The 60,948-nt window shown below is 42.2% G+C and overlaps 1 protein-coding gene across 3 annotated transcripts; it reads right to left on the bottom strand.

The window, feature by feature from the left end:
- Nucleotides 1-342: 342 nt before the first annotated feature.
- On the bottom strand, nucleotides 343-56,781 carry lmcd1 (LIM and cysteine-rich domains 1). 3 transcript variants are annotated; one of them, XM_068051475.1, is made up of 7 exons: nucleotides 56,563-56,781; nucleotides 38,237-38,295; nucleotides 36,577-36,662; nucleotides 27,147-27,402; nucleotides 15,073-15,447; nucleotides 5,178-5,393; nucleotides 343-3,272 (listed from the first exon to the last, which is right to left on the bottom strand). In XM_068051475.1, exons 3-7 carry the CDS (start codon nucleotides 36,660-36,662, stop codon nucleotides 3,111-3,113), a joined length of 1,095 nt encoding a protein of 364 aa, XP_067907576.1. In that variant the 5' UTR covers nucleotides 38,237-38,295; nucleotides 56,563-56,781; the 3' UTR covers nucleotides 343-3,110. The 3 variants fall into 3 exon arrangements, with proteins under 3 accessions (XP_067907576.1, XP_067907575.1, XP_067907577.1); XM_068051474.1 differs by lacking the exon at nucleotides 38,237-38,295; XM_068051476.1 differs by lacking the exons at nucleotides 38,237-38,295; nucleotides 56,563-56,781 and adding an exon at nucleotides 55,786-56,036.
- Between the last annotated feature and the right edge of the window lie 4,167 nt (nucleotides 56,782-60,948).

Here is a 60,948-nt window from a genome sequence, read left to right as displayed (position 1 = left end):
TGTAATTTTGGGAGGGTGTAAAACTGGCATTCCACTTGATCCATGGGTTTCTCACTCAACAAATTAGTTAAATTCATCCCCCCACCACCCTGCTATGAGTCACTTGCCAGCCTAGGCATAATGTTGGATGATGTTAACAGATGAGCATTCAATGTAGTAATGCTTCGTCCATTATTTAAAATGGAGGCATTAATTCATGTACTGTAAAGGGTTTGTGCTCTTGTTAAGATAGACATCCATCCTAGGTCTACAGGAATACACACGCAGGTTGTGAACATCAAGCATCTGTTGCAAGTTGAACAGTTTACAGTCAACAGAATAATGCAATGAAATATTTCAAACTGAGGTCATCCCAATATCTCACTGGGAAACTTTACTCCAGTAAACAACACACACATGCAAGGAGTCACCGTACACAATCATATTGCCGACGTGAAGCTTAAACTAGCAAGGAGTGCCTATGGGGGAGAATTTTTGCTACACGTCAATGGGCTGCACAGGATTCTAATGGACAGAGAACCCTTCATGTTGACTGACCCACAGGCTCCAATTCCTAGCATGTGAAGCTTTGTGCTGGCAGCGTGAATTTGTAAGGTTTCCCTTATACACCCAGTCACTCCATACCGACTCAGCTACAACTAACAATTAATGCATTTTTAATTTTGAGAACTTGAAGTAATTCCTATGCCAAGCAACAAGATACTCTTCCATAAGTAATTGCATAAAAGACAGTAAGCACAGCTTGCTACTGTCTCTGGGGTTGACTACTTGGGATCCAGATGTTGCTGAGTGAATAAACATATTTTCCAGAGTTAGATTTTAGACATTTCTCTTGCCCTGTTCCCCTCCAAAACATCCAAGGAAAGAATCACAAGAGAATTCAAACTGCTAAGTTGCAACTGTACCATAGTAATGGTCAGATTGTAACACTGTCGCTTATCTGCTGCAAGAGAAACGTGGCTGGGAGGATGTTGTATAAGCAACTGTGCAGTAATAGCTTAAACAGGGGTAATTTCAGCACAAGGGTGCCAAGATTAATCCTGCACCCCCTCCCCCAAAAACTCAGCAACAGTGAAATTATCGAAAAGCTATTTCAACACTCATCTTTGAAAAATATGTACCGTTCTAACTTTCTGCAATTCATTCAAACCAAAGCTAAACTTAGCCTAGGACACCTTTGAGGCTATAAGCTTAAACCAGTGCTGAAAAGTGACAGATCTGATGGCTGTACATTTTCTCTCCATTTCTCTGCAGGAGGTAATGATTCCCTTCTTTGTTCTGTGGCATGTCCCATTGGTGCTGGGGCCCAATCCTGTGCTTCGGTCACAGCACTGTTCAGCTACAGAGAGTGGCAAAAGGCTATTCAACTGTGGTGGACATCATAGTTGAGCATGATTTTATCTTCACCCTAACATGCCTGCACAGAAACTGTTCAACAGGGGTCACTGGATAGTGATGTGGGATGTGAATCTTGGTCGACTTTCTCGTCTGCTGCATTAATGCTGAGACTGGCTCTGCCCAGATCAGGCAAACAACCCTGGGAACTGATTAGTTCTATATGGTTGGCCTATTAACTGCAATAACCAACTGAGGCAGGAGGGGATCTCCTTGGAAATTCTCAGGTTCTCTTTTGATGTAAGAAAGCTTGGTTAATTTTTTTTTAAATTTGTTTGTGGGAATGTGGGCATTGCTAGCAAGGCCAGCATTTGTTGCCAATCCCTAATTGCCTTTGAGAACTGAGTGGCTTACTAGGCCATTTCAGAGAGCATTTAAGAGTCAACTACATTGCTGTGGGTCTGGAGTCACATGTCGGCCAGACCAGGTATGGATGGCAGATTTCCTTCCCTTAAGGACTTTAGTGATCCAGATGGGGTTTTACAACACTCAACAACGGTTTCATGGTCACCATTAGGGTAGCATTTAATTCCAGATTTATTTATTGAATTCAGATTTCACCGTCTGCCATGGTGGGATTCGAACCCATGTCCCCAGAGCATTAGCCGCAAAATACAAAGGTATGAATGTGTTCAATTCTGAGTACAGATACTTAGTTATTAATAATCTAACAGGATTTCATCTTTACAGAAATACACAGCTCTAACAATTCAATCCCAAAAGCAGTTTAATTTTAGCTCAACCACCTCCCCCTCCCCCCAGGAATGCCAATATAGTAGATTCCAGATTAACTTTTTCACCAGCCCATTTCATGCCATGCCCTCAGGTTGCTATATTATTCTATATGTAATATATAAACATTGAAAGGAATATGGTAGACCCTCTCTACAATGTGGGGATTGTGAAGTTGCACAAAGCATTTTATTTTGAGATGTTTTTCTCCTTCTCCCACCAATGACTATCTTGGTCTTAGATTGACGGATCCGAAAGGGTGGAGTTATATTTTAGCCCCTGATATCCTGGAGTTAGTTAATTTTAAAAGATAGCCAAGAGTATAAACTGATGCCAAACATTTTACACTTACGTCCATCTTTTTCACTGTAAGCGGTAAAGAAAGGACTTTAACCGCCTGCCCAGAAAGCAATTATTTTAACTGGTTTCTATGCATCAACACACACAGCATGTCTAACCCACACAAACACTTACAATGTTTTCCGTAATCCATCCAGCAATGGTCTACAGCTGGATATCGTCATCTCTACACGTGTAAACCTACATCTATAACTATTTACATGGGCCAAATGGCTTGTTTCTGTTCTGTATATCCTACGTAATTCTATATAGAAGTATTTCTTCCAGAGCATTTGGCGGAGGTGGGAGGAGCAGGGGAGCAGTAGTGTTTTAGGGGGAAGGTGATTGCTGGGACTGAGCACTTTCCAAAAAAAGGGGTTGGTTCCATGGATTAAAGAGCATTTCATTCAGAGGGGCTTTGCAAAATAATGAACTAATAACACAAACATCATCCCGGCCTTACAGATGAATCTTGGAGAGATTTAAAACAATACCCACTCTGTGGGACTACTTCACTCAGAAATTAGTCCCAGTATCATAGTTAGATCTGCATTCTATGCTCTAGCTGATTAAACTTCCTTAGCTTGATTTATGTGTATGGCATATGAAAAACATAACACAATGCTTGTTCCAGTGAAAGACCTTCACATTTTCTTGATGCTTTTGTAACAGGTCGTACACTGCAGCTTGGCCTGCTCCAGCTCATAGGGCTTTCCAAGCAGTGGCTGCTCACACTCCAGGCAGCAGAAATGCTTCTTGTGCCATGTCAGTCCCTCGCTTTCTATGTAGTCTTCTGAGAAAATTAACTGTAATGAAAATAAATCACGATCAATACAAGATTTTATTTCCTCACAGTAGTTCTCATTCATTTCCCATCAGTCCCACTCCAGAGACTTGAGTACAAAATCGAAGTTGGCACTTCAGTGCAGTACATCCAACAATAAAACACTCCATCAGGACTGTGCTGAAGTACTGGATTATGCACCCAGATCCTGGAGTAGGACTTGAACTCATGATCTTCCGACTCAGAGTCATACATAATACCGACTCAGTGAAACAAATCCTTCCATAAACCCTTAAAAGTGAAGAAAATAATATCAAAAACCGTACATATAAGCTTGGCTACTACCTCCTCCATCATCCTATTCCACACAGATGCACTCCATTGGGTTTCAGAACAATCTTTAACCCTGGATACACCCTCTCCTCACTGTTCATAGTCCCCACATAACCCACTGACCCCCCCACCTTAAGAGGCCTCGACCCTGACAATGCTCCAGATCCTTGAAGAAAATCACAATTCTCCAGAAGATCACCATGTACCCGGGGCTCCAAAAAGGGCAAACAAATAAATAAAAAGACCAATGCAGCCACTGGTCCAGACCTTCCCCACCAGCAATTCCCATTTCTCATTGTGCCCATTATCTTTTTGTATGTGTTTTTTATTCTAAATGTACCATTAAGATTTCTGGGATATATTGCTATTATAGATATGAGCATAAGTTCACATTTGAAGGGCAATTTTATAATTACCTGCAAAATGGACCTTTATAAAGACATCTACTGGGGTAACAGCAGTTTAGCTACAGCAAACAGCCCGAGTGCTGATTACTTATCACAAGTCTGCCATGTGAGGTATAGATACAATCTTCGTGTCATCTCTGGACACTATTGTTAGACTTTGACAGAACCAGTGTTCCTGATTTCTATCACATTATGTTGACAAGGTGACTGCCTTTGATAATGACATTTGTGTGGGAAGAATACTACAGTGTTTGGGCCAAGTTTTTTTTTAAGATTTAAGGGATCATATGGTAGTAATGTGAGAACTGCCGGAACCGAGGTTTAGTTACAAAAAAAACAAGCAGTTTCCGACAGTTTTTTTTAAACTGCTCTCCATTTCTTGAAACTACAGTGTACAGATGCACACTGGCATTTAATAATAGCTGGGTTTGAAGATCAGAAAAGGTCCTTTACAAAGAAGAGCTTTGATGCCAGGCTTTCAATAAGAGCTGCAAGTCACCACACTCTCACAACCATTTGGACCAATAAAATGCTGTTTCACATTAGACCCTATGTTATTGGATGTGGACTCGATTCAGGATTAAGATCTACTGCAGGAGCTGTACACCTAGCAACAATATGACATGCATAACGCACACTCAGAGCCAATACACAAGATGTCGTGCTGAAACACACTATACCCTACAATTTTATTTAAATGAGACATCCTGCCCATTCTGCAGTCAGGAGATTGATGGAACAAGTGGGCCAGTAAAAGCCAGTTTCATTCATTGGGTTCTTCTCCTTGCTGATTAGTTTGTATATCTTTGAGCAGCTGATTGTTTCTGTACTTTTGGTGGACTTGGAGAAACTGTCTGGAGCTGTATCGCTGTAATTTTGTTAATGACTGCGATAGCTCCAATTGTATAGTCAGAGTTAACCAGCCTCAGGTGTGGGCATTCCTATGGACAAAATTCAGAGGAAAGGTATGAAGATGACAGGAGATCACACCTGCTCCATTTGGACCCATTCACAATGGTGTCACTACAGCAGTGGCAGCGGCCCAATCTATACTGCTTTATGAACCCAGATACCCAGATGAAAGAACATGTTATATGACCCAGTCTTTTCTTGCAATGGACATTGATGTGAATGCATTTTGCTACATGCTGGCAATATACCAAAAGTTGCCACTCCCAAAAACCCACCTCATCACATGCAATGCAGCGAGGCTTTTCACTCTCACAGTAATGGCGTCCGCACAGGAGCTTCCCGCTCTTCCAGAAGTAGATGAGATCTACCAGGGGCTCTCTGCACCTGGTGCACAAAAAGCATGCTGGGTGCCAAAGCCGGTCATACCCAGCCCTCTCCCCATACACCACGGGGCTCTCAGTGCTGACTGTCTGCTTGCAAAGCTCACAATGCTGAAAAAATAGGAGAGAAACTCAGATCATAAATCAGGCCAGCACAAAATACCTCAAATAAACATTTCTATCAGCAAAATAGAGTTTCACAACCAGGTGTCTAGTGTAAGGCATTTGGATATCTCTTGTATTTTTGTTTGTTATGCTGTGAGGCATTTGTTAATATTTCCTGCATTTTTGTTCATAAGTAAAATGTAACCAGTTGCGTTGTGAACCAGTGTGTGGAGCTCACCAGGTGGTAAAAACGTGGAGGTGAAGGACTTCGGGATGAAGGGAGGAGAATTCTGATGGACAACATCATCGCTGGGGTTCATATTGGACTAATTAAGAATAAAAGACAGCGTAACTGAACAAGAACGCCCACATACACACACACACACAGACAGACAAATCAAGAGATGCCACTGATGTAGTAGCCTGGGCTGTTAGAATATCAGCCATTCTACAACCAGACTCAGGGACAATGGCCTTTTGAAATATGTGTGAATGGTTTCCTTCTTGCCTTATCAAGATGCAGATATCACATCCATGGGTCGTATGCACTTAAGAACTCCCACTGCTGAGAGCAGGATATGACCACATGCAGGTGGTCTTGCATAGCCAGGGTGGGATTGATAAGGCACTGAAACCCAATTGGATGACCCAATTCAAAACATTACCTTATATGTCGAGGGACCAGGGTCAGAAAGGGGTATAAATTCATAGCTCACAAGGACATTTTTGCTGCAGCCGGGAAGTGTGACTTGGTCAGTCACAGGAAGTCATGCGGAAAAAATCGTTCAGTGTGCCTGACCACCCAGGAATGAGTTTCTGTAGGTGGGTCTACTAAGCAACTGGTGTTGTAAGTATATATTATTGCTTGGTGAGTTAATAAAGGTGTTCCACGTAAAGTGGAAATTGTATCCAAAGTTTGTTACGTGCAATTGATACTCAGTACAGAGTCAGGACTTTACAGGGAAGTGAAACACCCTGTTAAGAGTCTTACAGTAGTCCCCTTGCATCACCCTCCCACACACATTGAAAACAACGATCTTTATTTTTCAGATTTGACCAAGTTATTGCCCATTTATAGCACTGCCTGTTACATGTGCTGTATTCAGTTGAATATTTAAGCAACAACCTCTGTTAAATGGGGGAAGCCTGGTGGTATGGGCTCTAGAACGCTTAACTCTGAACCAGATCACCAGTGAACTGAGTTCCAAAGGCTGTGCTACAGCTGATGTCTGCAGTTCACTTGTAATAAACACATATCAGTTTTCATCCAAAGCGCCATTCAGCCTAAGGAGCATGGACCTGCTATGATCATAGAGGATCCTAGCCCTCCAAACCAAGCACAGCAACAGTCCAGAAGTCATGGGATGGTTATCATTGAATTAAAAACTACCTTCTGAAGCATTGGCTGGAATTTTATGGCTCGCTAACAAGCGGGCTTGTGGCAGGGGTGGGGGGGGGTGTAAAATTGAGTGGGAGGCTGTTCCTGACCCCCTTCCGCTCCCGCTGCAATTTTACGCAGGGCAGCAGTGGCGAGAAATGGACTGCCCGCCCCAAGCCAATCAAGGCCCTTAAGTGGCCAATTAACAGTCACTTAAGGGCGTCCTCCTGCCGCCGAGGGTATTTTGCCAGGGCACTAATGGCATGGCCGTTTCGCGACAGTAATTCTGGTACACGGCAAACTCTGGAAACGGCGGCTTCAACACGTGTATTTTTCATCTGGAATACCAAAGGGAAGGTGGAAAGGATGTCAACGCATAGTTCGTAATTACATTTTTTTTTAAAGTAACAAAAACCAGGCGGCCTTCTTGCGGGCTGGTGGGTGGGGCCCTCCTGATTGGGCACCCTGTGCCCCATGGAGGGCTGTCCCCGAAGCCCCAACCACCCCCAACCCCAATGATCCCCCTTGCCTCACCAGGGCCCGGCCAATAAATGTTTATCTGCACATTTAAATCGTGTAAATATTCTTTTATTAAGCTAATCATGAGGTTTTGCACCTTTTTTACATTTTCACTTATTTATTCGTGTATTGGCCTTCTCTTTCTTTTAATGTTTTACAAATATGCTGTAAAAGTTATCGGGGGGTGGGGGGGGCAGAGTGAGAAGAGCCTTTAAACACTAATGATAACTTCATTGTGTGTTAGAGAGTTTTAGTTAGTTGCTACCAAATAGTGTAATATTGAAATAAAAACAAGAAATGCTGGAACCACTCAGCAGGTCTGGCAGCATCTGTGGAAAGAGAAGCAGAGTTAACGTTTCGGGTCAGTGACCCTTCTTAATATTGATGCCTGGACTGAGGTCATTTTATCTGCTCTTTGAGAAGATTCTTGTTTTTGGCACATGTTGGACAGTCTTCCTGAATCAGTTCATGGCTGTAGGTACTACAGTTATTCAATATTAGAGTGAAGAATCTTCAATCATAAAGCAAGTTTTAATAATTGCAACGGTTCACAAAGGCGGCTCACCACCACCTTCTCAAAGGCAATTAGGGATGGGCAATAAATGTTGGCCCAGCCAGAGACGCCCACATCCCATGAACGAATAAAAAAAAGGCTCACAAACCTGAATAATAGGGGCCCTCTCTTAAACCATCGATGGTCATTTTGTGTTAAATAGGGCTGCTTCAAGGGGAAGTGGCACTGTTTGTCCAAGCTGATGATGCTGTGGAATCCACCTCATTTACATTGCAGAATGAATTCCACAGCACCAGCAGAAGCAGATGAACAACTGCAGCCTTCCAAATTAGACCCACCCTGTTGGCTGTGGAAGGTCCATACATGTCATCAATGTCAATATGACAACACTGCATCATGTTCGCAAACTCAGCCCAGCCACAACCCCAGTAAATGGCAGCCGTGTGCGTGGCTGCAGCATTTCATGGTAAATACATCGTAGAAGTGTACCATCTTCAAGAATAAATGAGATAAATCTTCATTCCATTTATTTACAATAGAGGAATGAAACTTGGACCAATTACAGGTTACATCCCCCAAGGTGAAAATGGGATATTGTTCTGAAAAATCCAGACAGCTAAAATAAAGTCTGCAAACACTTTTTTCAAATCCCATGCTCCTTTTATATATTTTAACTTTTACCCAATGTGGTACCTTTTAACCACATAACCAGATAATTAAGAGCTGAAAGTCCAGGCTTTCCGACTGTCACTTCTGGTGTAATCAGCATCTGAAATTGGAAACATTTCTGTGCCTAATAATTATTTAGACCTTTAGGTGGCTTCCAGCTGCCTATTTGTAGGCTTCCTTATGGCTTGGTGTCTGGATTCAACCTACAGTCAAAAGGGCTACCAATCTGTGAAATAAGAGGGAGCAAGACAAAGAGGAGGGGGAAAGAAAAGAGATAGTGAGAAATTGAGAGGGGAATGGGGAGAGAAAGAGAGAGAGGGTGAGAAAAAGGGGAGCTGAATAGTGATGAAATGAATAATCAGGTTTTTTTTAGCATTGGTTGAGAGAGAAATATTGGCCTCGACACAGTGAAAATTCCCCGCTCTTCTACTAATAGTGCCACGAGACTGTCAACATTCACTGCAGGGACAGATAGGTTTAATGTCTCATTGGAAGGAAGGGAAGTAATAAACAAGATGGCAGTTAAAGTAGAAGCAACTGGGCCATGCAGTTAGTTACATCTGCACTTTGTGCTGTATTCTTGGCAAGTATAATCCAGAAACACAAAATCTTTTAACTGAAGCATTGTGATGGGGATGGGGTGGGGGCGGTGGGGGAGGGGGGCAACGGGTGAAGAAAAATCACAGATCCGCTTCAATATCTTGCTTAATAGCCTTCAGTCCCAACATTATGTAAATAACTGGCAGCAAATAAAACTTGGTTGTGAGAGAATTGTTCCTATCCCTATGTATAAATTACTTCCAAGATGATGTACCTCATCTACATTCCATATCATTCATCTACATTTCCTTTACTACCTGTCAGATGCTATCAGTGATGGTAGTGTTCAACGCCTTTGTACCTAATGTATGCTTGGAGCTGTGTAATAAAGCTGTCAGGAAATGCCAAGAGTCTTTGACTCATGTCTTGTAAATGCATTTCCCCCATTGCACCACCCCCCACCCCCTGCTCACTTCCCTTGCCTGCAAAGAAGCTTTTTGGCATTATCAAACTCATGAATCAAATCAAGATAGCTCATTTCAATTTTCCATCTGCTCTCTCCTGCATAGGATCTACTGTTTTAAAAAAAAAACATTTATTTCAGAAATTGGCAACAATTGGCATCGATTGAACTTGATCAAAGAGACAGAAATATCAAATGCTCTTAGCATGTATGTCGTGATAATATTTACCTCTCAATGAAAGTACTGGCACAACATCTGAAACCAGAAGAGTTTTACAGAGGCAATCTTCAGACGAAAATGCCAGCATTTCCTTCACCAGCAGGTACACAATACCTCAGTCACTTGGCAGGACATGATCACCACAAAGGAGCCAACCTTACTTGCCTCAAATGTGTCCAGGGTCTGACATATGTGGGTCCTGAGAACTGTCTTTGAGGCAGTAGAAAACACATATCCGCCTTCTAGGACACTTAATAGTGGCGCTCTACATGATTAAAGGATAGGATTCCCATTGCACTACTGGTGTAGTTATGGTGACAGCATGAGAAGAGCTTTGAGGAAATGCCCAGCCATGATACTTCCAGCATCATTAGCCATCATAGTGCTCTTAGGCAGCAATTGTGTAGGTAGCATCGTGACAAGGACATGTGCTTCGTCCTTTTATAACCCTCAAGCAAATCATGAGCAAACATAAAGCAGGAAAGAGAAGTAAAGTAATGAGGATCAAATATAGAACCACAGAGGTTTACAGAAAGGGGCCTTAGAGCCGATGCCAGCTCTTAGCAATCCAAAACTAATCTCACTCCTCTACTCTCTCCCCATTGCCCTGTATCTTCCTCTGCTTCTAATGTTTATCCATGATAAGTAAAATCAGACATTGTGAGGACACATAAAGACTTTATGGTTTGCAATTTATTAAAATGCTGACAACAAGGCCTTGAATATCATTGCTGACCATGGGCCTTACCTTTTCCAGGGTCACATTTGTGTTTGTTTTTAAGTCACGCCCTGTCATGTATTGGAAAATGTTGGTGTATAAATGTCTGCATGCATGTACATATTCATACATGTGAGCATGACATCAGTCTTCTCATTTCACCTTCCATGGAAACCTAGTTTGCAAGTAAGAACCAATCCTCAATAAATTCTTCACTATTTCTAGTGCAACTGGACACTTAACATAAATTAATTTTTTATTCAGCTATAGGATATTAGGATGGCATATGGGGAACATGTGAAGTTTCAGTACTCAAGCCAATTGAACTCAGAAAAGTACCCAGCAGCACAATTAGATGATAGATTTTGTCCTTGTATAGTTGGGTTGTGTCTGGAAAGAATACTTAGAGGTGAATGACACAAAGTATAAGTAGGCCTGTCACATTAGTAAAAGCAATTTGAGGTGATGAATTTAAAGCACCACCCAATAATCATATGGGTTTAAATGTTATTTTGGTGGAGGAAGGAAAGACAGAGGTAAGGAGTTCTATGCAGGGGACGGCAATGTGTCTGTACACGGACACCAGTGTTCGTGGTAGAAAATGTTGAGGTCCGTGACTGATAATTTCAGGGATGAAAAGTTTCCCATTGACTTCTTCCTTCCAAACAGAATGGCTTTTAAAAAATGCAGCTGCCAGTTTCACAGCTGAATTGGAATTTCTAAGGTCAGATCTTTATCTAATGCTCAGTAACATTCCTTTCCATATTCACAGCTGACAGGTGCCTGGGAGTAGGAACAGTGGTTTCCGAACTTCGGACAGATTCGGTGTTTTCTGGTGGGACGTTGCATCAATATGATAAAGACGACAACGAGCACAATACAAAATCCTTAAAAAGGAAAAAAAGGAAATGATTTCACATTGGACATTAATAGTCAGCTTTTTATGTCAGATGCGGTCAGCTAGCCAGAGGCTAGGGATTGTGCATTCAAGCACAGCTGGTGAGCAATTTGCACTCTGTTTATTCTCTTCCTCCTCTTGAAAAATATCCTGGTTTCTGCTTGTTACCATTATATAAATCAGGCTTCCAATCACAATGGGTACCTGCCTTCCATTGCTTTCGGTACTGCTGTGACACATGTCACAAAGAGTCATCAACTTCTGCTTTACACTGTGCACCAGACATAAAGAGGCTGAGATCTGAGATACATCATCCAGCTCATAATTGGAACCAGTCCACGTAACCAGTTTTAATCAAGATTGCAGCATCCGTGAACTCTGCTTATTATGGCCCACGTTTTCACACATGTTCACAATTTTCAACACAATAAGTCCTCTAATCAGATTAGAATCAAAAAGGAAACTGCCTGCAGAGCAGGAAAACCTCCAAACATTAGAGTAAGTCTGAGGTATTACTTGCAGATAGTACATTTAAGTTTTAAATAGAGGTTTCAAAATATTAGCTTCTAACGTCTGTAACCAGTGTGTCTTTCTTAGGAGACTGGTGGGTAATATGCACCATCTTCTGCATGTTAAGATGGTACAATGGATCGCCTGCCCAATTGGCAAAATTTGGCAACAGAAAGATGCGCACGCTTACTTCACCAGCATGTGAATGTAAAGGTGATAAATGGCTCTTTTCCATTAACAAGAACATTAAATTCTCTAAACACTTTTTGGTGAAAGCCGTGAAACTTTATAGTTGAATTCGCGAGCTGAAGTTGGTAATCCAAAAAAAGTCTTTATTTGCACAGAGTTACATATTTGCTATTTGAAGTTGATTGAAATTATTGCACATTTTAAAGTTCAGTTCACTTGCACTCCTGCCACTTAATCTTATCATTAGGTAACTCCATAGATATCTGGCTTCAATTAAAGTTAGTAATCCTATTTTTGTAACGAGTGGAATGGGGAGGCTGGGGTCAGAGTTCACATTCTGTGGTTTCATCAGACAGCACTTGAGATTAGTCAGACTCTGTGTTATAGCTGGACATTCTCAGATTTTAACATATTCCATTCATCATTACAAGCGCTTTCAAGTAGTTGTTTCAAGTTGCTATTATATTCCCGCTGACTACAAAGTCCAAGTACCCATTGAACAAAGGTGTCTAATAATGCAGATTTGACACTTTATCCGTGTTTGTAGCCATGGTTGCTGTCTCAGGAGGGAAAACTGCATTGTAGTGAATGAACTTAACAATCCTAAAATGGTTACAAAAATACATATCTGTATGCTTGTTGGTGCTCTTGGGTATTCCCTTATTCCTGAATTGTAACACTATTGCTGAGAGAAATTATGAGACCAGACTATGGAAATTGCGCTCCTCAGTGACACATGAGTAACAGCCGGCAGCTCTTCCATTTTATGAGGTCACTGGAGGGAAAATTCGGTGAAAGATCCCCGATCCCAAGATGCCTCTTACCAGATAATACACTGGAAGGCACGTGCGAAACAAATGGCAACCTCCCTCTCAACTCTATAGTTATGTGTCAAACACCACTTTTTGTTCTCCATCATCCGATTCCATGGTAAGTGCTCCATAGCACCAGTGATGAAGGTTCACCAGAAGCTTGTCCTTTCTCTGAAATAAGAAACTCATCGCTCCTTGACGTGTGCATTCTCCTTGGAGACCCGCGAGCAGGCTGTCCTTCTACACTAGGTCATTCTAGGATCTAGGATCAAACTAAGACACGACTGCACGCCTCCAGGCTGTTGGTTGCTTGGTTGAGGTTTAGGAGCTGGTAGTCCCTCAAGCAGGAAACCTTAATAGCTAGGTTAGGTAAGGGTTTTGTTGGGTAAAGGTATCAAGAGCTCTGGAACTGAGGCAGGTGAATGGAGTTGAGATACAGGTCAGCCATAGTGGAATTGATTCGTGCAACAGACCTGACCGAATGAATGGCCTACTCCTGTTCCTATGTTCAATGGGCCAGAGGGATAATTAAATAGAATGCTACTGAAAGCCAAAGCATTTGATTTTTTTTCTAAACAGGAGATATTTCATCTCATGTTACATAATTTTAAAAAATGCACAATGTTCCATCTTTCACAAGTCTTAGAATTGAGCTACACCAACTGAGCTATCCAAGTCAGGCATCCTGTGCAAGCTGCATCTTGTTAAAAAGCAACACACTGGTGCAGTTGTAGATTTATAGCACTGGAATATTGGAAAGAGCCTTTTTATTAAGTCTTCTAGAAAGGCCCATGGCTCCTTTTTACAACTTGCACAGAAAATACACAATCGGAAAGTTCTTCATAAAATGTGAAAATAAAATCCTAGTTCTCTGTGCAAAAGTTTCTTCAGAAAAGAACAGAGGTGGCCCAAAAGACTAAAAATTTCTTTTGGACTCAAGCCAGACTGAGGTGTAAAATCCTTCAAGGTCGCCCAATGGTACCAAAAGTGAAAGAGTGACAAGTACCAAAGATCGATGAAAGTTGTTTTGTAGAGATCTGAAAGATCACACAGATTATGACCCATTTTCCTTCACAGTAAATTACTACTGCATGAATCTCTAATTCTTAACATCATGATTACTGCAGGCAGTGAGAAGAGAGAGATAGAGAAAGCAGAGAGAGAGAGAGAAAGATAGACAGAGAATGAGATATAGAAAGGAAAAGAAAGACATTTTGCAGACTTTCATCAGAGTGCACAAAACATTAAGGGCTGGATTTTACAGCACCCCCCTCCACTTCACCCCCCCACCCCGATGTCGAGGGTTGTGGCGGTGGGGGGCTGGAAAATGCCTCTGGCAGAGGCCTGCCAAGGGCCTCGACGCCGAAAAGGCCTGGCCTGATATTGCCAGTGGCGTCGAGGCCTCCTGGCAGCCCCCTCCCACTGCTTGGTGACGGGACTAAAATTTAAATATGTAAATTTAATTAAATTCATGAATTAAATACTTACACTCTCCCACCGTCCATTCCGGTTCCATATTGGTGGAGGCGGCCTGTAATCCCGTGCCTTCGGATCTCTGTTTGGAGATCTGATGCGGAACACTGGTGGGGAGGGGGGAGCAGGTAAGTATTTCAGTGCCGGGGGGGGGTGAGTCAAACTATCTGATTGGTGGAGGGGATGGTGGGAAGGGGTTGAAGGTAAAAGTTTATAAATTTTGGGGGGGTATGGTCAGGTATACAAGGTAAGTATTTGGGGGGGGGAAGGGCAAGGAATGAGCTGAATGGATATTGTGGGGGGGGGGGGGGGAAAGGTTCTAGAAACATTTCCTTAATTTTTTTTATTAAATGTAAAATGCCTAATTCTTTAATTATTTAAACAAAATGGAAGGGCTGGAGGCCCATAAAAAATGGCGTCGGCACCTGAGCAATGGAACCGGAAGCCATTGCCATGGACAGACCGCCTGCCCCCTCAAGGTCATCTTGAGGGGGATGGTCCACTCCAGCCGATCTCGGCAGCGAGCTTATAAAATCCAGCCATAAGAATCAAGTAGTTGTATTGAATTGTGCAATCATTCTAAAAGGGCAACAGGAATATTTTTTCTGATGTTTACCTTGGAATAATTGGTTTCACATTGCGCCGAAAGAAGATAATTTTTTTTTGAATAAAAAGAAGCTTAAAAATAGACATGAAAGCCAAATGGATCCACAATTATCTTATTTCTTTCAGATTTTGTTGAGTGACCTTACTTTTAAAACCAAACTATACTAATTACTTACATATTCGTCTTTTTGTTGGGACTCTGCCAGTGACCCGTTGGGTGACACAGGGACATGCTGAGGTTTCTCCTTTGCCATCTTGCCATTTGTAAATTGTCCCATGGCTTCGGCCTTCTGCTGCTGGTTAGCTTCTTCTTTGGCACTACCCACTTGGCCAGGCAGTGCCACTTCTCCAACTCCCAGTGAGTCGCTCTTGTACTTCCTGATAAACTCCTCCATGCCCTTCACTTCGCTCTCTGACAAAGCATGGCACTGAAAAGGATCCTGGTCGTAGACTGGCAGCTGCCTCATTAGTTGCCTACGGCGATAATAGGCCCCTTCTGTGCCAGCAATTGGCTGCATTTCCTTCGGAATGAATTCCATATAATGAATAGCCTGACGAGGAGAGAGAGAGAGAGAGAGAGAGAGGGGAAAAAAAAGGGTTATATGATGTATAATAACAAACATGTGGATTTAATTCCTGTTAAATTAAAGCCAGAATTTAATTATAACGTGTGTAAGGATAAAACAGTCATTTCATTCACTTCCAACTGCAAACACAAAGCTCTTCACGTTTTACAATTTAAAAACAATATTGTAAAGCTTTACTATAAATGGTAATAAATTATTGCCAATGGTGGTGACTGTCTATTACTCATTCTGAAGCCTTAATGGAATTCTACAAATATTGTGTTGTTCGGAACATTTCTCTGCTGATTACATTGTCCACTCCTATTACATGAAAAATTAGTTTCTATTAAAGCATTGCTATTTATTTACCAAGCCAGATTTACTCTCTAAAAAATCATGCTGACTATATTTATACGAGCATCCCATTGAAGAAAGTTATGAAATACTTTACAAGCAATTAAAAGATCAATTAAAAAAACATTAAAAGATATTCTTCCTATCATAATTTTAACCAGACATTTTTTTGGCACTACGAACAACACCAGACTTATTACACATGGGCTGCATAAGATTTCAAAGAATTGGAGTAGAGTAACTGGACAGGAATTTACCGGTATAACATCAGGAAATATCTTTCTTGGCTGCTGTCCAGGAATGTCAAATGAATAAATAAATAACTGGAACAGAATTCCCAATCCCACATTGACACTTGGGCTTCCCTGGGAAAGGGGTGGAGATTAAGGTGGCAGTTTTTTATTCTCCTTGCAGTCTCTACTCTGCATCCAGTCTTCTTCAGGTAACAGGAGACTCTTCCCACATTGCTGGAGTGGATTTCATGGTTAGTGGTAGCCCAGTGCTTGACTACGTTGGTGGTGTAACACACTTAATGATGGGTTGCAGACTGAGTGTTGTATCCACAGTGATCCTCACTGCAGATTCCACATTTCAGTTGGGTTTCTTTATGGCTAGGGAACAGGTAGAACCGCACCCCCTCCCTCAACCCCCACCCCCGCACAAAACCCACTCTTTTCATAAGCACTCACTAATGACTGGCTGAAGGAAAGTAACGAAACAGTTTGGGAAGTCTGCAAATTGTATTGGGGAATCACGAAGAAATTATGGGGACTACCTCAGTTAGTCTGATGACTCAGTAAGTGGCACTGAACCATACAGATAAGGAAACTCCCAGATTTAGAATATGGTGATCAATGAAGACAGGGATTGTACCTGAACTCCAACTTGTTCCAATCAAACATTTTCCAGCAGGATCCATTAGGTAGCAACCATAAGCTGAACACCCATATGCATTTTCTCCTCCCTACCTCAGGAGCAATGGGGACAGTTGAGCATTCCCGAAAACATCATCTCAGCTGAAATATAGGCTGTTGAATGAAGCTAGATCATTCCAGGTCTGGAATCATCTAATCTTAGTTGACTACATCTATAAGCCACACCATAAATAAGGACACCTCTTTGGATCATGCTTGCAAAAATCAAGAGAACCAGAAACCTTGTAAACAAGAGTGTCATTTATTACTGACCAGTTTACAGTCCAGTCATACAGCTACTAGTACAGGTGACAAAAGATTTCATTCTCATTGTTGTTAAGGTAAAGATTTCATAATAATTAGGAATATCCCAAAGCATGTCAAATTTCTGACCTGGAATTTTTTGATATCTTGCACTGAAGCAACAGCATAAATATGGCATAATGCCAATTATCCACATAAAAGAGCAAGGAAATTTGGGCATGAAAGACTTGCATTCATTTTTACTCTCACACAAATTTAATTGACCTTTTACACTCATTAAATGAGCTCTGCACACCCCCAGCCCAACCATGCAAAATGCAGCTCTGCACAAATTTCCTGAATTTACGCTAGTTTTGAACAGGTTGCCAATTTACACATAGAATTTCAGGTGCAAAGGGTCCATAGTCATATTTCTGATATTTTGTGGCAATTTTACAGAATCATAGGCTGGAATTTTCCTCTCAGTGGCGGGAGCCATCCACTGACCGAAATTCTGGTGGTGATCCCTCCTCCACATGGCCTGGGGATCTAAACCGCATTTTGTGGTGCCCACGCCCTTAATTGATCTGAGGCGGGACTTCCTCCTCATTGAGACAGGAAATCCCGCCTATTGGAGCTGCCAACCAATCAGCGGGCCTGCAGCTCTCTGTCCCAGCAGCACCACCGAGAGCGGTGGCCACTGCTGGGATTGCAACCCAGCTGAAAACGGAAGAAGTCGCGGAGCCCCAGAGAACAGGTAAGTTTTTGGGGCCTCGCCAGGGGCAATCGGTCAGGCCCCAGCGAGGCAAGGGTGGTCGATTGGGGGGATGGGGGCATGTTGGGCATTGGGGGTGGTTGGGTCATCGGGGGCAGCCTTCCGTCTGGCACAGAGTACCTGATCAGGAGGGCCCCCCCCCCACCTTTCCAAGCTATCAGAAAGCCACCTTTAACAGGTGGCTTTTCTTGGGCCAGGACTGCCCGCCAGCCAAGGGTAAAATCCTTGTAGCGGTGGGCGGAGGCCCTTAAGTGGCCATTAATTAGCATAAAATGGCAGTGGAGGTGGGAGCAGGTCTGGAAAGTCCCCCCGAGCTTCCCGCTCCATTTTACGCCACTCCCCCCACCCCCCGCCACCATCCTGCTCTTTGGGGGGGCGGGCATAAAATTCCGCCATAGAATAGTAATAAGCTTTTCCTCAAGTTGCCTTTACTTTTTTTGGGGTGTCCAAGAGCACACTCCATATTTGCGACACAGAATCCCTCATTATGTGGATTTCTCAATAGTTTGGCTTGGAGAGCTCATAATATGGTGATGTGGCATGATGCAGACACCTGGCTAGACAAAAAGAAAAGTGTGTTGTGTTGATTTCATTCAATTTGCTATGGTTGTCAACCAATGTCAAGAGTGTACTGGATACTATCAAGTGCTAGACACACACATTGTAAATCAATGTCAACAAACTTTAACCTCGTGGGTAAGCTTTTGCAGCATCCTACACAGTCCAACGCCCACACGTATACAGCTGTCAGTTTTTTAGGCTGAGGAAATTTATTATTAATCTGCATTAAACACAAGGAACCACTGAGGCTGAAATGAAAAAGAAAAAAAATGCATAATGTTGGGAATACACACCAGGTCAGCCAACATCTGCTGAAGGATCTCACTTGAACATTAAATTTTCTCGTTCATTCCAGGGATTCAAAAATAATTAGCTGGCAGTACAAAAGGAAGATCAATGCTCTACATCTGCCCTTTCTTCCTGCATGCACACACATAGCCAGGGACGTGATAGTCACAGCAGACGGGATGTAGATCTTACTAGAATTCTTGTAGAATATCGACTATAGGGCCGGGAAGAGATGATTTACAGCTCTTAGTGGCTTGAAATAATAACTTAAACATGTGCAAGTAATCTCCATAGGCTAAGAGCAGGAATGAAAATCTCTTCACATTATCCCCATACAGTATTTGGTTTAATTAGTTTGGCTGAAGAAAAGTCAAATCTCTTGTTTGTTTTTTTTTTAAAGTGCCAATGTTCTGCAACTCTCCTCTTGAAGATATGGATCCAGGAATACCAGATGCTTGCAACACAGCCATTCTTTATGCATGAGCTTCAACAGTGAGTATCAGCAGGTTATTCAAATGTGTTGTTCATCATAACATAGCTGATTCTCTCTCTGCTCAAGCTCCACACTCATGCACCTCCATTCAAATAGCGATCAGCAGTAAACACCCCCCCCTCCGCCAGTTTGAACCCTAATGGACAGTGAGAAATTGCAGCAGCTCTACTGTTACCCCTGCTGAAATCAGTTAACTCAGCACAAGCAACACCATTTATTTTTAATGTACACCAACGACTCTCCTATCACATGATAAGCTAGATGATGCACTGTATCCCAGCAACAGGAGAGTTAGAGTGTGTTATGCACAATGTTATTCTCTGCTGCTAAGGTGGAGCAGTTTTTAAACTGGCCGCCAAGTCCCTTTAAGGCCAGTAAGTTTAATCGCTATAAATCCTGAGGTTAATTGTGGTTTGCAGACAGAGACATTTGTTAATATCCAGCCGCAGAAATGAATGCCTTTTTTTCTCTTTTCATAATTTTGACGCTTAGAAGTGTGACAGCCACAGGTGTAATACATTTAGACATGAAGAGGTCGAATAAGTTTTCCTACTGGAACCAGAGTATGTTCAAGGTAATGAAACTGAATGAATAGGCAACTCAAGACAGAATTTACTGAGCAAAACAGTGATCAATTTATCGAATAAACTGCCAATGCATGCAGGGAGGGGATAAGTGGACAGAAAACTTGAGATGAATTTTGAAAAGGAAATAGACAAGTTCTTGCCATCTGAGAGGAATTATGTTATTAAATGTTATCAGTCTTATAGAAAAGGACAAGGCTAAGTGGATTGGAAAGCTAGGTAGTCTTGCCATGCCTGAAATACATCACTATCATTTTGACATAACTGGATAATGCATAGAATAGAAAACATGTTCTGTGATCATGGTCTAGCCACTTAAGAGGGCTGTTCACTTAAGAGTCATTAAATACAACTTGCATTCATATATGGCCTTTTAGCAAAGTAAACATCCCAAGATGGCTCACAGAGGAGAAATAAGCAGTGGAACAAGCAGGTAACTATGCATGTTTGATGAGGGATTTTGAAGAGGCTTTCAAAGGTAAGAAGAAAAACAGCAAGGGGGAAGCATCTGGAGAGAGCAGGACTGAGATGGCTAAAGGCTCTGTCACCAGTGGTGGTAGAGAAAGCAAAAGAGGTAAATCAAACAGGAGGTCAAAATCAGAGGGCTGATGGGCACAGGCTGAAGTGTAAAGCTGGAGATTTCATAACAAAGCCGGCAGTTTGTGTTAAGTGACTTCTATTTGTTTTGCAATCAAAACACATTTCTATCACAATGCCACCTTTGAACCAATATTTTGCACTTGTCTACTCTACGAGTGGGAAAGCAAGCTACATTATCCAAATTTAGAGTGAAAATTCACATCTTGTAGACAGATATTACAAAATATGTTTAAAAAAATTCAATTTGAATCATAACAGATCCCAGAATCATCAGAATGACATTGGTTTGTTGCTTTACTCAACAATTTATTTACAAGTCTGAATATTATTGATATTGTGCTTGGAGCCCCTATTGTCTGTACTTGTACCTTGTATAGTTTTGTACATTAAGCAATTGGTTGTTTTTCTGGCAGCAGTGGGTGAATTGTGCAAATAAGAAGTAATCAATGTCAAACCTAGAGGTAGCTCCGTGAACTGGGTCAGAGTGGTGGTGGGGGGAAATCAATCTGAAAACATGATCTGATTTTTGCACCTGAGAAGCAGTACCAATATTCATGATATTCCCCCAATTTCTCCATAAGCAAACAGCAAAATCTCAACAATTTTTGACTCAACCTTCTGCAATTCTTCAGTAGTCTTGGAAATAGGGTTTCCAACTCTGACTAAATGTATTTCCTGGAGGTTTCATCACACAACCTTCTGCCTCTATGCTCCAGCTATTGGTTGTCCAACATATCCATCCTCATGATGCAATGCCTTCCCACACCAATTGAAAAGCGAAAAGACTCTTCATCACCAAATTGAATGATTCTCGACTGTCAGTCAAATGACCTTTTTACATATCTCCAATACTGACTATAATTAATAAACAGAAGTGTTCAAAGAAAATGTAACAACTTTGTTTTTAAAGCCCCCATTAATTTCTGAAGATTCCAGGGCAATCCTGCAGATTTGGCAACCCTGCCCAGTAATGATCATGCAAGAAAACACCACCCTATATGTTTCTTCTCCTTTTTCTACCTTCCTAAGGCAATCTTGTGCTTCTTATAGATTAAAACCTGGCCTTATTCATGCAGCACCTAGGATAGTGGGCCACAAAGTGAAAAGTCATGCATGCTACAATTCATACTGGAAATAGTTTGGGATGCTACCATGTACTTCTCTGATTTTTTAAAAGGGGGGGTGGGGAACAAGACAACAGAACAGGCTGACAGACAGGCACTGTAGGCCAAGCTAAACTACTAATAAGATTTATATATAAAGAGGATTATACAGAGATTATAGTCAAACAACAGACCAGATAGCAATATGTTACTTAATTTTCACAGGAAAATGATCAGAGTCCAATGTAATAAATCATTTGGATTTCAGGAGTCCTTGTATTAGAATTCTTTGAAATAAAAAAAAAGACTTGCATTTATATAGCAATTTTTATGACCACCAGATGTCCCAAAGCACTTTACAGCCAATGAATTACTTTTGAAGTATGGTTACTGCTGTAATGTATGAAACGTGGCAACCAATTTGGACACAGCGAAGTGATAATGACCAAATAATCTATTTTTGTGATGTTGATTGAGTGATAAATATTAGCCAGGACACTGGGGATAACTCCCTTGCTCTTCAAAATAGTGCCATGAAATCTTTATCATCCACCTGAGAGGGCAATTTAACATCTCATTTGAAAGACAGCACCACCAAGTGTCAGATCTTTGCACTCAAGTCCTGGACTGAGACTTGTACCCAGAACCTTGTGATACAGATGTAAGAGTACTACCAATTGAGCCACTGCTGTCATCTTTAATTGAGATTCTAAACCATACATGAGCTCTAAGCACTATGGAGTTCTTGTTCATTGCCGCAATGTGGAACAAAACATTTACATCGCAGGAGCTTTCAAATTGACCAACAGCTATATCATAACTGGTTAGGGGACCTCAGAGCAAACAGCTGTCAATCGAATTGTAGTTCAAAGCTGCAATGGGTCAGAGTCAATGGCTGCATGGTCCAGCAAGAGACCCCTTTAAGCAAGAACAATCACAAACAAACAATTAGCTTACATATATTAGCCTGCTTTCTTTGAAGCCCATTTTATAGGAACTACCTATGTATAACTTCAGTGATTAGAGCTCAAAGGGACTTTAAACCAGATCAGTTGACTTTGTACTCCAAGTTGCAGCAACAATAACTTGCCCGAGAGAATCAGTAGCTAAAGTTCATTTTAAATCTCCTGCAGCATTGCTTAGTTGAGATTTCATTTTTTTATAAGTGCTTCCTATGATCTGAAACTAAACAGATTGTCAGGTCGGTCACAAAGGCTCATGCTGATAATGACAGAAAACTTAATTTACTGCATTGTGTGATCATTGCATACAATGATGCCATAGCAACCTTTCGGAAGGCCATTAATCAGGGTAGTTTTAATGCAAGCACGGCGACAGTGATCCTGGTAATCCCTGCAACAAGCAGAGATACCACCGCAGGGACTTGTAAAAGGCAAACGGTCACTGAGAGGCTTATGGCAGCTGCTCAGCTTGTGCTGTTTTGAAAGAATCAAGGAAAGCCGCAGGAAATCTTCCACCACCCAGACTTCAAATGCAACTCTCCCACACAGAATGAAAGGGAAAGCAGGCAATCCTACATTTACGCATGCTTCCACATTCTGAACATTCAGAAGGTGGGGTAAGAAGCTGTCTTAATGCCTAGGAGGACAACATTGGCAATGCTCATGAAGATCCTTAACACTCCAAAACGCTTTCCAGTTAAGTTTGTGTTTTGTACATGCATCTCAAGCTTTAAGCTCAGCTTGCAGAGATATTCTTCTGAAAACAATGATTTTAAGACAGGACAAGAGCAGGGAGATGTCCTTGGACATGGTCATGTAAAGTGACCATTCTTTGGGTGGCTCCGCCCACTGGCTGGAACTCCGGGGACGAGCTCGCCTCCCCTGGGCCCGGAAGCCATATTGCTATTTTGCATGGCTCAGGCAATTAATTGCCTGCAATCATGGTTTCCGCCCCACAGAGGCAGAATGTCCCACCTTCAAGAGCTGCTGGCCATTCAGTCCCAGCAGTGGGAACAGTGACCACTGCTGGTCCTGCACCCAGCGAGAAAAGCCATGATGGATGGCAGCCTTGAAACAGGTTACGTGGGGCTGGGGCTTGCCGGGGCCAATCGTCCAGGCCCCAGCGAGGGGTGGGGGTTGGTTAATTGTGAGGGCGGGGGCTTGTTCTAGTGGGGGCAACCCATGCTTCTGGGGGTGCCTTCTGTGAGGCACAGGATGCCTGATCAGGAGGGCACCCCCCCCCAGTTTACAAGGCAGCCTCCTCAGGTGAGAAAGTACCCATCTGCCACTAGTAAAATACTGGCAGTGGCGAGAAGAGGCCCTGAAGTGACCAATTAATTAACCACTTCAGGGCCTCAATTGGCCTAAGTGCAGGCGGACTGCATGCCACCTCTCCTGCCACTGGTAAGATAGTATCACGCACAGGTAGGTGACCGGTATAGCAGCCCGCAACTAACACGATTTCACATCCCCCTCCCACCTCCCAGCCTGTGTCGTGGGGGGAGGGGAGTGGATGAGGGGGTAAAATTACAGCCATAGATTCTATCTCCTCTGCTTTGTAACTGTACATTAACTTGGTGTGAAGCAGAGGAAAGAAAATCAGTCATAAAATGTAATAGAAGAAAGAAAGTCTAATCTAAAAAGATCACAGTGTTCATTGCTGATAGCAAAGTTTAATGTCCAAATATATGGCAATAATCAAAAGGAAAAAAAGTAAGCCAAAAGTGATAATGATGCTCTTTGGTAATAATTAGCCTGGATTATACCATAGCGCTGGCATTATTTCATTCATCTCATGGTTATGCAACCGTTGAACGCTTTGTAGGACATTATATGCTTGGACTAAAGAATTACGACAGCCTGAAGTGAGCTGCACCATTGAAGAAGACGGTTCATCTGTAATGTCCCAGAGGAAAACATTTTTCTATTAGATAACATGGCTCCAACCCAAACCTCCACAAGAATTGACTGACAAGCACTTGTTGCAGGTAATGATTCCCAGTGAATGTACATGGTGCTCAACAGGAAGCAGGCATGACCTGCGAGAGTTCAAAAGTCAGGAACAATTATGGCATCATGAACAGAGAGCTGACTTTACTCAGAGCTTAATTGTTTATGTTCAATGACTATTGGATTTACTTGCTATTCCCAGTGACCTCAAGCATTTGCTGATGCTCTATTACTGCAGTTTGCTTGCAAAGAGCCTTTCACACAGCACAGAAGGAGGTCATTTGGCCCATCGAGTCTATGCTGGCTCTTTCGGAGGGCAATCTTGTTAGTCCAACTCCCCTCTCTTTCCACAGATCCCTGCAATTTGTTCTCCTTCAAGCATTTATCCAATTTACTTTTGAAGGTTACGATTGAATTATTATCCAGAGCACTATCAAAAAGTGTGTTCCAAATCCTAATCACTCATTGCGTAAGAAAAATGTTTTCCTGCCACTTATGGTTCTTTTGCCAATCACCTTAAATCTGTGCCCTTTGGTTATCGACCCTTTAGCCATTAGAAACTGTTTCTCTTTATTTACTCCCTCTAAACCCTTAATGATTTTAAACACCTCAAACAAATCTCCTTTTAGCCTTCTCTGCTATAAGAAGAACAACCCCAGCTTCTCCAGTCTATCTTATTACTGTAATCCCTCATAGCTGGAACATTCTAGTAAACCTCTTCTGTACCCACTCCAAAGCCTTCATGTCCTTCCTAAAGTGTGATGCCCAGAATTGCATACAATACTCCAGCTGGGGTATTTGACAGTGAACCTTTCCTAACAGACTTGGGTTCAGCAGCATTGGATGCCAGAGCAGAGATGGCACTTCAGACACTGTGGCCCAGATTTTAATGTGGGTACAGGAATGGACCATGTGATCCCTGAAGCGAACATCATCAGGACCTGATCCTAAAGAAGGACCCCACTTCCTTTCTGTGGGTGTTCTGTTCACCCTGTTCAAAAGAATTGGTTAAGATCAAGACATGATGGGAAGGAAGCAGGACCTGAAAGGATCAACCTCATTTTGATTGCATGCCACCCAGTTTCCAACAGGAATTAAAATCAGGGTCCATATCATCTGTTTCAATTTAGCTTTTCATTTAAAAAAATGATTTGTGGCAGCAGACACAAACAGATGATGCGCCATTGCATCAGTGTGTGCATCTCCACATAGAAACATGGTACAAACACCATCCTATTCTTTCAGTTTACTACTGTTACGCTGAGATCAGTTTTTAAGCTGTACTGCCATCACCAACCATTGACAATTGTACATTGGAGTAGAGACTCTGCAGACCATTCCAGATTTGCATCTTGAGTTTGGAATATGAAACAGCTCTCCAGTGCCACAAAAATCCGCAAAAAATTCATAAATCTTGTCACAAATAGGGGTGATATTGCCCCGCAGACCAATCCCACCATACCTGCTGTTTTGGGTTGCAATTCTTCACGAAAAAAGAGATAGACAGACTTAATGCCACATTAAAAGTGTTTTGTTTTCAAACATGGTCCCCCAGAGCCATGGGATCAATGAGGAGATGGCAGATGCTCTTATGGTAATCAGATTTCTATCCTTCTCAATAGACTTCTAAATTAGATCACATTATTCAACTGCCTGTATACGAATAAAAATCATTTCCTATGGTCAGCTGACAATGGGCAGAATCTTACTGCCTTTGAAAGTATTCTTCCATTGAGATCAAATGTGAGTTCCTACCCCAATGGTCTGTGAGTCCCACCTGCCTGTGTGATCTTCCTGGAGGCAGCCAATTAAGAGACCTTAAGAGGCCCAATTTGGCAATCACTTACACCCATTCCTTCACTTTTCTTTTAGAGATACAGCAGAAGTTTTTGCCTGGGAAATCTTTTTCAAATGCGGAAGTTAATTGGGCATAACCTTCAGAGACAGTTGTCCCGATATTTATGGAGAGCTGGAAGGGATTGGGGGCAACTTTTAGTGGTCTGGAAACCCAGAAATATGGGGAATGTGGAGGTCCTGTTGAATTTAATGGCAAGATCTCATTTACTTTTCATTTCTCTGTTTCCTACCCGACAGCCAACGAGATCATTTTATAAAGTTGATTCAGTTGGTAACATTTTTGCCTCTGAGTCAGAAGTTTGTGGATTCAATTTCCACTTCAGCACGAAACACAGCAATCAAGGCTGACACTCCAGTGCAGTACTGAGGGAGTGCTGCACTGTCAGAGATGCCGTCTTTTGGATGAGACATTAAAACAAGGCCTGTTTTGCCTTCTCAGGTGGACATAAAAGATCCCATGGCACTATTTTGAAGAGCAGGAGAATTATGGCGGTGTCCTGGCCAATATTTATCCTTCAATCAACATCATAAGAACAGATTATCCAGTCATTATCGCATTGCTGTTTGTGGGAGCTTGCTGGTGCAAATTGGCTGTCACATTACAGCAACGACCACACTTTAAAAGTGCTTCATTGGGTTTAAAGTGCTTTGGGATGTCCTGAAATCATGAAAGACGCTATATAAATGCAAATCTTTCTTTTCTTTCCAGTTTCTAAAATTTTCTGATTTGCGAAAAATAGTGGAGATTTGTTTTTTAACCATAGCAAACAGATCTTTGATTATGTAGCAGACAACCCAGGTTTTTTTGTGCTGATTTTTAGAATGTAAATTTAGTTGACTGCCTAGAATAGCTTTGCTTTTATAAAATAATTCTCATTTCTTATATTTTGTTTTCCCAATTTCCCCACGTTTCAAGTAACTCCATTGCTATAATCCCCTGATACTTTCGTAAGACAAGCTTGTGAAACACATTTCAACTCTCCTGAGTGGATCAGCTTACCAGTTTCTGGGTCAGCCCTGGTGGGGCCCACTCATATGTGACTGTGTCAAAAGTTGGATCTTTCTTCGTCACATTGGGGTTGGTAATAATCATTCGGTTTCTTTTATAAATGCGAACTCCATCACCTCCCTTCACCCGGGCAGTCAGATTGGAATATTTAGAATCAGCCAAAAGGCGGCCGATTTTCCGATCGTCCTCAGTGTCGGAGTGCAGGTTGTGATCCTCTTGGCTGCATTTGCATGACTTGCATATCTTCCTGAATCAAAAGTACAAGTGTAACATTAGATAGCTTGCATTTCTCTGTGAAGGAATGACCATCATCTGGCAGATTAATGGAATTAGTCATGTCACAGAATTAGATCAAAGGGCCATTGCTTGTTTGTTTCAGCCTTAATGCTTTTGATGGAAAACTGGCACTTAGTACAAGTCGTAGTCTGCATTTTGGAAGACATTCTGTACTAGAAGTGCTTTTCCCTTTGTACAACAAGTCATTGCTAATGGGACTGGGTGGTACAGTGTCCAAGAACATTGCCTGATTAACATCTGGGAATTGAGTTGAAATTCAGGCCAGATTGAAATGAGCAATAAGATGTCTCCCTCCCTCTCAATGTCAAGAGTCACAAGTTAAATAAGAATTGGCCCATTCTCAATCCATTGTGCTGCAGCAAAGAGCCCATAGAACAAAACTCTTTTTTGAGTTGGCAACATCTCTTAGGCCTCAAGAATAAATAGCTTGAGAACAGCAATGCCACGTGGGCTCAATATAGGACACTCTTCTGAAGTTATAATCGATAACCACAATTATATTGACGCAGGGGCAGAGCTGCATTACACCTTCACCTGACTGCAAAATGCTTGATGGCACCATGGCATGCAAACATGATAAAATGTTCTTTTGCTCCGTGTTGCTTGTATCCATATACATGACAAAATAAGAAAGCTACAAAACTAAAGCTGGTAACAGGTGAATACCCTTCCTGATAAAGCTGACACCCTTCTTCCTCCTCCCCACTTCAAGCTGGAACTCTCTTCGATCCCCCTGATTTCTTGCTGGCACTCTCTCCCTACTTTCTGCTCTATTACTAATGGAGGCCTTTTACCTCCTCCTCTCACTTTACACAGGCACTCTTTCCTCCCCCACCCCACAATGTTCCTGGCTTCTCCTCTCACCCTTCCCAAAGCCTGGCTTCTCGCTACCCTTCTCTCCGCAGCTGCAACTCCTGGTTCTCCCCACTGTCCCTCCCTCCAAGCTGCTTCCAGCTTACTCTTGCACCCCTCCCGCCACCTCTTCCTTCTCCCCTTGCCCAATCCCAGCTGCCACATGGAGTGATTCCAGCTGCCGCATATTGTGGGTGGCCAATACAATTTTTGGAAGAATTCACCACCCAGTGTATGTAGGTTCTGGAATCACTTTAAATAGTAACAGACCTCAGATAGTAGAGCAGTAAGAGAAAAGAGGGCTTAGTTCTTGGTGGTTTTCAACATGGGCCATCCCCACTTGAATGATTTTTTATGCATCCACGTGAAGGGGAAGAAAGAGAGATCTTCATTTTAATCCCTGCAGCAAATCACAACTACTTAGCTTTAGAGATCATCCACCCCACACTAAATAACTAACCAAACACATTTTAAATCATATTTCTCACGATAAAGTTAAAACTGAAGTCTAGATTTGCTCTGATCTTTGTTCAGCCAATATTGTGTTGGCAGTGAACTGTTCCGATAATGTCAACGTAAAATGAAATTTGGCAGGAACACAGCAAGAAAAAAGCTTGTTTTAACTCAGCGCTAAATTTGTAATTTCACTGAGAGACAGATCACAGGATAGCTAAAACTGTAAATTAAAAAGTTTCACACTGGTGCTCTATGGGCTGCTCTTACACTATCTCCACGCTAGCCAAATGCGAACTCATATTACATAGGATTACATATGATGTGCGGCACAGGAACAGGTCATTCGGCCCAACCAGTCCATCCCAGTGTTTATGTTCTACTTGAGCCTCCTCCCAACTTTTCTCATCTAAATCCATCTTAAACCTCTATTCCCTTCTCCATCAAATGCTTGTCTAGCTTCCCCTTAAATGCATCTATGCTATTCACTTCAATGTGGTAGTAAGCTCCACATTTGCACTCAGAATGGTTGGGTCAAATGGCCTGTTTCTATGTTGTAACTTCTATTTATTTCCATGTATTTCTGCACGGTTGAGGCAGAAGGAGTTTTGCTCTGCATCTGATCTTACTACACCAGGCCAATGAATGCTTGAGGTGTAGCTCTGATTTTAAATCCCGCATATGATGAGAAATGGGACAAGCAGGGAGGTGTTAAAATCTCCTGCCCACCAATTCACCTCACATTTTTGACACCTAGATTGGGTAAAAGTTAGGCCTCGCTTATATAAAATTGGCCAGGGCCTCACATTGGTCAGTTATGGCAAGCTTGACTCTCATCCATTGGCCCCATATTCAGTTAAAATCATGGGCTTATGAAACAGTTTTTTAAAAAGTTTGTTCAGGAGATGTAGGTGGCACTGGCAAGGTCAGCATTTATTGCCTATCCTTAATTGCCCTTGAGAAGGTGATGGTGAGCTGCCTTCTTGAACCGCTGCAGTTAAAGTGCTGTAGGTACGGCCACAGTGCAGTTAGGGAGGAAGTTCCAGGATTTTGACCCAGCGCCAATGAAAGCCATACATTTCCAAATCAGGATGGTGTGTGACTTGGAGGGCAACTTGCAGGTGGTGGTGTTCCAAGCTGAGTGGCTTGCTAGGCCACTTCAGAGAGCAGTTGACCATTCCATTCCCAACCTAGCACAACTCAACCAGAAAGAGAGAAATTATATTGACATCAAGTTTAAATAAATATGAATTTCAAACTACATAGATTCCTGTTTAATCTTTCTGACTTGTCTCTCCCCACTTCCCTGCAGCACCCACCATCGTCCCCTATATAAGCAAGCAAACCTTCAGCCTCAGGATCTTTAAGATCCTCAGAGACCAATATTTTAACTGTTCAAGATCTTCCATTTCAGAAAAAAATCAGAATAGATGCAAAGAGTTTACAGACTTTTTAAAAGTTCCAATGCAATTAGAACAACATTTTTGAAATGTGACTCTTGTCTCTCCAGGAATTTAACCTTCAACCCTCTGAAATCACTGTTTCCTTGAGAGAGGAAGAGGCAACATTGCAAAGTTTCTATGTCATTGCATAACTTTATGAATAATCAAAAATTCTGAAGTCTCTCTGTGTGTAAGTTAGTGTCTTTTTGCCTGTATCTTTATGTGTGTATGGATCACACACCAGCCACTCACATGCAATTCGAACAAAAGATGAGTATTTGTGACTAACATATGAACAGGAGTCGGACATTCAGCCCCTCAAGCCTGTTCCACCATTCAGTGAGATCATGGCTGACCTGCATCTCAACTCCATTTATTCGATTTTGCTTCATATTCTTTAATGCTGTCACCTAATAAACTGTTGTCAATCTCAGTCTTAAAAATTTTCAATTGGCCCAGCATCCATAGCCTTTTAGAGGACAGAATTCTCGATCTCCAATACCCTTTGTGAAAAAGTGCTTCCTGATTTCACACCCAAGTGGTTTAGTTCTCATTTAAGATTGTAACCCTTTATTCTGGACCCCCTCACCAGAGGAAATAGCTTCTCTGTTTCTATTCTATTGAATCCTTTCAACATTTTAAAAGAGCTTTTCAATTAGATCACCACTCAACTTTCTAAACTCAAGGAAATACAAGCCAAGCTAAAGCAACGTGGCCCCACAACTTAACCCTTTAAGCACTAATATAAGTGTGGTAAATCTGCACTGTACCCTCTCCAAAGTCAGTATTCCCTTCCTGAAGTGCAGTGCCCAAACCTGAGTAGTGCTCCAGATGGGGTCTGACCAAGGTTCTGTACACAGAAGCATAACTTCTACCACTACCATTACTACAACAACTACCACAACTACAAGTATTTATATAGCACCTTGAACACAATAAAATGCCCCAAGGCGCTTCACAGGAGCGTTATAAAACAAAATATGACACCGAGCCACATCGGGAGATACTAGCTCAGATGACCAAAATTACAGTCAAAGGAAGTTTAAAGGAGCGCCTTAAAGGAGGAGAGCGAGGTAGAGAGACAGAAAGGTTTAGGGAGGGAATTCCAGAGCTTAAGGAGCAGGTAGTTGAAGGCACGGTCACCAATGGTGCAGCAATTAAAATCTGGGATGCTCAAGAGACCAGAATTAGAGGAGCTCAGACATCTAAGGTTTGTGACGTTGGAAGAGATTACAGAAATAGGGTGGGGCGAGGCCACGAGGGATTTTAAAACAAGAATGAGAATTTTTTTTAAATTGAGGCATTGCTTAATAAGGAACCAATGTCAGTCAGCAAAGACAGGAGTGATGAGTGAATGGAACTCACTGCAAATTAGGACATGGACATATCTTCAAGTTTACAAAAGGTAGAACGTGAGAGGTCAACCAGGAGTTCCTTGGAATAGTCAAGTCTAGAGGTAACAAAGGCATAGATGAGCATTTCAGGAACAGTTGAGCTTAGGCAGAGGTAAAGTGGAGCGAAGTTAGAGAGATGGAAATAGGCAGTCTTAGTGAGGGTGCACATAAGTGGTTGGAAGCTCATCTTGCGCTCAAATATAACACCAAGGTTGCAAACAGTTTGGTTCAACCTTTGACAGTTGCCAGGAAGAGGGTTGGAGTCGGTGGCTCGGGAACAGGGTTTACCTGGCTCCCATGTGAGCTGATATTATTAATGGGTCTCTCTCCTCAGATACTGTCACAACACTCCTCAAAAAAAAACTATTGATCCCTCCGTCCTTGCAAACTACCACCCCGTCTCCAACCTCCCTTTCCTCTCCAAAGTCCTTGAAATTGTTGACACCTCTCAAATTCATGCCCATTTTTCCCGCAATTCATAGGAAAATAGTAATAGGAACATAGGAAATAGGAGCAGGAGTAGGCCATTTGGCCCCTCAAGCCCGCTTCGCCGTTCAACTCAATCATGACTGATCTCCCACCTCAACATAATTTTCCTGCACTATTCCCATCTCTCTTGATACTTTAATATCTAGAAAGATATCGATCTCTGTTTTGAATATACTCAATGACTGAACCACCACAGGCATCTGGTGCAGAGAATTTCAAAGATTCACCACCCTCTGAGTGAAGACATTCCTCCTCAGCTCATTCCTAAATGGCCTACCTCTTATTTTGAGACTACGTCTCATGGACAAGATGAGCTCAGAGAGGGCATGAGGAGAGATAAGAGAAAAACTAAAGAATGATGCAAGTTTAGGGATAGAGCAGGGGTGGAACTTTAGAGTAAGTTTGGCTTAATGGGGCTAGGGGAAATTAGAGAAGTGGCAGAGGCGTTGATCGGATGGTCTCAATCGTAGCGACAAAGAAGTCCATGAGCTCCTCGCACTTGTTGTTGAAGGCGAGGGTGGAGGAGAGAGGGGAGAGGGTTTAAGAAGACAGTTTGAAGTAGTGAAAAGAGGCCAGGGTTTATCACAAAGCAGAACTGATGTCTCATGGAAAAGTGTCCTTTAGGATACTGTCAATTCAGAAGCAAAAAAGTCACCCAAAGTAGGATACATTATTAGATGATTGTTTTTTTCATGTACTAACCAATATAATTTCCAGAAAATGGAAGAAGGAAAATAAACTATTTGTTTAAACATGATGATAATAAAGAAGAAAGGTTATACAGCATGGCAAAAACAATATATAAAGCATGTCCGATAGCTGAGCAAGTTTAACCAATGGATAATGACCCATATAAATTAGGAAGCTTTCATGCGCCCCTGCTGAGATAGTTGATCTCAAATGTGGCAGTAGTCAAAGGCTAACATTGGCTTGTTTGTTTTTGCATTGAGTTGGTGGGGGATGGGGGGTGGGGGGGGGAGGGAAAGAGAGAGAGAGAAAGGACAAGGATTCTGCTTACTACCCTGTGATTCCCACTGGTAATAAAGGTTGGGTGAGGACAGAGCCAATCTTGCTTGTAACCTAAGAGGTCAACACATCTGCCAATTCTCTCAAGTAAGGCTCACACATGGAATATGGGAATATGGACTTTAGGTAAAGGCAACTGCAGTGTGTATCCCAGCCAAGGGTGGATGGGGGGGGGGGGGGTGCGGTGGTGGGGGGGGGGTGGTGGTGGGTGGACGTGATGCGGGCAATGTTGCTGGAGAGGGGAAACAAACTGTAAAACATTAATGTTCCAGAAAAAACAATATATCCAAGTTCTCTTGCAAGTTGTAATCCGCTGCCTAGTTCTTAGAAACTTGTTTTCATCTTTGGCCTTGTTTAAGTTAAAATTGCTGAGACTGGATCTGTTGGCTGCGGGTTACAGTTATGAGGACCAGAGCTAAGAGAATCTACAGAATTGTCAACACTAGTTAAATGTATTAAGAAGTACTTTCCTGTGATTAAGCAGCGTTGAGGGAAGATTTCCTCTGTTTATAATGAAGTTATCTAAATAATATAAAAATGTACATTCTTTTCCCTTCAATTAAAAAACAGCTCTGAAAAGCTGATAAAATAAGGGCTATTCTTACATTCCTGCCCAATAATTGAGTAGGGGAAAGAAAGCGATTAAGACTTCTGAAGAAGACTTATTTCTGGCTATGGTGAGCTCAGAAACAACCAAGTGCTATGACAGCTTTAAAGTAGCATTAGTTTGATTACTCTTTCAATGTGTGTCATTACTTTGTTTTAACATCCAATCCTTCATGACCAGTTACAAACTAACCAGGCCTCAAGTTCAAATGAGACTTTTTCCACCACTTATGTGATACAATTGATGAAGTGCGCTCGTGACAGTTTAAAGGGCTCAATATGTATTTAAAGTGAGTGAGGCACCACGCACAGCCAAGGCAACCCTGGCATTATTCAAGTGCACATCAATAAGTTACATTCCACAAATAGACTCAATCCATACAAACACTGTGAGCACATCAATCCAGTAGCGAACCTCCTCTAAAGTTTGTAATATGCCACATGCCAGAATTATTCCTCAATGGGCATCTCCTTGCTATTGTGTTGAATCAGACTGGCATTAGATGATTTTACAACAACAATAACATTATTATAGCCCTTTAACTTAGTAAAATGTCCAAAGGCACTTTACAGGAGCATCATCAAAGAAAATTTGACCCTGAGCCACATGAGCAGATATTAGGGCAGATGAGAGATAGATTTAAGAAGCGTCTTAAATTGGAGGCAAGCGACGTGGAGGGGTTTAGAGAGTAGAATTTCGGCATCCGAATATCCTGTTGCCCACTTCCAATGATGCTGAGCAGTTACGATTATGCCATCCTCCATATCAAAAAGAAAAACAAAATAGACCCATTTTCTGTCTAGTTTATCAGAAACTTCAACCCCGATATTTACAGGAAGGTCGGGAGGGTACATAGAAACACTGGAAGTGTAGAATACCATTTAGTATCTTGAGCCTGTTCTGCCATTCAATGAGATCATGGCTGATCTATGACCTAACTCCATATACCCTTTGTCCCATACCCTTTAATACCTTTGGTTAACAAAAATCTATCAATCTCAGATTTAAAATTTACAACTGATTTGGCATCAATTGCCATTTGCGGAAGAGGGTTCCAAATGCCTACCACCGTTTGTGTTTAGAAGTATTTCCTAATTTCCTTCCTGAAAGATCTGGCTCTAATTTTTAGGTTATGCCCCCATGTCCTAGAGTCCCCAAGCAATGGAAATAGTTTCCCTCTATCAACCCTGTCTGTTGCTCTTAATATCTTGAAAACTTTGATCAAATCACCCCTTAAACTTCTAAATTCCAGGGAATCTAACCTTAGCTTGTGTAATCTCTCCTTGTAACTTAACCCTTGGAGTCCAGGTATCATTCTGGTTGATCTACACTGCACCCCCTCCAAGGTCAATATATCCTTCCTAAGGTGTGATGTCCAGAATTGCTTGCTGTACTCCAGGTTGAGGTCTAACCAGGGCTTTGCATAGCTGATGCACGACTTCTATCCCCTTGTATTCTAGTCCTCTAGACATACAAGTCAGCATTCCATTAGCCTTTTTGATTATTTTCTGTACCCATTGTCATGCAGGCTCCCATCTGCCAAGAATGAGGCATATCAATTTTGTCACATGAACACTGACTTTAAACTTGCTGGGAAGAAGAGAAGACCTGTTACAAGGACTGCCAGACACTTAGCTGAAAAACATTTGCATACTGACAGACAGTGCTTGTGGAGACAAAAGGACCATTCCCTGACATTGGCTTGTTTGTTTTTGCATTGAGTTGGTGGGGGATGGTGGGTGGGGGGGGAGGGAAAGAGATCCCACAATCCCACAATGGATTTTGATCACCAGACATTGAAGGTGTAAGGAAGAGCATTCCAGAGACTGCTAAGGTGATACAATCCACTCAAACCAGACTGGTTAAACCAGTTGGTCACATGCACACAGCTTCATTAACATATTTAAATAATTGTCCCACCTCCTTGGAGCTGGTTGATTGCCTGCCATCGACCCTCTCACCCCAAATCTGTTAAAAATGAAATTGGGAAGCTTCAAGGCAAACTGGGGTTGAGATTTTTAACATTTTATAATCCACCTAACCCAAACTCACCCGCTTTTGTGTGTTAAAATTCCCGCCCCTGCCCTCAAATATCACTTTCAAAAAAATTTGATAAATTAAGTCTCAAAGTTGTAGCTTTAGAAGTCAAATGTTGGACTATAATCCCAATCACTCATTGTATGCTCTCTCAATAACAAAAACTGCAATGATTATGTAAGTTTAGTGTGGTGTTGTTAAAGAACATTGTAAGAACAGGGCCAAAAAATCTCCAACATTTATAATTCAAATAAAAATAATTAATCTCATCTGTATTTATGATTTGAGCCTGAACTTGCCGGTTTATGGCACCTCAGCATGAGGGCTGAAAAATTGCTTCATGTTGTGATTGCAGTCAACAGACGTCAAGGCAGAGTGGCAGAACTGTGCCTCATTTATGGGTTAAAAGTTCAAATTTACATTTTGTAGATGAAAATTATCACTAAATATGAGGTATCTCCTCTTTGGGAAGTAAAACCAAGTAGAAATTTCATTCATAGTGAGTGCTCTGGTAAGGAGCTAATATTTGACAGGTGTTCATTTAGAAGTGAGATTAAGCAGATTACTTCCTGAAAGAATTCTCCAACAAGCATTCTTTCAAAGAATTTGTGCCTGAAAGGGTGATGGAAACAGATTTCATAGCAATTTTCAAAAGAGAACTGGATACATACTCGAAAATGGAAAAATAATTGCTGGGCTATGGGGGAAGAATGGGGCAATGGCACTAAATAGTTAGCTCTTTCAAACAGCTGGCAGAGGCACTGTGAGTCTAATGGTCTACTTCTGTGCTGTAAGATTCTATTATTGATATGCAGATCACTTACCTCCAAGGATGCGGTTCAAAAGATTTGCACATTCCTCTGCATCCCAAACATGGAACCCCCTTCCCTGTTTGATGGAGAATGGACATCTGTAAAGAGAATATAAAGTAATGCAGGAATGAGAAGGTCAGCCCAACAAGCTTAATTAGCCCCACAAACCAGGTATTATCTGTTCCATTATAGACTTTGCCCAACCCATCTCCTGAGGAAAGGTCCTGCATATTTCATCCTGCCCTGTAGAAGAGCAATAAGCAAACTCCAGAGTATCTATACAACGTTATAGATACTCCCAGGGATTGACACCGACATGTTGCACCATGGACATTTAACAAAATTATTGACTCAGCCACTGACATGGGGGCAATTAAGCTGTATATAAAATCTATAGCCAAGCTAATGCCATCAAAACACATTTCTTCCTATAAATAAAGTAGCTAAGCATACAAACATCAATGGAGAGCAGCAAGACTGTATTAGCCAGCAAGCAAGCAAAACAGTATGCAATGCCAATGCAAATTACTTTTGTTGACAGAATAGAGGCAGCACATGGACCTTATCGGATGACCTCTGTGGATTTACATTGTGTCAGCAGTGCAAATTCATCCAATAAATAATGAAACTCAAGGAGTGGATTGTTATTACGGTCATTGAGGTGAGGCAATAGGGAGATGGACCATTTCTCATACTGCTGTTGTCACAAGATAATTTAACTTGTGATGGTCTCTGTTTGTGCAACTTCTCCACCTGCTTGTAATATGTATCTGAAGACATGACAGCTAACAAAAGGGCAGTAATCTCCAAATTAGGAGAATTTTATAGGGTGAAGCAGATAATACTTCAGAAGAGTTATGTAAAACAGAAAAGCAGAGTGGGACAGGAAGGGACAGAAAGATTAACAGTAGGTAGCCAAGACTAGTTTATTCATCTTCACGGGGTGTGAAATCAGGTCCTGGATTCTAAAATACAGAAACAACAGAATCTCTCATGGACAAAATGTCATTTGCTCACCAAAGCTAGTGAAAAAATTAGATAAACATAATTATAAATAAAGAGCGTCCTTCAGTTCTTCCAATAAAGAGATTCTCTTAAATTCACATGTCTATATCTCAGTCTATCACTGATTCTGATTCAGCTCTGACAAGATAATTATTAACAAAAAGCTTTCCTGTAAAAGGTTGAGCAGTTGTTACTGTATATCTTATTCAGTTACAAAATGTTCAGGCACAATCTGCAAGATTGCACTCCAGACTAACCAATTTATGTCCAAGTCAAATCTCTTACATGTTAACAAAGGTGCACTTTTAATGTAATTATATAATAACTTTCAAATGACATTGGCCACGCAGGTTATCTGGCCTCACACTTGTAAAATGTGTCCTTGAATCCAATTTGCAGCCAAAAAAAAAATCAGTTAATGACTGTTTCTGATATGGTCATTGAAACATAATACATTTACTATGTCTTCTCCAACAGTTTTTAAACCTGCAAATGCAGCATAGATTTTGTTAAGGAATCATAGCCAGTTCATCATAGATTAAGATTTATTAAAGTTATCCGTTACATTGTATTTACTAACTATTGTATGTAGGTCAGCAACATCATGTTTTTACCAATATCATTCAGCCCTATCGCACCATACTGTTTTTATACACGAGGAACTTACAGTGCTGACTTCTTGAGATTCCTTGGATTTTCTTGACTGTTTTCCCCTCAATACAAGTTCTGGAACAACACAATTCCAAATGGATAGCAGCAGAATTGTGACATTTATATAGAAGTAAAAGTCCAGCAATTTTCAACATGTGTCTGTGTCCCAGGTGAAAGTAATGTGTGCCAGAGCACAGAAATTGAGACATTCCTTAAGTGATTTTTGCCATTTTAAAATGAGTTTACATACACAAGCCACTAAACTTCTGTTTTAAAATAACCTAGCTGCATGTGTGGTGGGGGGGGGGGGGGGGTGGTGGGGGCGCGAACACTTTACAATTTTTGTCTTACATAGGGGGCCTGTGAGACAATTTCAGAAACATAAAGGCATTAAAAATTTATCTTACTATGAATCAAAACAATAAAAAATGGGCATTTTTGTCAAGAAGCTTTAAACGTGAAAACTAATTTATTGACTTACTTTCTCATCACTATGTTGGACACTGATTTAGTGTGATACCTGGCAATTTTTTTCTTGCACAATTAGTCAGTGTTTGTCCACACACTTGTAGCAATGTGCAGTACTCTGGATAGATGTCCATCTGTCAGGAGTGAACTTGATCGCTCTCTCTGTCTGTCTGTCTCCCCCTCTCTCTCTCTCTGTCGCCTCCTCCCTTTCTTTGTCTCCCTCTGTGTGGTCAGCACTCTCCATGTCATCTCACCGTCTCTCTCTCCCTCTCTGCCCCTCTCTCCCTGTCCCCCTCTCTCCTGTCTCTTCTCTCTCTCTCCCTGTGCTTCTCTCGCTCTATCTCTCTCTGCCCCCTTTCTCTCTCTCTCTGCCCCTTAATCTTGCTCCCTGTCCCCTCTTTCTCTCTCCCCATCCCCCCTCTCTTTCCCCCTGTTCACCCTTTTGTCTCTCTCCCCCATCCGCCCGCTCTCTCCCCCTCCCCTCCTCGCTCTCCCCCATCCCACCTCTCTCTCTTCCTCTATACCCCCCTCCCTGTCCCCTTTGTCTCTCCCCATTTCCTCCTCTCTGTCACCCCTCTCTCTCTTCTCTCTCCTTCTCCCCCATACCCCCCCCTCTCTCTGTCTTCACCTGACCCCCCCTCTCTCTCCCTGTCCCCCATCTCTCTCTATCTTCCTGTTCTCCCCTCTCTCTCCCAGTCCCCCATCTCTCTCTCCCTGTCCCCCCTCTCTCCTGTCTCTTTTCTCTCTCGCTCCCTGTGCTTCTCTCGCTCTAATCTCCCCCACTCTCTCTCCCTATCCCCCCTCTCTCCCTGTACCCCCCTCTCTCTCTCTGTCCCCTTCCCCCTCTCTGTCTGTCCCCTTCCCCCTCTCTCTACTCCCCCTGTTCCCTCCCCACTTTCTCTCCCCCCTCCCTGACCCTCTCACTCCCCTTTCATCTCTCTCTCTCCTCCTCCCTCCTTACTCTCCCTCTCCCTCTCCCCCATACCCTCTCTCTCCCATCCCCCCTTTCTCCCCCTGTTGCCCCCTCATGTTCTCTTCCCTCCTCCCCGACTCTCTCTCCCCTGTCAACCCTCTTTCTCTCCTCCTTTTCCCCCCTCGCTCCCCCTCTCCCCCAGACCCACTCTCTCCCCATGTCTCCCCTCTCTCTCCCTGTTCCCCACTCTGTCTCGCTCTCTCCCTGTCCCCCTCTCTCTCCCCCTGTCCCCCTTCTCTCTTGCTCTCTCCCTGTGCGCCCCTCGCTCTCTCTCCCTCTGTCCCCCTCTCTCTCCCCCATCCCCCTCCCCTATCTCTCCCTGTCCCCATCTCTCTCTCTCTGTCCCCCCACTACCTCTCTCTCCCTGTGCCCCCACTCCCTCTTTCTCCCTGGGACCCCCCCCCCCCCCCACCTCCCCCACACCCTCTCTCTCTCTCTCTCTCTCTCCCTTTCTCTCTTTGACAGTGGCAGAGAGCAGGAACTCTCAGCTTTGTGATTGGTCAGTTTTTTAAAAATTGCAGCCATCAGTTTCATCGCTGATTGGTTCTTTGCTTCCAAACTGGACAAGTTTGTGGTTCTCGGTGGGCTATTTGAAAAAAATTGGAACCCCACCAGAAAACCAGGAACTTGCCTGATTTGGAAGCGAAATACCTGTCAGCTATGAAATTGATGGCTGCGATTTTTTTTTAAAAAGCCAAATTGGAATCAATGGGAAATTTCTCCTCCCTGAAATTACTGTTCACGGACCTCAAAATTTTTACCGCCGACACTGGTGTCCGTGTACAGACCCGTTGCCGACTCGTGGATATTAACGTGAAAAATTTTAGGGCGAATTGTGTTAAGGGATAAATATGGACATTCCCCCTTTCGGCCCACAGATTCTATCATGTTTTCCCAAATCAGGAGCAGTCTGGAGCTTCCTTTTATAACTGTTATCTAGCAATCTAAAAAAGCGAATATTAACATGTTTGCATGAAATTCCCAGTTAGGATATCAGCTTCTTTATTTTAATATTCTATTACTGTCCATAAACATCACATACGTGAGGCAATGTCTACTAAAATTCAGCTGCGCTCCCAGAAATGTGACGCGGCAGTTTTTACAGCAGACGAAGCTACAATTTCTGGTATTAAAGATGGGCAGGCAAGATTTGCGAGTTCAACAAGGCAGGAAACAAATCAGTGCTGGAATAACCACCTTCAGTTTTTAAAATCATGCCAAGTGCATCATCAAATTTTCACTTGAACCACATTTCTGTAACTTGTACCTTGAATGAGTCTGCAAGGTTCCAACTACCAGTCATGGATTGCAACATTTTCAATAGTGCAGCTCTCAAACCTTTTAAAATTCAACAATGACAAGTTGGCCCACATGATACCATCGAGCCAGTTCACTCACATCTCCTGTTGATTGATCCAGGTGTGCCTGCAAATGATTCGTGCTTACACTGGATTGACATTTATTCTACCGCAAACAAACTCAGGTTTGGAGAAGAAAAAGTCTGACTTTCAAATATATTGGATAGCAACGAGCAGAGAACTACTTTTGGTAATAAACAGCAATCCAAACCTGACCATTTTAGGCTAAGTTATGGATACTCAAACATGGCTCAACTTTTATGTGTTTAGGCAAACTGTCAAGTGTAACATTTCCATATCCCTCCATATATTTCCTGTGCTGTTACAGTTGGTGACTCATTACTATGTATGATTTTTGAAAAAATATATTTTTGCAAGTTTGTGCACTCAGACTCATAGAATTGTTACAGCGCAAAAGGAGGCCATTCAGCTCATAGCGTCTGCACCGGCTCTCCGAATAAGCATTTCACCTACTGCCTTTTCCCTATAACCCTGCACATTCTTCCTATTCATATAACAGGCTAATTCCCTTTTGAATGCTTCAATTGAACTTGCCTCCACTGCACTCTCAGGCAGTGCATTAACCACTTGCTGCGTGAAAAAGAAAGAGAATCCGAGTGATGAGATTGGAACACTTTCTCAATATCAGCACAAACCACTATTATTCATCACTCCTCTGTATATCCAGGGAATAAGTGAGCCTTACAATCCCAGGTTTGATCCCCAAATTGTACCAAGTTAAATATCTTAGTAGGACTGGCAGTAGGGGCACTCTTATTGGATTAGGCAAACAAAATCAGCAGGATCCCCGCCACTGACCAATGTCCAGTGACCCCCTGTTGGTACCGTGTGTGACATATGGCTGCTGATGATAAGATTGACTGTAGCTCAAATGTCCCCATTTTTGTATAGCTCCAATATTCACCGAAAAAGCTCATCCAAATAATGACCACTTGGATAAAAGTACCAGAGAGTAAATGCCCCATGTGGAACTGTTCTTTAGCAATGAGCCAACAAATTCAGGACAGACATGGAGGGAAAGGAATACAACTGACAAGTTAAAAAAAGAAGCACTCCGAGGAAAGATACAACATAGTTCAGAATCAGCGCCGCAGGGGCTGAAGTGCATCATCAATGTCGAAAATGGCATTTTAATTTGAGTTTTTTTTAGATTTATTTGATTTTAACAAAGTTATTTATATAAAAATGTACATAAAGGGGGCCTGGGGTATAAAGGCTACCTTCATAAAAACAAAAAAAAGATTTAAAAGAAAGAAAAAAGAAAAAAAAGGTTCAGAATCGGATTAAAGCTCCACCGACTTTGTCTCAACAATGTGCCTAAAATAATATCCTCCGAAGGCCATCCTTCAGCAGCAGTGAGTTTTACTCCCCACATCAGGCATATTTCGAGCCTCTTGAGCTTACCTGCTTAGCACTAACTTGGTGACTGCTTTGCACTATGGGCCCCTCTGAACTAGAGTGAGGCTGCTCAAGGTCTTACATTACAGGATCACTGAAAGCAGCAAAGAAAGGTGATTTTCAGCCCACCAAACTGGGACTAGATTTAAACCCAGGTCTCAGGAATGATTAGTCAGTCTCTTAACTCACTGGGCTGAATTTCTCCAGCTCGCCGCTGAGAAACCTGTGGTGCACACGTGTGAGGTTTACTCCACGGAGCCGCTGGGTTATTTAGCGCAGCGGCTCATTTTAATGACATGGAGGGGGGCGAGCGCTCCGTCCCCGGCAACAGCGTCCAGCACCGCTGCGCAGGTGCTGGCACCATTTTTAAAGGGCTTCAAGTCCTTCAACTTCATTTAAATTTTAAAGTTGTATACATCTTAAAATTAAAGTTACAAATTTACTAAAAGATTCAAGCCACTCTCCCACCCCCACAATGACTAAACAATTTATTAATTGCCCTCTCCCTGCAAAAAAACCTACCTTGCGATCCCGACCTTCCCCCCGCGGAATTTATTAACTTTCACCTTCAACCCCTTCCCACCATTCCCTCCACCAATAGCAATAGTTTACCCCGCTCCCAGCTCCCACCCTGAAAGCATATCTGCTCCTCCTTCCCAACCAGTGTACAGCCTCAGATGTCCGAACTGAGATCTGAAGGTGCGGGAGTCCCGGCAAATGGCCAGAATATGGCAGCAGGACGGCCGGCGTGGTGTGTTAAGTATTATTTCTTAAATTTACATGTATTAACATATTTTAATTATGTTCCCGTCGCCGAGAAGTGGGGTGGGAGGGGAGGGGTGCCACCATGAGGCCTCGCTGCTTCCGGTAATCTGGGGCAAGGCCTTCCCGGTGTCGAGGCCCATGGCGGGCCTCTCCCGGAGGTATTTTCTGCCCCCCCCACCCCCCTCCCCCCACAACCTCTGACGCAGAGGCCTGGTAAAATTCACCCCACTGTGTCACTCAGTCACATTTATTTTCACAGCTAAAACTTTGCACTTATTGATTCACCAAGTGATGAGGGGATGCGATGTCACCCTTGATGACCAAATAACAGCTGCTACTCTGCACCATTTGCACATTCACCTGTACACCAAATTGCTGCCGTCACTCTGTGCCAAGCATGCACATAGTCCAGTCCACAGGTCCTGCTCATAGCAAGCATGTAGGCCAACTTGTCGTCACTGTGTCACACACACAGACAGACAAACCAGGATACAAGGATAGACACTTCAGTCTGAAAATTTTTACACATTGCATCAAATTAGTCCAGCTACATTCCCCCCAATTAACATTACTAGAATGTCTGAAAACATATTTGACATTAGACATTACTAAATCACTACATAATGTGATAAGCTATACTCTCAATCACTCTTCATCTAATTAGTTTTCCATTAACCTTGGCTTTAAAAAGAAAGTACTTAGTGCAATCCTGGAAATCTCCAACATTCCACAGTACTCTCATCCACAACATAATGTGTAACAAGTTCTGCTAATCAATCACAGCAAATATTTAAAACATAACATTAGTCTTGCTTGTAACTAGCTGAAAGAGTGCTAACATTTCAGGAGGCCATAACTATGCTGCAGTTTCCTTTAGTGCCCCCCACTACCCCCCAAAGTGGGGACTTAGCCTCTTAAGCAGTGGGCAATATTACTGATTTACTCAGAACCTGGGTTAATGCTCCTGTCATTCAGAGCCTAGCATGAGAAAGGAACCAACAAACTGGGCCAACTGCCCTTCCTCAGTTAGCTGACAAATTTCATTCCACAACCAACACCACCAATTTCAATTGAGCACTACCTTCAGAAGCAAACAATATTTTACACCCTTACAAAATCCCTTGGACCCTTAAATAATAGTAGAAAGTGCTGGGGAAAAAAAGACTTGCATTGATATAGCGCCTTTCACAGACATCTCAAAGCACTTTACAGCCAATGAAGTACTTTTTTGAAGGGTAGTCAATGTTGTAATGTAGGAAATGCAGCAGCCAGTATGCATACAGCAAACTCCCACAAAGAGCAATGTGATAATGACCAGATAATCTGTTTTTGTGATATTGATTGAGGGATAAACATTGGCCAGGACACCAGGGATAACTCCCCTGCTCTTCTTTGAAATAGTGCCTTGGGATCTTTTACATCTGCCCTAGCAAGCAGATGGGGCCTCAGCTTAATGTCTCATCCAAAAGACAGCACCTCTGACAATGCAGCACTCCAGCAGTACTGCCCTAGAGTGTCAGCCTTGATTTTTGTGCTCAAACCCTGGAGTGAGACTTGAGCCTTACAATGCAGAGGTGAGAGTGCTACCAACTAAGGCATAGCTGACACTCAGAAATACTCAGCAGGTCTGGAGAGAAGAATATAATTAATGTTTCAGGTCAATGACCTTCCATCAAAACTTGCATTTATATAGTAAAACAACCCAAGGTATTTCACAGGAGCGTTATCGAGTAAAATAATGAGATATTAGGATAGATGACCAAAAGTTTGGTCAAAACAGTAGGTTTTAAGGAGCATCTTAAAGGAGGGTAGAGAGAAAGAGAGAGTTTTAGACAGGAAATTCCAGAGCTTAGGGCTGAGGTAGCTGAAGGCACAACTGCCAATGTTGTGTGAATGAAATCTGGGATGCACAAGAGGCCAGAATTGGAGAAGCATAGAGATCTTGGAAGGTTGTAGGGCAGGATGAGTTTACAAAGATAGCGAGCAGCAAGGTCATTGAGGGATTTGAACACAAGCATGAAGATTTTAAAATCATGGCGTTGCCAGGACAGATGCTCATGTAGGACGGTGAACATAGGGCTGATGGGTCAGCAGGATTTGTTGTGAGTTAGGATTAGATAGCAGAGTTCTGAATGAGATAAAGGTTTTGGAGAGTAGTAGGATTTGTGCATCATACATCCCACACACACTCCACAAATTTCACACATCTTTACTAAATCACCATGTGGAATGGTAACATTTCTCCCTACACTACATATAACAAAGACAGGCCTTCATATCAATGCCAATGTTATTCAAATTTTATCCAGCGCACAAATGTAAGATGACATCAGGCCTGACTGTCCTGCAAGCTTTGTTGTTCATAGTTCAGCTGGGACCAGTTCAACCTTTCACAAAAACAAAAAAGGCTGGGTTCTGGGGTGTGGGTTGGGGACCAGCAGGTCTGTCGTTATCTGCGGAAAGAACAGATGAGTTAACATTTCAGGTCTGTATTCATCTTCAAAACAAGAGACAGTGAGTTGTATTAATATAAATCAGAAAAAGGAGGGGGCAAAATATATAAACGATCGTCCTCTTCTCAGTTTTAATATATTTATATTTCCCTCTCCCCTTTATCTGATTGATTTAATATGTCTTTCTGCCTTCTTATTTTTCAGTTTTGAAAGACCCACACCCAAAGCATTCACTTGTCTGTTCTCACCACATGAGCTTGTGTGTTCCAACATTTTCCATTGCTGCTTCAGATTTCCAGCAGATGCAGTATTTCTTTTAACTCCTATTTAAAATTTTATTTTGCTTGTCAAAAGGTAAATCCTATGAGTAGAAAAATGTTTTCACAGTAACATTTTAAGAAGATTCTTTCCAGATATAAAATCACTTTCTCTTCATTAGGTTCTCAGTTATTTATAGCTGAAGGAAGTCAGAGGACTACAGTGTTAGAGCATCTTCAATAAGATGCCAAAGTTACTGTCTCAAAAATGGGCTGTACACAGAACATCAGCTGTGCAATGACTGTAAGCGTAACTTAACACTAATGACTGCAAGTTCCAACAGTAAGATACTCAGGCCAAAACAAGTCACCTTGCACTGGAAGCATTCTCTTATGGTGCTAGCTTACAGTTTTCTACGTCACATGATAGCTGCACAGAGGCAGTAGTTTTGCTTTGGTGGAAACTGCGTTGATGAGGAAGAGGCAAACCGTCTGGAAATAAATTAGCATTTTTCCACACAAAGAGCATTCAAAATATGAATTGGGTGTGCAAGATTGTCCAAGTTAGTTTGTTTATAGATTTAAAAATGTACTGCCTTCTTGGAAAAATGGAAAAGAAAGACTCGTATTTATTATAGCTCCTTTCACAACCTCAGGCTATTTCAAAGTGCTTTACAGCCAACTAAAGTGTAGTCACTTGTATTGTAGGAAATGGGGCAGTCAATTTGCACAAAGGAAGCTCCCACAAACAGCACTCTGATAATGACTAAATAGTGATCATTTTTTAAGCTGTTAGCTGAAGTATAAATTTGGCCAGGATGCCATAGAAACATCAGAACAGGAGTAGGCCATTTAGCCCCTCAAACCTGTTTTGACAATCAATGAGATCATGACTGATCTGTGACCTAACTTCATATAGCTGCCTTTGCTTTATATCCCTTAATACCTTTGGATAACAAAAATCTAGCAATCTCAGATCTAAAATTAACAATTGACCCAGCATAAACTGCCATTTGCGGAAGAGAGTTCCAAACTTCTATCACCCTTTGTGTGCAGAAATGTTTCCTAACTTCACTCCTGAAAGGCCTGGCTAGAACTTTTATACCATGTTCCTGCATGTCAACTCCCCAATCAGCTGATATAGTTTCTCTCGATCTACCCTATCAATTCCCCTCAATATCCTGAAAATGTTGATCAAATCACCCCTTAACCTTCTAAATTTCAGGCAATATAACTCTAGTTTGTGTAACCTCTCCTTGTAATTTAACCCTTGGAGTCCAGGTATCATTCTGGTAAATCTATGCTGCACTCTCTCCAAGACAAATATATCCTTCCAAAGGTGTGATGCCCAGAACTGCTCACAGTTCTCCAGGTATTGTCTAAATAGGGTTTTGTATAGTTGAAGCATTACTTCCACCCCTTGTATTCTAATCCTTTGGATATAAAGACAGGCATTCCATTAGCCTTTTTGTTTTCTGTACCTAATGATTTGTATACCTGGACCCCAAAGTCTCTTTGGAGTTCCACTGCTTCTAGCTTTTTACCATTTAAAAAGTATTCTGATCTATTCTTTTTAGGTTCAAAGTGGATAAGCTCACACTTGGACTGATAATTGGCAAGTAACATACGCCACACAAGTGTCAGGCAATGACCACCTCAAACAAGAGAGAATCTGGCCATCTCCTCTTGACGTTCAATGGCATTACCAGCACTGAATCCCTCACTATCAATATCACCATCAACATCCTGGGGGTTACCATTGACCAGAAACTGAACTGGACCAGCCACATCAATGCTGTGGCTACAAGAGCAGGTCAGAGGCTGGGAATTCTGCGGCAAATAACTCACCTCCTGTCCACCATCTACAAGGCACAAGTCAGGAGTGTGATGGAATACTCTCCACTTGCCTGGATGGGTGCAGCTCCAACAACAATCAAGAAGCTCCACACCATCCAGGACAAAGCAGCCTGCTTGATTGGCACCCCATCTACAAACATTCACTTCCTCCACCACCGACGCACAGTGGCAGCAGTGTGTACCATCTACAAGATGCACTGCAGCCACGCACCAAGGCTCCTTCGACAGCACCTTCCAAACCCATGGCTTCTACCAGCTAGAAGGACAAGGGCAGCAGATGCATGGGAACACCACCACTTGCAAGATCCCCTCCAAGCCACACATCATCCTGACTTAGAACTATATCGCCATTCCTTCAATGTCGCTGTGTCAAAATCCTGGAACTCCCTTCCTAACAGCACTGTGGGTGTACCTACACCCCAAGGACTGCAGCAAATCAAGAAGGCAGCTTACCACCACCTTCTCAACAGCAATTAGGGATGGACAATAAATGCTGGCCTAGCCAGTGACACCCACATACCATGAACAAATAAAAAGAAATTGCCTATATTGGAATCCATTTGCCACCGTTTTGCCCATTCACTTAACCTATTAGTATCTCTTTAAAATTTTATGTTTCCATCTACACTGCTTACAATACCACCTATTCTTGGATATGTGACTCTTCATCCCATCTTCTAACTTGTCAATAATTACGGTGGATAGTTGAGGCCCCAACACGGATCCCTGTGGGACACACTGGTCACATCCTGCCAATTAGAGCATTATTCCGACTTTCTGTCCCCTACTGCTCAGCCAATTTCCAAACCAGATCAATAATTTGCCTTCAGTTCCATGAGCTTCAACTTTAGTTAAATCTCTAGACGTACTTTTGTGGGACCACTGCCTTGCTCTTCTTTGAAATAGTGATACTGGATATTTTATGTCTCCTTAAAAAGTAGATGGGGGATTGGTTCAACATCTCATCTGAAATATGGTACCTCTGATGGTGCAGCAGTACTGCACTGGAATGTCAGCCTATATTTTGTGCTCAAGCCTCTTGAATGGGACTTGAACCCACAACCTTCTGATTCAGAAGTAACAGTGAGCCACAGCTAACATTACATAGTGAATAACTTAATGCAATTTGTTTTGCTAACATACAGTGCAATAATTTAATTCATGTTGAAGTAATCACCATGGGAATTACATACAATATCAATACAAGCATTATACATTGGCTTCTCACAAAGAAAAAACAGTCCCATTCATAAAATGACAGTGGGGGCAATGAACAGTATGGGGAACAGCCAATGCAATGAATTACCATATTGTTCTATTGATTCTCTGGGACTTGAGTGAAGTCTAGTCTACAATCCTCCCAATGCCTTAACAGCTCTAAGTGAAGCAGGATTAGATACCCTATCAATTTGTAGAATATTAGAATTTTTAGAGATATTAGTCCCAAAGTTTTTCCACCTTTGATGGATTGCAAGCCCTCAAACTCAGATTCACCATATCTCTCAGTCCTTCTACTCTCCAGAAACACATTCAATACTGCCCAAACTCATTTATGCTTTCACTTTAATGTCCTCCGATGGTAACTTATTCCGCAAGGTTAGTGTAAATGTTTTTTTCTGATTTCACTTCTAACTTTTAAATTTTTGTCACCTGACATTTCAACCCCTCTCCAGAGTGAACAACTTGCCTAGATCAACTTTTCCAATCCTCTTTGTGATCTGGAAAACTTTGATTAAGTTACACCAAATCTCTCCTTTTCTGAAACAAAGTCCAATTTCCTCAACTTTTCCACATCACTTAAATGCCTGGTAGCAGTGATGTGTTGCCTACCTCTCTACCATCTCAAGGGCAGTAACATTCCTCCTTCAATTAGCTGATCAAAACTGCACAATAAAGTCCAGGTGGGGACAGACCACTACCTGCCAGGAATAATATAACCTCTTTTGATTTAACTCTATCTTTCTGCCAGTGCACCTTAATGACCTTTTATCAATATAAATTGTATCTCAGCACTAAGCTATGATGTCATAGATTTGTCCACGATAACTCTGAATCTCTTTCCTATTTGACATATTATTGACACACGCTCCCTCCTTTGTTTCCTTGCTTCCTTACTTCTTATTTTAACACATTATGCCAAATCTCTGTTTGTTCAGGTTAGTCATATTTTTGTTTATTAAAAATGGCAACAGTCCAAAGACTGTCCACTACTAAGAATGGGATGCATGGCAAAGAGCAATACAGCGTGAGAAAAATTTACAATGTCACTCATTGAGGCAGTTGGTGTGGGAATCAGGTCCAGTTGGGGATGCTATTTGTCAACTGGATTAATGTATATTGTTGGAGTCTCTGATCCATGCTGCAACTAACTTTAATCCTTACAGTAAGAGTATAAAACCTAAGTGCTCCAATACAGTTCGTTCCATGCTATGGAAGATGGCCTATGCTACTGCCCCCCTCCTCCCAGAGTTCTGCTATCTCTTCCACTTTATTCCTTCTTCATACCAATGATCTCCACTTATCTTGCAATTGTATCCGACCTTTTAGTGATGATTCAATTCCACGCTCATCAATCCCGATCAGTTTATGTGTCCCAAGTGCACACTATTCCTGTTACTTTTACAGTGCAACTGTTGCGTCATTAACATCTTAACCCCCTCCATGGTGGTCTAATTAAAATCTTACTACTTTTAATTCTTCAAAGGCAGAATTTTTTTACACCCTTTCAAGTCAAACCAGCAGGTACTACTGAAAAAGATGAGATCAGCACATTTATTTTAGTCATTATATTCTAGTCTTGACATCCTCTTCTGATAGCAAAAGGAACTCCAAAATCTCATTCACTGGTAATGCTGTCACCAAGATACTTTGTTTCCACTTTCTCCTTCAATAACAATCCTTTAAATATTTGAATACTGCTCCCATGTCATAATATCCTTTCACAGTCCCAGATAGGATACAGACAAAAGCTCACCATCTCATAAGCAATCCTTGTGTCACCTCCAGTCTGTCTGTCTCTATTTCATTGATACAACAATGGCGATGCCTCCTCTTAACTTTCCTATTTAGGTGCTTCTAATCTTCAGTGTTTTGTTCCACATGCTCTTCCTTCTCCCTACATCTTCACCACAAAGAAATCATGATTCTTTGCATTATCCTTTTCTTAACTCACTTCTTTCTGTGGAATTCCTTAACTCCCTGAGTTTACCCTTCCTACTACAATCTTTTAAACTTGAGATTGACTTCAACCAATTACATTTCCTTGTTAAACCTCATCTTCTCCCCTTTGTCTTCAACTATGGACCTGAAATATGGGCCTTAGCCCTTCACCTATGCTTCTCAATGAAAAATAGAAGTGCCAACATCCCACACTTTTCCGAGTACATGTTTATCCCTGGCCCAAATAATATAAACTTTGAGAAGGAAACACTGCCTGAAGCCTGAACGATCCTCAAGAATGCTGTCAGTGGTCAACCTGTCAGCAAGACAAATTACTGCTGGTAAATTTCTTAACAGTAGAAAAAAAGCTAAGGTTACATATAGACAGCAGATGATCCACTCTCCTTCCAAGCGCACCGGCCTGCCTCCTCTGACTTACTGCAAGCCTAACTCCCAAAATTGCACTAGCAGCTAAACCTTGTTGGGTGATTGTCACAGATGCTGGAGCAAAACTCTAGTTCACTCCCCTCCCCGTAATATTCCTTTTCCCCCACCTCCATTGGAATACAATGGTACCAGTTTAGTAAAGAGTCAAGCCCTGTATGGTCAGCTGTCCCAAAAAGTAGGGAAAGGATGAAACTCAGGACACTCATTGCAGTCATCTAGACTCCTAATAGACAATGTTCAGATGATTATTATTCTCTCTGGGTACAAACTTTCTTTCTTGTGCAAATAATAATTAAAACAACACTGTCAAAACTGCCATATAAGTGCCATAAAATGCACATATTTGACTGCTGCAGACAGACAAAACAGTTGTTTTATTCATGGGCTATTAATGATGATAAACTGTAACAGACCAGTACAGTTCTAGCTAATTTCTGATTCAATAAGTGCTTTGCTATGAGGCGAGGGATATGAATTCAGCCACACTCATCCATCATTACAAAGAGACAAAAGGCTGCTTTGATAATAATAGCCACAACTATGCAACCAAATCTGGTTGCTGAACAACTCTCTCTCCTGGGTCCTAAAACCCTAAATATCAAACTAATACTGTCAAATCAACAGAGGATCTCCACAGACAGGTGTAGGGAGAAGGTACTAGTATGGATCAGGTTTAACTGTGTTCTTGGCTTGCAGTTACACAGTGAGCCATGACTCCCGAAAGGCTTGTAGAATGAATGGTATGCACCACCATCATTCACCACTGACATGCATTCCTGGCACATCCACTTTCACTAATTTATGCATTGACAGCCAGGAGTCTGCTCACAAGCAGAAGGTGTGGGAGAGATACTTCACGCTGAGATCTCCTCACCTCCCTTATTCTGCTGCTGTTGTTTACAGCTACTCCTACCAGGATATCTGCTGTCATAGTATGTCACGCTCGTCCATCTTGCACCATCCTCACACATTCACTGTAGCTTGTCTGCAACCACTCCAGAATGTCTCTTATTCACAAGTTGAATATTGTTGCCATGTCTGTGGAGCCTTTCCATTTTCCTGCCTCCCACCCCCACCTCTCACACTCCTGTATAGAGGTCAAGGGAAAGCTTGTCAGCATCCAATAGCCTTCTTTAAGCTCTGGGCTCCAACCTCTGTCACTCCACTGTCATAACCTACTTTACTTTATTTTATTGATAGTAATATGGCCAGTGTTTCTCTGAACTTTCCTCTCTTGCACTTCTAAGCTTCAAATCTGTCTCCTTATGTTCTTTTGCCCTTCTCCACACCACTGAACTCAAGACTGACTGCACTGCCTTTTACTGTAGCTTATTTTTACCCTGGTACATCCATAGGTTTTTAAGACTCAATCTGATCGCTACCCACCCATTACTATTTCCTTTTCACTCTTCATAAACCTGTTGGTGTCCTATGTTATCAGCCTTGACTCTATATCATGATTTTCCATTTTTAAAAAATTAATTTCTGCCTTAAGTAGAAATAGAGATTTATAGCTAACTGTGATAGCTGAAGTTCCACAAAGCTGAAGGGAGCAGGATGAGCCAATAGCCCTTTATCATTCTGAATCTTCTCACACCAGATTGAAATGTTTGTTGATGTCTATATTTCAACAGCATGGTGAAGAGATGCTATATGATTGAAGTGAAGTGAATTAAGTGAATGAGAAAAACTGTGAAAATAGATTTCATTATAGGCAAATGTGAGGGGGGAAATGGTGGGAAGATTATGGTTTGCATATCTGTTTTGCTGTGACTGAAAGTTCACTAAAACTCAAATAAATAATATCTCCACACCATAACATATGCAATTCATGTGGCAAAAAAAGGAACCATTGCAAAAAATTGACTTTCGTTGTTTGATTTTTACATTTTAGAAGCTTTTAGAAATTCAGTAGCAACCATGCTAACAAACAAAACCTTCTGAGCATTTGGCCTGTCAAACATCCTTTCCTGACTACCAGCAAGGTGAAGGACAACGAATTACAAAAGAAGGAAAGGGCGAACCGTCCTTGTATCATCACTCTCACCCTCCCCTCCTTTCCTTGCTGCGACTCTCAGTTTCTCTTTTATCAGGAGGTTTTACTGCACAATCTGTTTATCCTGCTGATATCATGCTTGCTTCATGGCAGTGGTGCACTACATTGATCAAAGTCCCTTGAGAATCCGAGAGTGATCAAATGAGACAGTTTTCACAGGTGGTTCTGAGGATGGTGGTGGAAGCAGCCATGACTTCTGCCCATCAGTGGGCTGTGGATTGATTCACCTGTACAGACCAGCAAAGCTCTGACTTGCACCAACCTTCCCCAGCCATTGGTAACAGCCAAGTTCAACAGGCAAGTACTTAGCTCTGAGTAGCAACTTAAATACAACTGTACATAAAAAATTATATTAATAGATTAGATAGACAGCACTGATTTTGCTGTCAAAAGAACAGTGATACATGCTCTCAATTATTTATGCGCATATCATACAGCAACTTCAGCTGAAGACAGACGTATTTTTAAATGCCAATATCCAAAAGTTGCTGTCTGAGATGTGCTGCTTTGCCGTTAGCACTATGAAAATGGCATTCCGTTGTCTGCCTCACCATTAAAATGCATTAAATGTCATAAGATTGCTGTATATGTGCAACAGATACAAGATAAACTTTCAAGTGTAAGTTATCATATCATTAAAAGGGTAATGACAATTACTGCCAGTCAACCTCTCTGGCACTGAAAAATAATTACAAGTGTAGAGTCTCATTCCTTCAGATATTAGTTGTTGTTTGAGATGTTAAAAATGGCTACATTAACATTTTTACATTTCTTTTTACTTTTCTTTCCTCTCTATTTCTTTTTCTATACCATATTTCACATTAAATTCACCCATTCCAATTTAGTTCCTTCTCGGTCCTTGCATTGTTAATTTCACAAATCTTGAATATTATTGCTTAAGGGATGTACAGTTGGTTGCCCTGTTCACTCAGGTCCCAGATACTCTGTATCCCTCACTGCACCATTATCAGCTCACACTTGTGGGAACTTGCCACACAATTTTGTTTTTAAAAATTAAATATGCAAGGGCAAGTGTAACTAATAGCAGATGCCATTAGATGCCCTGCCACAGCAAAATCAGCCTATGACTTACTAAAAGCAAATCCCATGTGACTGCTGCATGCATTGGGATACAGTATTGACTGCAGTATTACTATTTATTTGGTGCCTGCTGGTTGTACAATTACTTTCTCACACAAGTTTTAGCTTCAGATACTTGAGTCTAACAGCCTAAGCTGAGAAGTGGTAAATGGGTAGGGACCTACCCACATACAGCGACTCAGATTGGTGCCAGGAGTGTGTCTGTTTCTTTAAAATGACTCCAGGAGACAGATCACAATGCACAAGTCCGTCTGCAAACTCGGCTATTGAAATCAAAATAAGTTTCATTCAAAAGAAATTCTAGCGCCTGTGATGCATCCCTTTGTTTTATTAATTGCGAAAAGCTTATTGAGAAAAGCTTTCTCGAACCATTTATTCTATGAGTTGCACCTTCCCATTTAGATTTTTTTTGTGACTTTCCAATACTGTAAGTGACCCGGATTTCTGAAGCAAAGTCTTGCATCTCGTGTTTTCACATACAATAAATTACTTCAAAAGCGCATTTGATGTTGTTGTGTGGGTGGACACAGTCGCCATTTTCCAGCAAACAATAAATGAGTTTAATAAGCAATTATTCCAGATGTTGGTATCGTTGGTTGAGGCGGGAATATTGTCCAGGTTGGTGGGGGAACTGGCGGCTCTTCTTAAGTAGTGTCATGTGATCTTCAACAGCCACTTTAACCAAAGGAAAAGGCAAAGCTGCCATTAATATCTTACCTCCAGGACTGCACCTGAGACACTGCCGTACTCCTCCAGTGCTGCAGAAGTGTCAACCTGAGATTCCACGTTCAAGAACTGGAGTGGGGCTTGAACGCAAAATCTCTTGGGTGAAAGTAGAGATTGTTGTCAACAGAGACAAGCGACCTCGAAAAAAGAAACTTTTTTTAAAGAAGGTTATGGAGAACTTTTTTTTAAAGGTGTGATACCCTTCGATATCAACGACTAGTGTTCGTACAGATAAACTGGTTGGATTTGGGACCCGAGGAAGCCTCGGGGTCACCGAACAACTGCAGATAACACTGTCAGTTTGCCCCGTTACCAATAAACTAAGGAATTGGCACAGCCTCTGGGACACGATAGTTCCCAACGGTATGAAAGCGTCCCGGGCCAGAGGTTTCACCACAGAGACAGAATTAAGTCATAAAGCTTTTTCAGCGGATGCAAACGAGCACCGACCGTCAACTTCGAACTAACAGATAAATTCGTGGCCAAGAGGTTCGAAAAAAGAAATTTGCCAAACAGGCAGTCTCACCTGCACGGTACAAACGAGAAAGATTGGTTCAGCGAGAGATTGAGATAAATGACACGGTGCAAAGCAAATCTTTTGTTCAGTTAGCTGGTTGGGAGAAGGGAATTTTTTGGCAGCAACTGCTCACAAGCGGTGGATTGGCAGGATAGCACTCTTGATGTGAGAGAGCAGACTGTAGCCCAGTGCTCGCAGTCGCTGCATAAACTTATCTTCCACATATAGCAAGACTATTTTTGTGCTAAATGTAGTTTCCCTCTCATTCGCGGCACACCTCGCGACAGCGAAGGGACTGCCTTTCCTCCCAATTTCTCGGAATGTCACGCTGAGGCTGTGAATGATACAATAGGGAATTTCCAACAGGCGAGCAACCTTGAATTATAACACTGCTGAGATGCTTGTAATATGGAAAGGGAGTTTGGAGTTGGACCAAGTGCTGGGGACACTTTTTATAATCACCAAACCGGACCCAGTAACTAACATTAAAAGCAGAATAAACTGAAAAGAAAAATGAATCCCAAATAAGATGAACAGAAAAGTTGGAATTTTCCCACCCAGTAAATTCAGAGTAAAATCTTTCATTCATGGACTAGACCGCGGCTGAAACTCAATATACAAGATCCTGTCACTTATAGAAACCAGGGACGAGCTGTTGCCGGTAAATATGTGCATGTCAGGGAAATCCCTTTCTACTTAAACACAGTTTATTTCAGATCACCTCGGAGAGCGACCTGAGCAATCCCAGTCACTGCTCTCAGACAGCGAACAAAAATTCAAACTTACCTTTTGCATCCCCGTGTTGAGATCCATGTAAAATTGATAGACTGCACCTTTCAAACGGTGGATTGATGACTGAAATCTTGTCTATATACCCCCTCCTTGCTGCTCTTAAATCTACTTGGATGACCGCTTTGCAGCGCTAGCAGTCCTGGTGTTTTACATTTTGTGTGTGTGTATTGCCACTTGCCGGTTGCAGTTCTGCAGCTTGAGTCCAGAGGTAGTTTTATTTGAGAGGGAGGGCAGGGCTTCGAAACTTAGAGAAGCGAATCATGGACATACAGGGACCTGGTTCCCGCCCGCCCCGGTGGATGGGAGGGCTGCCTGTTTCCACCCTGTTGGGGAACGCCCATTCCTCGCAGAGCTGACATCAGGCTGGCTTCTGAGCTCATCTGATTTATCCAGAGCAGAAAAATGCTTGATTCATTCCTTTCAACCCCACCACCGCCAGGAAAGCGGGGCTGCTTCCTGTTTCTTATCATCTCTTCCCTTTCAAGGAAACGATATACAGTAATGCAGACGTGATGTAAACAGTAAACCACTAGACAAAGAATGTTTTATTTTAAATGAGTCAGGACTGAAATTGTTTATTAGTGAGTTAGGTTTAAATGCCTGCCCGTTTAGTAAAATGCTACGGTCAGACATTCATTTGTCTACAACTCACTTTCGACAGTAGAGAAGGGTAAAGGTGTGTGTAGCTTGAGCTTTTTTTTTAAACCATGCTGCAGGTTGTCTTGGTAGCATGGTTAAGGGAAGGTCAGGTCTAACCAACTTGATTGAATTTTTAAAGTAAGTAACAAGGAGGGTTGATGAGGGTAGCGAGTTTGATGTAGTCAATATAGATTTTAGCAAGGCTTTTGACAAGGTCCCACATGAATACTTTTCATCTATGTTCACTTTGAAGAAGGACGATATAGGTGTAGAGATCAGGGAAGGGGATTGTGATATACTTGAACAAATTAGCATTGAAAGGGAAGAAGTATTAGCTGTTTTAGTGGGCTTAAAAGTGGATAAATCCCCAGGCCCAGATGAGATGTATCCCAGGCTGTTACGTGAGGCAAGAGAAGAGATAGCAGGGGCTCTGACACAAATTTTCAAATCCTTGCTGGCCACAGGAGAGGTACCAGAGGACTGGAGGACAGTGAATGTGGCACCATTATTCAAGAAGGGTGGCGGGGATAAACCAGGTAATTACAGGCCAGTGAGTCCAACATCAGTGGTAGGGAAATTATTGGAAAAAATTCTGAGGGACAGGATTAATCTCCACTTGGAGAGGCAGGGATTAATCAAGGATAGTCAGAATGGCTTTGTCAGGGGGAGATTGTGTCTAACAAACTTGACTGAATTTTTTGAGGAGGTGACTAGATGTGTAGATGAGGGTAAAGCAGTTGATGTAGTCTACATGGACTTCAGTAAGGCTTTTGATGAGGTCCCGCATGGGAGATTGGTTAAGAAGGTAAGAGCCCATAGGATCCAGGGCAATTTGGCAAATTGGATCCAAAATTGGCTTAGTGGCAGGAGGCAGAGGGTGATGGTCGAGGGTTGTTTTTGCGATTGGAAGCCTGTGACCAGTGGCGTACCGCAGGGATCGGTGCTGGGACCCTTGCTGTTTGTAGTGTATATTAATGATTTAGACGTGAATATAGGAGGTATGATCAGTAAGTTCGCAGATGACACAAAAATTGGTGGTGTCGTAAATAGTGAGGAAGAAAGCCATAGATTACAGAATGATATAGATGGGCTGGTAAGATGCGCGGAGCAGTGGCAAATGGAATTTAATCCTGAGAAGTGTGAGGTGATGCATTTTGGGAGGACTTACAAGGCAAGGGAATATAAAATGGATGGTAGGACCCTAGGAAGTACAGAGGGTCAGAGGGACCTTGGTGTACTTGTCCATAGATTACTGAAGGCAGCAGCACAGGTAGATAAGGTGGTTAGGAAGGCATATGGGATACTTCCCTTTATTAGCCAAGGCTTAGAATATAAGAGCAGGGAGGTTATGATGGAGCTGTATAAAATGCTATTTAGGCCACAGCTGGAGTACTGTGTACAGTTCTGGTCACCACACTATAGAAAGGATGTGATTGCACTGGAGAGGGTGCAGAGGAGATTCACCAGGATGTTGCCCGGGCTGGAGCATTTCAGCTATGAAGAGAAACTAGATAGGCTAGGGCTGTTTTCCTTAGAGCAGAGAAGGCTGAGGGGGGACCTGATTGAGGTATACAAAATTATGAGAGGCATTGATAGGATAGATAGGAAGAAACATTTTCCCTTAGCAGAGGGGTCAAGACCAGGGGGCATAGATTTAAGGCAAGGGGCAGGAGGTTTAGAGGGGATTTAAGGAAAATAAATTCACCCAGAGGGTGGTTGTAATTGGAACACACTGCTTGAAGGGGTGGTAGAGGCAGGAATCCTCACAAAATTTGAGTATTTGAGCACTTGAAATGTCATAGCATACAAGGCTACGGGCCAAATGCTGGAAAATGTGATTAGAAAAGATACGTGCTTGATGGCCAGCAGAGACACGATGGGTCGAAGGGCCTATTTCTGTGCTGTATAACTCTATGAGATGGCAGACTGATGAGTAAGTTAAAAACTCATGGGATCTAAGGAAATGTAGCAAGTTGGATGGATGTTTTTGTGACTGGAAGGCTATTTCCAGTGGGGTTCCATACTAGGGCTCAGTAGTGGTTCCCTTGCTGTTGAATGGTATATATCAATGATTTAGACTTAAATGTAGGGGACATGTTTAAAAAGTTTTCATATGATACAAAAATTGGCTATGTAGATAATAGGGAGAAAGTTGTAGACTGCAGGAAGATATCAATGGACTGGCCAGGTGGGCAGAAAGGTGGCAAATGGATTTTAATCCAGAGAAGTGTGAGGCAATTAATTTGGGGAGGACAAACAAAGAAAGGGAATGCAAAATAAATGGTAGCATTCCGAAAAGTGTAGAGGAACAGAAGGACCTTGGAGTGTATGTTCACAGATCCCTGAAGGTAGTAGGACAGGTTGATGGTCAAGAAGGCATACGGGATACTGTCCTTTATTGGCTGAGGCCTAGAGTGTAAGAGCAGGGAGTTTATGCTAGAACTGTATAAAGCACATGTTAGGCCACAGTTAGAGTATTGTGTATCATTCTGGTCATCGCATTACAAGAAGGATGTGATCACACTAGAGAGGGTTCAGAAAGGTTTACAAGAATGTTACCAGGAATGGAGAATTTTAGTTTTGAAAAAAGATTGGATTGACCGGGGTTGTTTTTATAATATTATTTTTTCCTTTGGTGTGTGATCTATTGTAAGACTCCCAACAGTACAAGTAATATCCACAGAAAATGTGGGTTTTAATATACTTTGACTGGAACATATATATTCTTTTCTTTTGGGCCTCCTTATCTCGAGAGACAATGGATACGCGCCTGGAGGTGGTCAGTGGTTTGTGAAGCAGCGCCTGGAGTGGCTATAAAGGCCAATTCTGGAGTGACAGGCTCTTCCACAGGTGCTGCAGAGAAATTTGTTTGTTGGGGCTGTTGCACAGTTGGCTCTCCCCTTGCGCCTCTGTCTTTTTTCCTGCCAACTACTAAGTCTCTTCGACTCGCCACAATTTAGCCCTGTCTTTATGGCTGCCCGCCAGCTCTGGCGAATGCTGGCAACTGACTCCCACGACTTGTGATCAATGTCACACGATTTCATGTCGCGTTTGCAGACGTCTTTATAACGGAGACATGGACGGCCGGTGGGTCTGATACCAGTGGCGAGCTCGCTGTACAATGTGTCTTTGGGGATCCTGCCATCTTCCATGCGGCTCACATGGCCAAGCCATCTCAAGCGCCGCTGACTCAGTAGTGTGTATAAGCTGGGGGTGTTGGCCGCTTCAAGGACTTCTGTGTTGGAGATATAGTCCTGCCACCTGATGCCAAGTATTCTCCGAAGGCAGCGAAGATGGAATGAATTGAGACGTCGCTCTTGGCTGGCATACGTTGTCCAGGCCTCGCTGCCGTAGAGCAAGGTACTGAGGACACAGGCCTGATACACTCGGACTTTTGTGTTCCGTGTCAGTGCGCCATTTTCCCACACTCTCTTGGCCAGTCTGGACATAGCAGTGGAAGCCTTACCCATGCGCTTGTTGATTTCTGCATCTAGAGACAGGTTACTGGTGATAGTTGAGCCTAGGTAGGTGAACTCTTGAACCACTTCCAGAGCGTGGTCGCCAATATTGATGGATGGAGCATTTCTGACATCCTGCCCCATGATGTTTGTTTTCTTGAGGCTGATGGTTAGGCCAAATTCATTGCAGGCAGACGCAAACCTGTCGATGAGACTCTGCTGGCATTCTTCAGTGTGAGATGTTAAAGCAGCATCGTCAGCAAAGAGGAGTTCTCTGATGAGG

The sequence above is a fragment of the Heterodontus francisci genome, chromosome 19, assembly GCF_036365525.1.
Source record: "Heterodontus francisci isolate sHetFra1 chromosome 19, sHetFra1.hap1, whole genome shotgun sequence".
Classification (NCBI taxonomy): Eukaryota; Metazoa; Chordata; class Chondrichthyes; order Heterodontiformes; family Heterodontidae; genus Heterodontus; species Heterodontus francisci.
The sequence above is the reverse complement of the archived record's forward strand: the minus strand, read 5'-3'. Positions and strand labels throughout refer to the sequence as shown.

Excerpts from the sequence above, each read along its gene's own strand:
- lmcd1 (XM_068051474.1), bottom strand. The coding sequence starts at position 56,589 with ATGGATCTCAACACGGGGATGCAAAAG. Across the intron at positions 27,403-36,576 it reads TTTGAACCGCATCCTTGGAG|GAAGATATGCAAGTCATGCA; the intron begins GTAAGTGATCTG and ends CTTTTGATTCAG. Across the intron at positions 15,448-27,146 it reads CAGGGCTGACCCAGAAACTG|GCTATTCATTATATGGAATT; the intron begins GTAAGCTGATCC and ends TCTCCTCGTCAG.